The sequence below is a fragment of the Synchiropus splendidus genome, chromosome 13, assembly GCF_027744825.2.
Source record: "Synchiropus splendidus isolate RoL2022-P1 chromosome 13, RoL_Sspl_1.0, whole genome shotgun sequence".
In the NCBI taxonomy this organism is placed as follows: domain Eukaryota; kingdom Metazoa; phylum Chordata; class Actinopteri; order Syngnathiformes; family Callionymidae; genus Synchiropus; species Synchiropus splendidus.
The window spans coordinates 11389893-11461981 of record NC_071346.1 but is presented as its reverse complement, the minus strand read 5'-3'; the positions used below and the strand labels follow the sequence as shown (position 1 = coordinate 11461981).

The following is a 72089-nucleotide window of genomic DNA, read 5'->3' as shown; positions in this document are numbered from 1 at the left end:
AATACTAAGCTTTATAAACACATAAAAGGGCTGGATTTGGCCCCGGGGCCTTGAGTTTGACACACTCCTTTGCAGGTTTAAGGTAGAGGTTACACACATGAGAGCGCTGGGGTTTACGTGCTGCAATGATGTGTTACAGTGGTAAAATATGGGCAGCCTTATTGCTTTCCATTGATCAGTATGTAAATGCTTTATTGATTCACATCAGCTCGGTGTGGCGCCGCTGATGTTGCCCCCAGTGCCTGATGAAAAGGGATTGGAGGGGAAGATTTACCTCTCAGAAGAGACACAAAGCGAGAGAATGAAAGCTCCTTCAATGTAATGCCAAGTTTATATCAGAGAAAAAAAGTTGCCCTCTTCAGCCATTAAGTCAACAAGATGTTGCTGCCGATAATTTTTAATGGCGGCGCAAAGTATGACTCATGGCTGCTGTCGCAGTTGTGATATGCTCTGCTTAAAGTGAAAATTTAGTGTTGTCTCCAGTCATCCGTGAGGAAACAGGAAGTGGGAGGTTGTTCATGCGGAGAACTTTGACCTCCCAATCCAAAGTGAAGTTTGACTTGCTCACATGTGTAGGGATTCACTGAAAAGAAAAACCTTCACTTGGTGTGGCTTCTATTGTTGCAGCGCATGCAGCTCAGGGCGCGCAACGATATCCGTCTCAGGGTTGCGTGAATGGAACGCAGGAAGAACAAACCCACAAATAATGCAGTCTATTCATGTAACTCAGCCTTGCCATTTGGAGCCGCAGCGATATTTCCATTCACGGAGGAGAACAGAGGTTCATCCAAACATCCGTCCACTCAGAGTAAACAGACCATATAATTAGCAATTTGTTTTCTTAATCGTGCTACCGTGACCTTTCAAGACCCCGCGGTAGCACGGTGCTGTACGCCGTCTCCTCCGCTGTCAGGGCTGTGACGCACACGACGCAGCTGTAATTGATACGGAGCATGATTGAGACTAAATGTGCGACCCTGCGACCCTAATCCGAGGCTGAGCTGTGAAGACATGCTTCCTGTTGGCTCTTTAATAACAATCTATGTATACTGTATGGTGATCTAGCGCGACATGGAAGCAACACTTGCAAGGCTTGTTGCTGCACACATCGAAAGAGAAGCAGCGTCTCAAGGATGAAGGGCCACTAATGGGGACAGTGAGAAATGTTGATGGGATGTTGGTTAGTTGTACAACGTGAGCTATGGTGTAGGAAAGACGTCACAGTTTGCGTAAGAATGTTCACCACCAGAAGCTTCATGTTAACTCAAGGCTATAAAGTCTCTGACTGAGGCTATTTTCCATCTAGCTCATCAATGTGAGAGTGTGAGTCCCTGCTCCTCATCTCCATCACCTTCTTCTGACAGTCCTTTCCACTGGTGTCTCCACTAGTCCCCTGCCCAGGTATGGTGATGGGGCTGGAGGTCTTCCAGGTGGCTTCCGCTGTATTGCTGTTCTCACTGTTGCAGCACACAATGGTTGAGTCTCTGTTACGAGTCCCATGCGGGCGCTCCATTCAGAGTCAGTTTTCCCCATACGCAAATGTGCTACTGCATGCCCTCACACCTTCACGACACACCTCACTTGCCAAACCTTACCATCACCCATCACCCCTCTGTGGTCACCTCTACCCAGAACACCCCTCAATAAGCTAGCTTGTTTGCTAGCATGTTATTTCACCTCTGTCACACAGAAGAACTGCAACACAGATAAAACTTACAGTGGTACCTTGGTTTTCGAACGTCCCGGAATTCGAACAAATCAGAGTTTGAACAAAAATTTTGAGATTTTTTTGAACGAAAATCCAGAACTTGAACGCCCTGAAATAAGCCAGAAAAACCATAACTTGCGCAGACCGATCAGCTGACGCGCTTTGTTATTGTGTATAACGCAGCCTCTGTATGCAGACGTGTCCCGTTAGCTACATTTACTGACTGGTTTTTCTTCATATTGAGGTGTAAAACCTTTCCTGTCTCGCACTGGACCGTGGTAGAGTGTCACAGGGGAGGTGCTCGCTCTCCACACCTCCGAGGCTGGACCACTCCAGGGTTTGATGTCCTGTTGTGGGCTGGAGCTGGGACAGGGATGAGGCGAGTCTGGGACAGAGCGTGACTTGGTTTATGACTTTGTCACAGCCAAACTGCACAGAAGCGCACATTCAGAGCTGGACACGCACCGGGCACCTCTTCACTTCTGGAGAGACGTCACTCACTCGGCAACCCCTCCCACATGCAGCGGCCACACACATAGAGGAACAGCGCACCTGCAGCAGACACTCTACATTCACTCCTACAAAAGACTATTTTAAGGCTTGGAACACATTATTTCTTTTTCCATTCATTGTAATGGGAAAAACTGATTCAGATTTCGAACAAATCACTTCGCGAACAGACGTCTGGAACGGATTGCGGTCGAGAACTGAGGTACCGCTTTATCTTGTTTAATTCATTTCTCAACTCACTCTCTGTCCAAACCCTTCCATCTCCTGTCCGACGGCTGGATGAAAAAGTCTTGGTGCTGGAAAACAGATCCTCATCATCACTATCAAAGGCCCCATAACTAGCTGCACTTGTGCAAGGCTGCTCTGTGGGTTCCAGAGGAGCAGAGATCTCTGGATGATGGAGGAGCCGCGGTCTGATGGTCTCCCTGAAGCCCTGACTCCATCTATCACAGAGTTGGCACATGTGGATGCTCGAGATTTGTACATCTTCATTACAGACAGAGGTCGAAGGTGAGGCACATCTGGGGAAAAGACAGAACAGTGTGTTCTGACGGCAAAGGGATGAGGAACATCACACCTGCTTCAAATGGATGAGAAGCATTCACACCTTTGGCTCTGTAGCATAAATCTGCCTGCAGTATTGCAGAGAATCCAGTCACTTTGTGTAACCTCCAATTTCACATGGTTGCGAACTCAACTTTACAGGACGGTTATGCAATGCAGTTAGATGCTGTTTGATTTGCCTTAATCTGTCAAGAGAGTTATTGCATATCTTGGCCTTTATTGTGGTCAGTTCATTTTCAAAACATGTTCTATTGACAACTGCTGACTAGATACCACAACATAAGCTGACCCTGTAGAATCATAGGTGTGACACAACAGTGGAAATCAATGGAAATACAAACTTCTTCAACTGATGTCACGCTATGCACTGTGTGTAAAATTAACATTTTTTAACCACACATGAAACATTTATATCCAGAAATGATGAATAATGTGAATGACTCCAGCCTGGAAAATGTCTGTGCTGTCGCTTAATGATGATGTCACGACGCATGAGTCATATGGAGAAAAATTCTTCATATTTCATACCAAATCCCATAATGCACGGCAACACAACAACTGTTGTGGGCATCAGAGGTTCATGTAAAATTTGGAAAAAAAACTGTGCTGCGGTGCCAGACATTAAATAATAAAAAAAAATCATTAGGAGACATGTACTTGAGACACACTGGGACACAAGACAGAAGAATAGAATATAGAAATAAAAATGTATCCAATAAAAACTCAAGCAACTGCAGCACATTTTGGAATCAGGCGGAGAAGATGGTGTTTTAGTTCAACCCAAATTATTAGCTAAAAATCTTTTATTCATAGTCAAAATAGGAAAAAAGTTATTTTCAATATTCAAAATTCATTTTCATAAAAAAATTTAAAAAAATCCAAAACGACTATATTCCAATAAACAGATAATTGTGTGTGTATCAGACTGTTGAAGGTCATACAGGAGAGATACGATCTATGATAAATGAAGACGTCATGATGTTCAATTTTCAGTTCAAATGAAACGTGTGGAACATTGTGGTTCAACCAACCTGGACCTTGTGTTCACATGAATGTGTGTTCTGAACCAAACAGGAAGTATGTGGCCTGAGAGGCCATCTTAAACAGGTAGTGACTCATTTGTCCTTTGGTTTTTCTCCCCCTAAAAATATTTTTTGCTGTGCTAACAGAGCGCATTGGCTCTACAGCATCAACGCAGTAGCTGTGTGTAGGAGTGACAGGGCCATGCTGAGGAGGCACTGCCATAGGTCAAGAGGAGCCAAAGAAAAAGTGAGGAAGACCGACGCCTGATGAAGACAGGAATGGCTGTAAGAGAGCGGAGGAAGAAAAAGTATCGGCTCCATTCCTTTCCAATTTAGTCAAAGTGTCAGGTGGCTGTGATTAATGCAGTATAGAATGCCATCTGTTTTTGCTCCCTGTCCGCCCCGCCGCGCCGAGATTACTAGCTGTGATACTGTACTTCAACAAGTACGCTCCTCCTCGCCCAATAGTTAAGGACAACCCGACATCCCTCTGGTGGGAGAAAATCGGGGGGAGTTGATAAGAAATCAGTCTGGAAGGATGGAACACAGGGAAAAAAAAATGGAGTGATCGAGCACAGCTGCAGGAGGGGCAGAAATGTATGTGTGTTTGTGTTGCAGCGGGGCAATTGATCAAGTGTTATCTCACACGGTTGAGGACCAGAGGGCACCAGGGAGACGCCGGGAAAATTGCTATCTGTTGTCGAGACCTGCCATCACTGTACACCAGGGCAGTGAACTGGAATGAGCACAGAGAAAACCCTTTTTTTTTTCTCCGCCATCTTGATGACCATTTATTGAAATAACCTTCAAATAAAGTTCACTTCATGTAATATGTATTTATTCAATTTACTTCCAGATATTATTCACGGAAGTAGCTGGAGGCTAGCGCGGGTTTGGGGAGAGGCAGGGTCTGTTTTTGTATGGCAGTGGGTTGTTTCTCCTGTGCTGGCATGGACTTCCTCAGGGGACTCCGGTTTCCTCTCAAATTCCGAACACATATAAAAAGGTTAATTGGTGACTCTGACTCAGACCTGGACGCCGTGCACCCGCAGGCCACATGCTGCCCACGTGAGCCGCTTTAAAACAGAAAGAATCTTTAAATGAAAAAAACAAAAAAATATCTATATATATATATATATATATATATATATATATATATATATATATATATATATAGATAGATAGATAGATAGATAGATAGATAATACAACCATGTATTTTTTTGGTATATATTTTTTCTGAATAACTGGAGTAGTTCAAATATGTACCATTGGCTTATATGCTCCTATTCATTTGTCACTTTTTAAAATGTATATGTAAATGTAATGCTACTTAAAAATAAAATAAAATAGGAGGGCTGTTGGAGAGCTGGCCGTCTAAATAGAAACTCACCTCTGGTACTTAAAAATTTAAAGAGAGTCTAGATCATCTTCACTGTTGATGAATTGTGTGCCACCTGCAAACAACAGATGATGCATTTGCTCTGACACCTCACATTTATCATCATATAGTATGAACAATTGACGTCCCAGATCTGAGCCCTGAGGCACTCCACGTTCTATCTCTCTAATTCTTGATTTGACATTATCAACCTCCACGTACTGTTCCCTCCAGTTTAGGTATCTTCTTATCCCAGCCTTTCGCTTTGCCTCTAATGCCAGATCCTTCGAGTTCTGAAGAAATGTGTAAAAGCAAATGAACAGTTCAGTCGGTTGTGCTTAATGGAAAAGACTCCAGATGTTCTCAGTGATGCATTCAGTGACAGTCAATTTAAGTGTCAGTCACACGACTTCAGTAATTGTTGCACAATTTATTCATAAAATATTTACCTCTCACGTCACGTCTTCCACTCAGGAAGCGGGGACTGAGGACTCGGATGGCTCTCCCATCACCCGGGCCGAAGTCACCGAGGTTGTTCGTAAGCTCCTCGGTGGTAGGGCCCCGGGAGTGGATGAGATCCGTCCAGAGTATCTGAAATCCCTGGATGTTGTAGGGCTGTCGTGGCTGACACGTCTCTGCAACATCGCGTGGCAGTCGAGGACAGTGCCTCTGGATTGGCAGACCGGGGTGGTGGTCCCCCTGTTTAAGAAGGGGGACCGGAGGGTGTGTTCCAACTATAGGGGGATCACACTCCTCAGCCTCCCTGGAAAGGTCTATTCCAGGGTACTAGAGAGGAGACTTCGGCCAATAGTCGAACCTCAGATCCAGGAGGAACAGTGTGGTTTTCGTCCCGGTCGTGGAACACTGGACCAGCTCTATACCCTCCACCGGGTGCTCGAGGGTTCATGGGAGTTCGCCCAACCAGTCCACATGTGCTTTGTGGATTTGGAGAAGGCGTTCGACCGTGTCCCTCGCGATGTCCTGTGGGGGGTGCTCCGGGAATATGGGGTGCGGGACCCTCTGCTAGGGGCTGTCCGCTCCTTGTATGACCGGAGCAGGAGCATGGTTCGCATTGCCGGCAGGAAATCAGACCTGTTCCCGGTGCATGTTGGTCTCCGCCAGGGCTGCCCTTTGTCACCGGTTCTGTTCATCACTTATATGGACAGAATTTCTAGGCGTAGCCAGGGGTCGGAGGGGATCCGGTTCGGGAACCACAGAATTTCATCTCTGCTATTTGCGGACGATGTTGTTCTGCTGGCCTCATCGGACCGGGACCTTCAGCATGCGCTGGGTCGGTTTGCAGCCGAGTGTGAAGCGGCCGGGATGAGGATCAGCACCTCCAAGTCTGAGGCCATGGTTCTCGACCGGAACACGGTGGTTTGCTCTCTCCAGGTTGGCGGAGAGTTCTTGCCTCAAGTGGCGGAGTTTAAGTATCTCGGGGTCTTGTTCTCGAGTGAGGGAAAAAGGGAGCGTGAGATTGATAGACGGGTTGGTGCAGCGGCAGCAGTGATGCGGTCGCTGTATCGGACCGTCGTGGTGAAGAGAGAGCTGAGTCACAAGACGAAGCTCTCGATTTACCGATCGATCTACGTTCCCACCCTCACCTATGGTCACGAGCTTTGGGTAGTGACCGAAAGGATGAGATCGCGGATACAAGCGGCTGAGATGAGTTTCCTCCGCAGGGTGGCTGGGCGCACCCTTAGAGATAGGGTGAGGAGTTCGGTCATCCGGGAGGAGCTCGGGGTGGAGCCGCTGCTCCTCCACATCGAGAGGAACCAGCTGAGGTGGCTCGGGCATCTGATCCGGATGCCCCCTGGACGCCTCCCTGGGGAGGTGTTCCGGGCATGTCCTACCGGGAGGAGACCCCGGGGAAGACCCAGGACTCGCTGGAGAGATTATGTCTCCGGTCTGGCCTGGGAACGCCTCGGGATCCCCCGGGAGGAGCTGGAGGAGGTTTGTGCGGACCGGGAAGTTTGGGCTTCCTTGCTCCGAATGCTGCCTCCGCGACCCGACCCCGGATAAGCGGCAGAAGAAGGTGAAGGTGAAGGTATTTACCTCTATGTGGGGTGCTAATGTGCGTCGACTGTGTTGTGTATTAAAAATGTAAGAGCAGTTATTGTCTTCACTCTAATGCGCATTAATCCAACAGACACAAAGGAGAGAGCAGAGCGACAGCCAAAGTGACCTGCCGTGTGTTTGCAGCCCCGGCAGTGTTTGCGCTGGACCGTAGGTCCAGATTGTGCCACGGGGGCAGCGACCAGCATCTGCTGCTCAGATATAATTCCCTGGAGCTGAGGCCGCTGCACAGTTCAGGGCAACTGTAATTTATACAGCATATTCCCCTTCCAGACAATTCGCCTCAGCCTTTGCTTTGTTGGAAGTGCAATCTGCAGATAAGGGCAGGCTCAGTTCACCGCCGCTGTCTGCTGCCTTGTTTTGGGTCCACACCTCTGATTCTGCTGGGGAACAATGCACTTTCATCCATGCCGCCTGTTGGATATGAGATAGACAAGATCTATTGTACATTTTCCAGTCAATACTTAAATGAATTTGAAAAACAAAACATAATTAAAGATCATTTAAATGAGCCACTTTTTTGTACTTCAGTTTGCCATCAGAATGATGCTAAAAAGTGACTTAAAGTTGACTTCACTCCCTCAACACACCTCAACACATCATCATGTATAAACTTACTTCCATTATATATATATATATATATATATATATATATATATATATATATATATATATATATATATATATATATTCGTATCAGACAGACTCCAACCAGATGGCCACAGTTTGCCGACAGCCTCAAAGTAGAATCACACAGCTGCGCCAGTGCGCCCCGTTATTAACACGTGAACATGAACAAAATAAATATCTCAAACGTTGCACTCACCAAGCGCTAAGCCTGCGGTGGCCGCTCTATTGGAAGTGGCAAACTTTCTCCGCCTGCTCATCTCGCCGGATGGCGGGGAAATACAGGGGCAGGAAAAAGCATGGTACACACTGGAATGTCACCAAACATCTGTGGTTCAATTGCTCTGAGGCTAGTTTGCCCATAAATACCAGCCACAGGCTTCCAAGAATGAGAAATGGGTAGCGTTTAGTCCTGAAATGACGGTATCTAATCACAGGACGCATACAAAACATGTTCATCGTGAGGCCAGCTAGAAGGCCGCGCTGTCCCCAACTTGTGATCTGATTGGCTACCGCAACTATCCATCAACCATATGTGTCACTCTGAGGGCACCTGCGCCTGCACTGCTGCTGCTCAAGGCCTTGGATATGATGACACAAGCTAGCTGAATTTTAATTGGATGAAAACTGTGACCTGGAAAAACAACACTGGGATATAGTATGACATGAGTATGATTATTATATAAACAGTGGTACCTCGGTTCTTGACCATAATCCGTTCCAGACGGCCGTTCGAGAAGCGATTTGTTGGAAATCTGAATCAATTTTTCCCATTACAATGAATGGAAAAAGAACTAATGCGTTCCAAGCCTTAAAATAGTCTTTTGTAGGAGTGAATGTAGAGTGTCTGCTGCAGGTGCGCTGTTCCTCTATGTGTGTGGCCGCTGCATGTGGGAGGGGTTGCCGAGTGAGTGACGTCTCTCCAGAAGTGAAGAGGTGCCCGGTGCGTGTCCAGCTCTGAATGTGCGCTTCTGTGCAGTTTGTCTGTGACAAAGTCATAAACCAAGTCACGCTCTGTCCCAGACTCGCCTCATCCCTGTCCCAGCTCCAGCCCACAACAGGACATCAAACCCTGGAGTGAGCGCTCCAGCCTCGGAGGTGTCGAGAGTGACACTCTACCACGGTCCAGTGTGGAGACAGGAAAGGTTTTACACCTCAGTATGAAGAAAAAACAGTCAGTAAATGTAGCTAACGGGACACGTCTGCATACAGAGGCTGCGTTATACACAATAACAAAGCGCGTCGTGGGTCAGCTGATCGGTCTGCGCACATTATGTTTTTTATGGCTTTATTTGTGGGTGTTCTGGTTCTGGACTTTCCTTCAAAATCCGAAGCAAAAAAATCTTGAATTTTTTGTCCGAGCTTCAGTACCACTGTACTATAGAAAATATATTTTACAATGCATTAAAATACATTAAAAATGAAATTCACTTACATCATAAATTTGCTGATTTCTGTTTATGTTCGGCCATGTTGCTGGCCCTGACAGACCACCACTGGTGAACTGGTTAACTGACGAGTTATTTCGCAATTGATCAGACCAATATTGAATGACCATCGTGAGGTCTGAATTTCAGAGTGCGTTCCATTTCAGGATTATACCTGATTTTCAAGTTGTAATATCGTCACCTCTCAACCAAGACGGCTTCCTCGAACGTAAACATGAAGTGGAGCTTTGATAACTGAACTCGGCTGCGATGTCATTCCCTGCTGTGACTTCCCACTCCCAAGGTAACTGGAAAAACAGCATAAAATGCCATTTATTAGATATTCATTTGTATATTAAAGTGGAAACAACTATATTAATATCAAAAATCCTTGAAATTAGTCTTTTAGAATCCAAGATTTGCGAGTATTGCATCCGCAAAGACATTTATTGCGAGGTTATTTCTCACCAGTTGCTTTGTTAAAATTGAGTTTCATGCCATTAGAATGTGTAAAATACATTCAAAAATGTGTGACTATCTCCAGTGGTGCGCCTGTTGTGAAAATGTGTTTCTGCGGCGATAACAACATTGCTTTTCAACAAAACCCTATTGTTGCCAAAGTTCTTCCATGTATTCAGAAGTATATCTGGGGATCATTCATTACTCCAGCCACACTCCACTGAATCAGCGAGGACAATTAGCATGCTACGGCGTAATAACCTTCATCTTTGTCGCCTCTTTCCGATGTCATTTCAATCAGCTAGTGGCTGGTCTCATCAAGTCCACAGCTCCCAGATCAGCCTGCAGTCGCCGGATGATTGCGGCGACGCTGCGACCGCAACATAAATCACGGTGACTCACACACAAAGAGGCTTCTTTCCCCTCCAACTGCACGTACATTACTGTCCACGTTCGCTCGGCTCCCTGGATTTTCACTCATGAAAGCAGCGCATCTATAAGGGTGGTGCGTCTATAAATAAGGGGATTGGCAGATAGGAAGATGTGAGGGAACTGTCCCAGTCCTCAATATGGAGCCTATTTACAGATGGTCCACTTAAACTTCAAAGGAAAACTGACCCCAAACTGTCCGTCGGGCCTATAGCTGTGCTAAAAGGGTTCTAAACAGGGTTAAAGTGTGGCTCAAACTTTTTGAACTGTACCATAGATGCCACAAAATATGATCAGCTTTCGCTCAAAATCTGAAGGATTTTATTTGAAGGAAGCTGTTGGAGGAAGCTCGGGTGGCCTAGATTGTCATCGCATGACTTAAACTGGGGTGGTGGTCACTGTGGGTCCAGGTTGAAGCCACAGTCATGTGACATCATTGCCTTGACAGCACATCTCAATCCACCAATCATCTGTCGCCGGTGCGAGCAGCAGTCTGACTCCTGCCAGAGCTCCCTGCGGCATGAATCTCAAGGCGGGCTGACATGGTGGGCTGCCCTGGCAGAAGAACTCTCACGCTGTTAATATTTCATCGCATTAATGAATCCTGTTGAGACACTCACCTGTCACACGAGCTCTGCAGCTGCAAACACTGAACAAGGGTGACAATGGGTGGTCATTAAGGGTCACCAAGTGGGCCACTGTGTTTGGAAACCTCCACCAAACTACAGAAGCTCCAGCTACTGGAGATAGAGGGAAATTTACCGGCCAGTTTCAGATTGATTTTCTTCTTGGAACAGGCTTTCTGCTGCTGATTCTTTTCGTGTCGTTTATTATCCCAAGCAAAATGCCGTGTCAGCAATTTTCAAAGGAGGCTAATAAGAAAGGATTTGCTGCCTAAAACGAAAGCAGGGTTAAATAAAGACTAATGTGGTGTCAAGTGGGAAAGGAAAGGAGGTCAAATGGTTTGGACACCTGGGAGGCAAGCTTCAGCTCAGGGGTGTCGGTCATATTTCAAAGGAAGATAAGCTTGTGACTCGCAGTTACTGTGACTCCTGATGCCAAAAGAGCTGATACGTACACTATTTACAAGTTACTGAAAGCGAAACCAATAGGTACATGTAAGGTACGCTGACTAAGTTTGCTGAAGACTGCAAGCTACAACAGAGTCTTGTGAGTGTGACAAAAGTCCACTCCTCAGCCTCGCGGTGATGAATCTGACTGAGGTTCATCATACGGTGCTTGTTCAGGAGGCTTTTAATGTTTATGTTCCCGCTCCCTCCTTTCACACACTCCGCTGTGAAGGCCCTGCTCATAAAGAACAGCCTTGTCTTTTCTTATTAGACGGCATCGATGTTGAAGTGTTGTTTTGATTTGCTGTTGAGTTGAACACCCAGCTCTTCGTCGGGGTTTGATTTCAGATCTCAGATCTCTAAAGTCAAGAGATATCCACCGCTACCACCTCAACAGACTGGGTGTTGTTCAGATATCTAATTTATTCAGAAACACATTAGATACCAATTTATCTCCCTGCTGTCCTTGTGTCTTATACTATCAGGTGGAGGGAAAGATCCAGACTATCTACATCTGCATCAACCAATACATACAGAGGAAATACTGGGTCTTCATGTACAAAAAAACCCGATAGATTATACAGTGAACCCTCATTTATCATGGGGTTACGTTCCAAAAAGAACCTGTGATAGACGAAATCCGTGAAGTAGTCAGCTTTATTTTTTACAGTTATTATACAATACAGAACTACGTATACAACGAAACCAAAGACCAAAACCTGTTTTCAGGCCCAACATAAAAAAAAAACAAAAAAAAAACGTTTTCAACAAATAACTATGATAGTGTTTGGAAAAACTGTAAAGTAAAATTTTGAATAGTCAGTACGAGGTTGGACACATTGTGACTCAGGCGTATTTCACCGTTCCTCTAACTTTGCCTCTTCGTCGCTCTGCTCTGCTTCTTCTTTTCCTTCCGGCTTCTCCCTTCAGGGGTCGCCACAAAGCAACACAGCAAAGGTTTCATAACGTTTTTTAGCTTTTGTGCGGCTAACATTGGTATCCAGCGGAATGTTCTTTGTCCTGCAGTCGTTTATCCACAAAGCTATAGCAGACTCCATCCTTACAATGGTCTTGTTTCGGACTGTTACAACCCTTTTCGCATCCTTGTTAAAACTTATTGCTGCTGTCCTCCTTATGTTATTTCCCTCCTTCTTTATGGAACAAACCGAAGATTCATTTATTCCGTAATGGTGCCCAACAGCCGCATAGCTTCTACCTTCCTTCAGCATGTCCAGAAATTTAACCTTTCCTGCGATATTTAGCATCTTTGTCTTCCTTTTGGATGGATTGTGATTCTGACAAGATAAGTGAGTCAAACGCTGCAGGGCAATATAATAAGGGCAGCAAATAATATAGCAATTCGCAAATAATAAGGGGTTTGTCAATGTTTTTTTGAGGACGAAGAGCAGGTTAATGTACATAAACAACTTATTTTTATTCAAACCATGTCATTTTGGAAGCAACAACTCGGACTATTGTGAGAGGGTGAAGTGCCTGAATGGGTCCAAGACAGATGGCGACGATAATGTATGTAACATAGAACTCTGTTAAGAAGGGTCATGTGTTGGGTAAACCGTGGGACTTACACGGCCTTTTAGCGCTGGCGCCTTCTCTCCATTGTGTTGGTATCATCGCTTGTTTATGTTGGGCATCTGCGGTCAGTTTCAAAACCTGTTTGAGGCAAACTTTCAGGGCAAACTAATCCTGCAAAGCAGCAAAAGATGAAAGCCACGCGTCCCTCATTCTTTAACCTTTCTTCACCTGTCTCTTATGACACTCTTCATCTTTTGGTTAGAAGATCAGGCTTCCATGCTCACTGGCACCAGTAGCGCATCCAGCTGTCATGCAGGGGTTCGGCGTTTCTTGTCTGATACTGAAGCTTACATTCATTCTAATCGTGCAGCGACGTCACAAAGGCAGATTTTTGATTCACTTAGAACTATACTTATAATTAATTTGCATTGCCATTCAGCCGAACCAACTTGTAGATTATATATGCTCATTTCATACTGCAGATTTATGCATTGTTCCAGTGGCGTGACACTGTAAAGACGGGTCAGTCGTGTGTCAGTGTTGGGATCCTTGTCCTTCCATCCAATCCACTTGGACATAGAGCCTTAAATCTGAAAAAATAAAGCCCATTGAACCCATTTTCTGTTTTCTCAAAACAGATATTCGCACATTTTAAAAGACAGAGTCCATGACCCAGTTCATGACAAGTCCTTGCTTTACTGCTTTCATTTTTGTTTGGCACTGTTTGGCATTCAGCAGGACTCGGTGGTAAAAAAAAACCAAAAAAAAAAAAACATCTCAGTCAGTTAGTGAAATCAAAGAACTCACCTCAATGGAAGGTGATTTGAGTTATGAAATCCTGACAGAATATTTATTCATAAACAAGTTGGGAAAATGACAGACTAACACAGTCATAACAATAAAAAAAACGAAGCAGTCAACACATAAATCCAAAGACATTATCTTTGAGTTGGCTGCACACAGTAAAAAAGCCTAATTTAAAAAGGTTGTAAAATAACATCCATACACTTAAAACTTTGCTGGACTTTATTATTCAATTAAGGGCGGAATTCTCTGAAGAACCCTCTGATTTATGATGCTTTTTTCCAGAGATGTCCTAGTACTCCCTGAGAAGTCATTATAGCATGGTTGGTTTGGCACCGGGAAATGACAACTGCACCAGCAAACTGCAGGAGCTACTGGATCCCCCAGCCTCCTTGTTGGACGGGTTCCATCAGGCCTCCGCTGGTGCATCAGATGTGAAGGGTCAAAGAGCAAAATACACTTGTTTGACGAGAATATACTTTAATAAACGTGTACTTCATTTGAACTGGAACACAAGACCAGAGCATGCAGAGACCAAGACTTTGAGGGTCTGAGATCAAGTCAAGACCAAGACCAAAACCAAAGTGAACACAGAATACAGAAGCCTATCAAAAAAACATTTATTTTTTATTTTTTACTGCAAAAGAAACTGTAGTTTCTCGTCCTAGTTCATTCAGTATTTAGTGTGGTCGATCTTGGGATTGGTGCGCTCGACCATAACACGAGGGAGAAGTGATCTGGTTGGGATTCAGCTCCATCAGAAAAAGATGAATGGAACAGATTTCTGAGCTCGGTATTTTGGGATTTGGTTCATGAGTGAGGGAAGGATGAAGAGAAAGTTTGATGCAACATTTTGGGCTCATCCAGTCAAGGCTAGTCCTTCAAATCATTAGAAGCCACTTGAGGTAGCTGGAGAACCTATTCTTCCAAGACTAGGAGAGAGACGATATGTCATGCTTGGAAAGCCAGAAGAGGTTTATGGTGAGAAGGATGATCACACCTATTCTGGGGTTTCTTCTTTCTCTTCAGCAACCCATAGACCGAAAACTATAATTCCTCCTTTACATCTCGGGCAGGAATTTAACTGCCTGAGGGGCCTCGTGTTTATAGACTGTGTCTGGGCCCATCACACCAAAAGTATGAAGGGATGAAGAAAAGACACCAGATAAGAGTCAGAGTCAAGCAAGTTATGGTGGGAAAAAGGGAGTATGTTTGGCCTCCATGGTTACAAAAGGATGTGAATTTATAAGTAAAATCTTCTTTCTTCTTCTTTTGCTTTAGGCTTCTCCCTTCAGCAGTGGCCACAGCGGATCATCCTCCTCCATCTGACCCTGTCCTCTGCTTCCTCTTCTCTCAAACCTACAAACCTCATGTCCTCCTTCACTGTGTCCATAAATCTCCTCTTTGGCCTTCCTCTCCACCTTCTGCCTGGCAGTTAATCTAAAAGTAAAATACCTTTATGAAATGTGTATACAGATCATGTTTTCATTCATTCTTAGTTTTGGATGAGGCCGTCACTTTCCGACGACTTGTCGTGAGCGAACTCACGAGGTTCGGATCGAGCGTGTTCCCTGATAAAGATGGTTTGTTACACAGTTAAACATTTTGTCCCCCGCATCAAACTAATGGAGTTTATTGCTATAATTCCGTCGACACCTCCCTCAGTGAGAACTGGCCTTGGTCTTATCTCGGCCGAACAGAAGCGTTATCGTTCATGTTCAGAGCTCCAACAAAGCACTGTTTAAAAACAATTCACAGGACAGGTGCACACATTACGTGCTATTACAGCGGAGCCAGGGACCGGACACTTTTCTCAGGTGTAAATCCAGTAGTCTGGCACATGAGCTCCATGTCTGGTCTGGAGTGAAGTCAGGGAAAGGCATACGCTGTTACTTTAAAAACCTTTATTGAATAATGACGCTCCAAAAGTTTCGCTTTGTACACTTCTTCTTTTTTGTTTTTTGGCACAATAACCCGTCAATGTGCGACAAGTTTCTTCACAAAATGTTTGTGGTCGTGATACATTCGACAATAACAGCACTTTGCATCAAACCAAAGCTCAAATAAACGCGCGTAAAGTGACCAACATTAGATGATTATCCGAATTACGGAAACAGCGTTTGGTAAGGAAAAACCCAGAAGCGCCAGAGAGCATGGGCACATGCTGGTCCGTGTTCACATGCACTGACAAGTGCAACACTTTGGCCATCATTAAAGGGGGCTGTGACTGGTAGACATGCAAATAACCCTGAAATATGGTTCGACTGAACCACACGTAAAAGCAACACTACGAGGGAGCTCACACACACTTCTGTCATATTTGAAAGTGTGTTGCTGTTAACCACATTCATGAAAAAAAATGAATGAATAATATACTTACGTGTTCATTAATCCCATTCCACATTAATCCATGAAGGATTTGGGGGGTTTTGCGTGGTGATAATCCTGGTCAGCGCAAACACATTTTCCAACACCGCCCATAAGTGCTACAGATAATAAATAAAAGTGCCACGGCATGAATATAGAACTTTAAAATCCAGGCATCTTCATCTGCTGCCGTTGTTGTTTCACTTTGCATGTATTCATTCATGAAATGGGAATCAAATTTATCTGGATTGCAGGCGAACAAACCTCATAGTGTTGCTTTAAAGCGGAGACGTCCAAGGCTAGTTTCTAACCGAGTCGGATCAGTGCTGCTGGTTCCCAACCGTATATCACAAATGCTACTCATGCACATCATTGAAGTGACTTCAACATGCACTTTTCTCCTCCTAAAAAGTTGCTATCAATGCCTCATGTACAAGAACACCAATTAAAGTGTCGCGAATTTGTCATTAAAATCCGCTGTCGTACATTCCTCGTCGGCGGTGAGTTGAATTAGTGATGCATGCGTTGGGGACTAAATGGCGTCGAAGCAAAATAAAAATGGAAAACAGCTGAAATGCTGCATAATGCTTGAATTCTTTGAGATTGTAATACTTTCATGACATCTTTGTACGACTTTTTTTGAAGCAATATAAAAGACAACACAGATATTTCCTCGTAAGAAAACCTGGAAAAGACACTTGACAGTTTTTGCAGTTTTATAGTACAAACAAATGTACATTTTGTTCCGTGTGTATGAGTGCTGGATTGTGTTTGTCACAATAGTAGAAAAATAAACTTCCAAAGACGTGTTTATTATGGCGATCAATGATGTTCAAATGAAACATTTCATTGCACTCGATGAAAAAGATGAGTGAGTTTTCTGCAGGAAAAACCAGCTCCGGTGTCGAGATTTGAGTTTTCCCTAGAGCCGCGTCAGCTTGCCTGCTGCTCCCTGCTGATGCTCATGCATCGGGAATGGCAGTCCGCAGCCATGTACATCTGAGCAAAAGCATCCTGGTACTTCATACCTGGCCATTTCAAACGCCGTCAGCCGTCAAAGCGCGCGACTAGCGACACCGCGGCGGGTTTGTTGATGTCAGAGGAGGCTGCTTTGGTGCTGTCAATAGTGGGTTCACATGTGGGGCCCAGTTTTGGGACGGTGGCCGCCGGCCGACCGATGGAGGCAACCATGAACAGGAAGTCGTTGGTTCGCCGCTGACCTGCGATGGCGACTCCTCGAACGGCTTTAGTGGCGACCCTAGAGGAGCTCCGAATGCTTGACCCTCGGCGTGGAGTCTCGCAGTGAAGAAGAGCTCTGAAGCATCTGTAGAACTGGTGGAAGAGGTGGAACATGGGATCAGGAATGTTGCATGCCAAGTTTAGCTCTCAGACTTGACTGTAAACATCCCTTAAATACCAGATAAAACATGAAAAAATAAAGTAGCTTTTGAAATAACTTGATGATCTTAAAGAGCAGCTTCCCGGAGACTTGTGGCTCCACCAAACATCACAGAACAGCCTGTAACAGTGGCAGATATCATGCCTCCATTCCGGCTCAGGAGCATCTAAGGTCCCAAAATGGATCAAGAACCCACCGAAGCTGAGCGAAATGTACCTTTCTTCCGTGGGTGGGACACTTTTAACAGTAGCCTTAAGAGCAGACAACCCAGCAGAAGCAGGTTTCGACTCATTGGCCTGCTGTTTTGTCCACAAGCTCAGTGTGTCAGCAGTTTCAACCACAGCAGCAGTCAGCAACTTTCAGTACGTCCAAGAACCTTCAGGTGATGTTACTCAGCACTATGCTGGAGCTGACTGGATTTAAAAAAAATCTATTTAAACACAAATCTTGGAGAAAATAAGCCAACTCTCTTGCCCTGAAATTCTCGGGTGTCTGGTATTTTTCATTTTTAATTTATAGACTGTTTCAATAATAATAATAATAATAATAAAAATAATAATAACAACACATCACTATGTCAGAACTGAGCTGCCAAAAAGAGAAGATCATTCAGAGAGATGAAAAATTACGAGGAACAATATGCATGTACATATACATTCAAATGATAAAAAGTGAATAGAATAAATAAATTATATATCTTTATGAAAAATACATCAATGTGATTTCAGAAGCATGTTAAATTAAAAAAATGCACAATAATAGAACAACAATTATAGTGTCCATAAAAGGAATTTTCTAAATAGTAAGTAAATATATAAACATAGTACAAAAATAAGAGTAAATATATATTATGTGGCATGGTAGGGGAAAGGAAAACTAACATGGCTTCTAAAAATAAAGATTAAAATGTGAATAATGTGCTCAAAATACAAGTGAATTATAATAATAATTCATGAACAAAAGTATAGAGAAAAACATATCATTATTGGAAAATAAATGAATTAATAACAAGGAGGCGCGGTTAAAAACCCAAATACATGAGAATTAAAATGACTACACTTTACAACATAATTTTACTAAAAACAAACAGAATTTAATTAAATGTCCATATAGTTTTCTACCACAATGTTCCATTTATTGTATATATATATATATATATATATAGATATATATATATAGATATATATATTTTTTTTCAAAAATTTCTAAAATTAAATATATTACTGTATTATACATTTTATAAAGGAACAAAATGAGCATTCGATTCTGACATGTTTTCGAGGGCATTTCTTTCACCTGGCGCCCACAGGCCTGGCTAAAGGTCGCCAAACATCTGTCTGCCTTAAATGCCCAGTTCCAACTGAGCAGCCAGCCAAGTATTGCAGTCTTCCTGGTTTATGGCCAGCGACATTAAAATCAAATTAAGCTCTGACATTTAAATTACAAGCATCAAAGTCGAGTTAATGCGAGGACTGCTCGCAAATTCTCACAGCCTGAATGACAACAGTACACACAGATCGGTACTCGCAGTATTGTCTACCTCTTGTTATCATTACAGAGACAATATTCAATCGATAAAACAAACTGTTGCCAAATTGCTGTGCCATTTATCTTCGCCGTCCAAAACACTGACTTGCTTTTCATCAGAAAAGTCGATGTTCAACCCGAGTGAGAGCAGCGTCTTTGAAGGCCATCACTAGACAGAAGATGAGTTGCGGTTCAGACCGAAAACATTCATAAATATATCAATAAAAATATCCTTTCTATAATTCCACTTTGAACATAAAGTTGAAAGTTGAATAAAAAAAAATAGAGGTTAAAAGTGAATGGACTCCCGCAAAGATGGGTTGCTTTTTCTTCCCTGAGACATGGAAAGAAAATGTGAAAGAGAATCCTGGTTTAATGCCGATACCCAGTGTTGCAACAATCTGAAGCCCCCTGAGCTTCTTAGCTCAAAGTGCAGGTATCTTGTCTGGCTGATGGACAAGGAGGAAGGCTGTAAATAATTGAGTACCTCAGCAGCAGGTTGAAAACATAACAGGATATATTTATTAAACTTTTTTTCCCCCTCAAAACTTTAAATTCCAGTTATTTCCATCCACATCTGTTGAGAGAAACAGGTCATAGCGCAAGTCAAGATGCCAGTCTTGAGTAAACGTAGTATACTTAGTATACTTTACATTGTTACGTATACTTATAGTCTACTACATTTTCTCATGAGTGCATGTCATGACATTTAGCCATAGCAATGACATTAGTTGGAACATCTCAGAGACATTAAATAAAGAGCAGAATCCACCAATATTTCAGCATGCGTGTCAATAGTAAACAATAATAATAAAATAATACAATTGACGGTTGACGTAACGTCAAACAAGCTAACAAAAAAAGAGACCAAATTAAATTCAATCTTTTTCATTTGTATTCATTTTTAAAAGGTTATTTTATTTTAGAAAAAAAAACCTTCAGGGAAACACAATGTTGATAAAACTCTGCCTCCCTGATGCACCTTGCTTAATCTTGAAATCTAAGTGGTTTCATCTGAGAAAATGGTGGCTGTTTTCCCTTATTTATGTTGAAATATATGGGCATCTGTAGGTTTAATATATGTGGCGACAAGGTTGAGATTCCGAAGTCTCTGTTTCAGAAAGATTTCAAAACAAATCTCGATAGTCTTGAGCCCTGGTTGCGAAGAGCTGGTTGGTGCAAACAGGAGTTTCTCCCGTCATTCATAACCAGAAAGAACAAATGAGATACTAAACTCGGACTTGTTCCAATTAAAAATGAGCCGTTTCACTGGATAAAATCTGTATTTTATTGTACCAGTAGAGTAAGAGGGAGAGAGAGAGGGAAAGTCAAACAGATATGCTAACATGCTAACTGCTGTAGCGGCATTTTTAGATGCTTCCTCCGATGAAGGGAGTGATGGCAGCGATGAAGTGGATGTAAACTACTGCAATGCTTCTGAATTTACTTGAATTTTGGATTTTGGTCAGATTTGTCATGGATGGTTTAATTCCACAGTTGTCCTAATCTGAAGGGCAAACTTTGCAGCGGATGCCGATGCTTCCTGACACGCAGTGTGGCCTGTCAAATTCCTGCAGAGAGCGGCACATGAGAGAAAGACAGAGAAAAGCCAGAGGACATGAACAAATATTCTCCGTATATTGTGTGTCGGAGCAATGCATCCATCTAATTTGCCAGTCTGCCAGTAACCTGTAGGTTAGCCAACACTGAGGGCTGCATATATATATATATATATCAAGAAAGCTGCCCCCTCTGCGAGCAAGACTCCAGCCTTCTCCCGCCTCACCTCAGCTGTCCATGCAACACTCAGAAAGATACTCGGATGACGGAAAAGAGCGTGATGGGTCAAAAAAAAAAAGGTAAAAAATTGTAGATGGCGCTGTGGTCAGGTAAGAGGTGAACATAATGACAGGCATATACATAAGTTATGACGGGGGGATGGGAGGATGTTTGGATGGAGAGAATGTGGATGCTGTGTGATGGTGAAAGGGTCATGTCAAAACTGTCATACCAGTTTCCAGTGAAGCTTTTCTACGACATTCACTCTTCCAGAGGATGATGGAGTGAATTTCTGAACTGCATGTTGTTACATTCAATTTATTCTGGATCGTCTCTGCTGCGGCGCACAACACCTTTATCAGTGTTCTGAAAATCCTCTTACTGCACTGAAGTACGAAGTATCTATACGTTACTTCAGTAAATATTGGTAATTATCAGTCCTTTTATTCTTATTAGTACACAGCATTCTGTAACAAAAAGAGAAACTCAGACCCTACGTTACACACAAAGAAGCTGTATATGAGTTTGTGTAGTGGGTTGTAAAGAAAGGAATCTGAAGGCTGCTTTGGCGACGATCTTGTGCCTTAGACGGCGAAACCTGAGGACAGTGATGACTATATCATATCAGTAATATTTCCATATCTGCTTATCACTATTTGTCCTTGATCTATCAAATGTTTTTTTTTCCTTGAGTAACGCGGTGTATTTCGTCAAAATGGGGAATTACGATGTGAATACACGGCATGGAATTGCAAAAAAAGTTGGAGGCAAATATTGACATCTGTACATCCGTAGCAGCACAATTAAATACGTAACATTCACGGCTTGCAAGTAGGTTATGTTTAAGGTTAGAGCACGCACGTTTCGCGATCAGGGACATAATCGTTGTCTTTGTAGTCTTTATGTGTTTTGTTGTAAAGAAGCGGGTGTTTGTATATGAATACAATTAAACGCTCCACCATGTTGATTGTTTTGATATGTGACGTGTCAGCAGCTAGCGTTTGGATTGGTCGGATAGACGCTTGCCCAAGCGTAACTTTAGAAAAATCGTTCACAGCCTGAAAAAACGTACGCAATTTTACTCAGCGCAATAACGTTTCTGGTGTACACGCTTGCATTGAAAAACAGCAGGTAAAAAATAAAAATAAAGATAATGTGCGAAATACTCACAAAGAAATTACATGTCTGGTGTGCGACGACCTTTAAGCTAATTATTTTTGGCCTAAAACAACAATTTTCTAGGCAAAAATAATATCAATGTTGAAGACAATAAAATACAGTTGAAGAAGTGAGCAGTTGAAGTCGTTCTCACATCGGCACCTGAAGAAGAGACACTCGTAGTCTGACTGAATCAACGTATAGATTAGGGTAGGGGTTCTTAACCATAGGGCCGAGGCCCTTGGTTGGGCCGGGAGCGCCTCCTAGAGGGCCACTAAAAGTTTTTTGTTTTACACTTTTGGTCTGTGAGGGCCGCGAGACGCTCAGTTTTAATACATAGTGTGTCACTGAATTGACTTGACAGCTGCAAATCTGACATAGTTTTATAATATTTATTTTATTCCAAATTTTATTCAGTTTTCCAATTTTATGAACAGTGTTCATCAAGTGTATTTTTGTTTGTTTTTTTCTTTCGTAAAATTGATGAATATTTCTTGCACCTGGTTCTGCTGCTGGTTGGTTCACAAGGTTTTGGTTTGTTTACGTGTAAGTGGATTAAACATGGTTATTGATCACAAATGAAATCAACAGTAATTAATCAGTTCTATGACTTGAATGGGCCCTGTTGTTTGTTTGTTCTGGGAAAGGTGGGCCCCGAGATCAAAAAGGTTAAGAACCCCTGGATCAGGGTTTGCAGAGGTGGAGGCATTCTAGGGAGAGGAGCGATTTGAAAGGAAAACTGTCTCCAGAGACACTTTCTAAACTGGACAGCTAAACATTTCAAGCACATTCCTTTCCTCCAGAACCCGGAAATACGCAACTGCTGATTTTTATGCTGCTCACTTTGACGCCGTCGAAGTACAGGCAGGACAGTCGCAACAAAAGTATTGCAGCAGTATCTACAAATGCACTCCACTCAATGTACATAACTCCTGCCATATTTAGAAAAACCTGTCCGTTGCTTTGCAGTAAGCAGAGCAGCTAATGCGGGAGAGGTTTTCTAATGGGTTCAATTCGATATGGATCTTGGGGCCACGTTAAATGACCTGCAGGGCCAGATTTGGCCCCGGGTTTTGCATCCGCGATCGAGTCCAAGCAGCCATAACATTATGACCACCACACTAGGTAGGTCATTGTTTAATCTTGTCCTACTTTTCACTTCCAGAATGAACCTTGTCAGTTACCAACTAAATATTGACTGCTTTGAGCGCCGCCTGTGATAACAGACTGCCTTGCAGCAGGGCGTGAAGCAGGCTATTAAATGTGATGTAAAAGCGAACAGATCTGAGCGATAAAGACTGTCTGACTGAGGAAGGAGGGAGCAGAATGGCAATGGCTTGACTTGTGCTCGAAGGGTTTCAGACAAAAAAGAATGGACGAGGACGTGTTTGAGAAAATGAGGGAAGAAGTGAAATAGTTCATAAAGAAAAAAGCAGTGTATTCTGGCCTTTTACAAAATTAGGATTTATTTTTTGGGGGGTCTAGAGCAGATTATTGGAGAGAACTGATTCAATGCACTCTGTTAAGGAAACATATATTTATCTTCATTTTTTCTTATCATAAATGCTTTGAAAAAGGTTATCAAAATGGCTGCTCTTGGCTCTGGAGATGTCTCAGACTCCAGCGAGGAATATGAAGCAAACCAACACTATTAAAACAGACATGCAAGTCAGAAGAACACAAATAGATCCAGCGCAAACTTACCCACAATTCTCGGCTAAACCATACATGTTCCGGTGTTTTACAGCTGATGATTGACGTCACACCAGCTGCTACTTGAATCTGTACAGCATTTTTAGTCTTCAACTCGCCTCAACTCACAGTTTCCATAGTAACGGGCTGGGAGGAATTGAAGACTGAAAATGACATACAGGACATGGTGGTGTCCCCCTCGCACTTCCTCCATCTCCGGCTGTCAGAAGGTCGATGATGTGTTACCTAAAATGTTCCTGTAAGATCAGTTAGCCGTGACGGCGCGCGCGCTCCCAACACATCAGTGGCGTGTCCCGTAACCGCCGAATGACAGCAACATTTTGGGGTTTGGTTTTGCTTTGACACAACACAGGGCACTTTAATATCCGTTGACAGCCACATTGTAAAAGAACGCTCTGCTTTCAGAGCACTTAAGAGGAGATTTATAAGCAGATAAGCCCACAACTCCAGTGAAATCTGTCCTCAGTCGCAGACACAAAGCCCGGCTGTTTGAATCAGCGGGGTATTTTATGAGACAGAGTTTTGCGCTTCATTTAAAAGACAGAGGAAAAAGTAATACAGCAACGCAAGTCTTATCTCTTCACACCATTGTGGAGGACCGTGTCGGTTATCTCCGTTTTTCCCTTCACAGAGCTTGAAAAGGAACCAATCCTCTGTAAAGCCATTTACAAAGAGTGCTGAAGAGAGGAAGTGTATTTTAGTAGTGAGTGGTTTTGAACAGGAAAGCTTAGAAATCATTTAACATTTCCTCCACTGTGGGGCAAAAACCGCTAATAGAAGCTCTGCTGCTGCCGTTTCTATGACACTGAGTGGAAATAATCGCCAAGTTTCTCGATGTTGGCGCTTGACTTGAGTAGAATAGAAGACTGGAAGTCAGAAAATGATTCCTGTTCATTTGTCACTTTGACTGATGCCCGCGCTTCTGCAGAAGATGCACCATCAGGTCTAGTACACGGTGAGTTTGCAAGGCAGGTGAAATTGATGCTCGATCACAGAGGAGGGGAAAAGAGAGTCTGAAAAAGCAATATGAAGTGTCCCCATTGATTTGTCTCCAAATCATTTTGAAGCTGTAATAGTTCTCTGCCACTTGGTGGCCACTATTAAAGCACAGAATCGCCACAGAGCTTCTCTGTTCCGAGAACTAAGGAATACATTACAAATAAATTGAGAAGAGGAACTCAAGTGACGCTGAATATCAATGGTAAAATTCAAAATATCAACTGCATTTAATTGTATTTCATTTTCTCTCCTTTAACTACATGACATTTATATATATATATTAGTCAGTTTTAATAATTTTTAAGTACATTTGTATGTTCTATTATTTGTATGTTTATTATTATATTACTCTTTTTATTATTATTTATATTATTCCTATTCATTTTATGTATTTGAAAAATATGTATTTTTATTTATTTTTTTATTTAAAAGGGCATTTTAAAAAATAAAATACACACCGTTATAGTTTTCTCTGATTTTACGTATTATTTCACACAAATTTGAGGATTAATATGATTAGGTAAAATGGGTTTGCTATGTTTCAAACTTGAACTTAACTTAAAAATACGTTTTCATTGTCTCAGGTTTAATATTTGGTCTCAATAAACCTCATTGGAAAGTGTTTTAAAATATCGTTCAAAGTCAATTGAAATATAAACATTGACATTTCTAATAATAATAAATAATAGTTGACTTGTATTTTATATTAGATATAGATAGATACATTATATTATTATTATATATAGCTTATATATATATAAGATTAAATGGGATTTTGTCTTCACAGATCTTTGGTATCAAAATGATGCATATTTAGTGAACTCTTTTTTCATATCTCATACAGTAACAAACTATATTTGCTAACAGTTCATTATTGTTATTATTATTATTTCAATAAAGTAATGTATAAATGAAGAAGCAATGTATTGTCCACGGCTACACTGGTTTGGAAACAGAGCTCTCTGACTTCAGTGTTCCGAGTCCTTGCTAACAAGACAGACTTATCGACGTCGACTTCTATAGCATTTAAACCAAGCAAACGCAGGAACAAACAAATTGACTTTATTTCTAAGGGAATAAAAAATGAATGTTTTTCTTTATCGCCCCCTTTTTTTTCCGGTGGAAGAACTATCTTCTGTGCTCAGTTTCTAATTAACAAGTTCCCCGAACTTGAAATGTTCTGTTAATTAGGCTCTAAAGTGAGCGCTGACGCTTTGTTCCTGCCACGTGGGAAGTTCGGTAATGACAATCTGTCAAAACTCCGGGTGGGTGACGGAACATTCCAGCTATAGATTTGTTGGACTTTTCGCACTTGGAGCTGCAGACTGAGTAAATGCAGTGGACTGAGAGGATCTAGTTCAGAACATGAAACCTCAGTATCATGGACGTGAGCAGGTCCAGATGCCTCCTGCTTAGCTTCAACTGAATGATTCAACACGCTTCAGTCGACGGGTTGAATATGAAAAACAAAAACAAGCTGCATGTAAAATGAGTGGATTCTTTTATCGTCCGCCTTGATTCATTATTTGGATCGCGGGGCTCAGGATTGGCTGGTTTATAATTCACATTAAAAGAGGTGTTGCTCCATAACAAGCCGTGGTTCTGTCTTAATAATGATGGCAAAGTTTTTGCCTTTATTATGACTTTTAATTATATATTATATATATAATATTTTTTACCACCTGTTACTTGTCTCATTTAGTTTCACTGTTGTTTCTTTTAACAATTAACATACACATGTGTATAGTTACATTTTTCCAAAAACAATGTTACCAATGTTTGAATGTAACTTATAATAGCTACCATGCAACTATGATGCAAATGTTTCTGGAGGGTCCAGGACGTCCAACCTGAGGGAGACAGGTTTCGGTTTCTGTTGCTCCTCTCACAAGGATTGTTTCCTCTGAGTCGATAACAACGACAAATGCCTTGTCGCCGTTGAATGTCTAAGTAGCAGACATTTCCGGCTTCAAACTCAAACTAAACCCTGACGACGGTAAATACAGGCAGCGCAGCAGCATCGACAACAGGCAGCTGAGGAGAAGCATCCGGTCCTTCGGCGTGTTCTCATTACGTCTGCTGTAATTTACATCCTCCCGGGCGTCTTCAGAATGGAATCTCATATTGGATGAGAGAACATTAACCAATCACACGGCCCCGCAAACAATAAACCCTGGAAATAGCTCTAATTTAAAGATAACGACACCCCGAGAAACTCATCGCATTGACTTAAGTGAGCAGGGGCCAAGGTTAATTGAGGTTCGCTGTAAGTGTAATTAAAAATGTTTCAGACGGAGCCTGTGATATTTCCACGCTCCCCTCGGATGACAAGGTAGAATGTAATTAAAGACGGCGTTATTATGCCTTTCAGGACGTGATATGACCAGACACACAAAGCATGAGCCGACACCTGCTACCATTCACAACCGTGATGTGACACTGAGTTTTTGTTTTCAAACACCATGGATGTCATACTGTAATATCGGACAGTTCAAAAGGTAATGCGTCACGTTTTTCACGTTTCCTAGTGCTTTTAGTTTGTCATTTCCGGTTTTGTGTTTGTTTCCAGTTTCCATTTCAGCTTCACAGCAGCACAGCTGGAACCTATCGTGTGATCAAGCCTCACTGATTTCAACACCTTGGTTCCAGCCTGTGTTGCCAGATGGTTACTTCGTGTCTACCGGTAAAGATCTTCCTCTCACACTTTTACTATTAGCTGTGTGCTTTGTGTGAGTATTTCTGTAACTCACCTTTTTTGTTTTTTATCATGTTAGCTTTCTTCCTTGAGTGTGTATGTTTATTCCACCACCGAGCGCTTTTCGTTATTTGGGCCTTGTGAGTTTATCCGAGAGCGTTTTTGTTGTCCCCGTTATTTAGTATTTATTTTCTGTTACAGGTTTTTCTCTCGACCCGGTGTGTTCTCCTCGCTCTGTATTTTGGTGGCGACATCCTTGGTTTCCTCGTTTCCTGTTGGTGTCGTGTTTTCTGTGTATTTGTATTAAACCTCTGTTAAACTTATTCTCGTTGTGTCGAGTCCTCTGTACACCAGCAGCGATTTTAGTGTTTGGGTCTGTTCCCCTGATCCACCATGACATAATCGGTGCATTTGTTTGGAACTCAAAGACAAAGTGGGGCCTGAGGGACACATGCAGCAGTGACTATAACATTCTTTCATCTACATTGTTCAATATGATTTTAATAAATAGTTTTGTCTTTTCAAAATACTCATTTCAACATTTTTTAAATTACATAGATTGTTTTACACTTGCATACGATTCAAAACTTTTTTTTATCACTATTGACCTTTTTATGAGTTCTTGTGCCGCATAGTGATTGATTTTCGGAACAAAAATCATTTTTATCGCTTTCATAATTTGTTCTTAGCTTTTTATCAGAAAAAAAAAATGTTCACCTGAGAATATTATATTATCTTTTTAGGTCTTTTCGGCAAATAGATTAAATCTCACACAGATTTTTTTTTAATTTTACATTTTTTAAATGTATATTTCCCCATTACGTTCTTTATTTTATTACTTAAATAATAACTATGTTTTCATCTCTCATTTCACAGTTTAGGAGACAAGTAAAAAAAAAAAGTTCATATAAATATACATTTATAATATAATACCAAACCGATGCTGAACTCATGCCGAAGTTGACTATTTCCCAGGCCTCTCAAACTCTTTGACCGCTTCAACCTCCTTAACCTCAACACGTTCCATCTAACTCCTTTGTTGTGACTTTCACCAACGGCTCGTTCGTGTTTTTTGGTCTTCTTCAGTGAAATGAATCTTTTTTCACCCACCTGCTTGTTCATGAAGACGTAGATGACCGGGTTGATCACGGTGCTGGTCTTGGCCAGGACTGACGGAATGATGCTGGCAACCGGCGTGACCAGACCTGGCGGTCCAAACGTCGCCATCAGTGCCATGATGCCGTATGGCAGCCAGCAAAACAGGTAGCAGACCACCATTATCAGCACCATGAGCAACACCCGCTGCTCCCTCTTTCTGCTCATTGACGCGTTGATTCCACTCACCTGCGAAGAAGAGACACAATCTTTGCATAACACTCGCTTTGGAGGGAATTTACGTCATCTCCGGAGGGCCTCAAAAGGCTTGGATTCTGAGAAAGACTCCATTAACAAGCCTCTTTGCTCGAAAGGGAATGATTTACGCAACCAACATGACCGTCGTTTCTGATTCTGCTGCTCTGCTTAATGGGTTCGCTCACAGAAACGGAGAAGAATGCCTCTGAATTTAGCCCTTTGCAGGTTGTTTTCCTCCACATTTAAGGCTGACAAGGTCACCAATTGGTGTTTTCTGACCATGTTTTTGTTTCACTTCACATCCTATCCTGAGCAACCGGTTCACGTAAAATCTCTGAGCAACGGGTGTCTTTGAACCAAGTTGTAAATCGACATGAGAGAACTAAAGGGACTTGTGCGACCACGTCTTCTGAAAGCACTTAAAATACAAATTTTTTTTTTTTTTTGTCTTTCTTCATGACTGTTGAAATCCATTCAGACACAGGGTTCCGTCAAAATATATGGAAATCTAACAAAGTATAAGGGTGAGCAGCAAAACAAAAACAAAAACAACGGTGGTCCTCATTCATAATATCATATATATATATATATATATATATATATATATATATATATATATATATATATCATATAATTCATATTATCAGAACATTCATAGGTGTGTTTTCAAATTTCTTTAATAAATATTGAATCCCTGCTTGACACAACAGATGTATAACTTCACGTGACGCACGCCGCGCGTGTTTGCTGTTTGCTGTCAAAGACATGTTATTGACTTTTGATTAGCAGGTGGGAAGCTGTGGATTTGTCGCTTTATTATTGAGAAGCACTTTGTGTTGCATGTGCTTGAATGGAATGCGTCGTAAAACATAGTTATTGGACAGATTTATGGGTGGTGTCAGTGTTATGGATCGGAATGCTAACGTCTATTTATTGGGGTTTTTTTTTTCCAGGAAAACAATAACTCAAATTGTCTCCCACTCCATGTATAGTTTATGAGCCTCATGCAAATTGAATTATTCAAGAGCAATGATGAATAAGCAGTAAAAAGTTGAGATCAGAATAACATCACTACAAATGTAAATGTGCTTGACAAAATAAGAACATGGCAGGCTAATATACCAACGTCTGGGAAATTAGCCGGAGAATGCAGGACGTGTGTTCACACTGCAGGAGAGCAGAGTCAACCCCTCAAAAATCCCTCTAAACAGTGGGGGAGATTTACATCTCAGTAAATAAGATAAGAAGTATAGATACTGTGTATGCTAACTTGGTATTTGGCGACTGAATCTTGGCAGGAGGTTGTGTGGTTTATGAGGGTTTTGTGGGGAGTAGCATGTGCAGACTGGACTTGACTACTGATGGGTCGATGAGGCATCATGAAACAGTGTTGCAGGGTTGATGAAACAGTGTCCTGTATTTTCAGAGGCCACTAGATGGCGCTCTTAGTTTAGAAATGATGTGAGGTTTCATTGAATTTGTTGTTCAAGTCCAAAAATGCTACAGGAGACAGTGCCATCTGGTGGAAACTGAAAATGAGGACACTGTTTCATGAAGCCTCATCAGCCCTTCACCACTGTAATAAAATATAGTTGACTATCCTCGCCATGATGTTCAGAGCCAACAAAATATACACTGAATCCACAACATTGAATCTGCTCCAGTTGAATGACCATGAATGAGCATGATCAAAACGGCCGTGAAATCCAACTCCATAAAGCAATATTGGCATGGCAAAGCACTGAGAGGGAGGTTAAATAAATTACACTTAACAGGCTGCCTTCGGTCAATAATCAATTTTTATCGTTCCATAATTGAAAAAGCGATAAAATTGTTCTCTCTTTAGAGTGAGGTCTTGCTGTAGTGTGAGCTCTTCTCAGGAAGTGTCGCCATTTGCTTTGTTTTCTCTTATGCTTTCAAAGAAAGACCTCTTTAAATGGGCTACATTTCTTGCTGTTTTTGAAGCTGAACACTTTGTCAGTCTGACATCCCGCTCCACTATCACCTTGTTTCACATTTAAGCACAACCAGCAGACTTGTTCGGAACAAGAGCAGCTGTTACCCTGATAAGAGGGTTCAGTACTGAGCTTGAGGATGTTTGTTCTGGGGAGCGAAGGAGGATCCATGAGGTCGCTCCATCGCAGCATAAGAGGGTGGGCTTTTGTCTATCAGTATCGGATGATACTTTTACCCCCGTTTTTAGAGTTGGGAATGAAGATCATGGCTTCCTTGCTTAGCCCAGTTTGGAGCGCTGTGAAGTGTGAAGCAACCAGGATTACCCTGAAGGCTTTGGCTCCGACTGTGCCACCTAGTTACAGTGACATACATATATCACTGACCCAAAACCTGCTCTCTCAACTGCACACTGACTGGGGAGATCAAAGCCTGTTGCACCAACCAGGAGGAACAGTCAGAGCTTCCTGAAAAATATTGTGATTTCTATCATCCAGTAAGTGACTTCCTGACTTCTCTTAAGTGCACCGTGAGTGTGTTGGTTCTTCAGATGAACAGTGCTGAGAAAAGAGCTGAGCAAAAAGAGCAAAAGTCTTCATTTCCCCATCTCACCTTCAGTCAAAACCTTTGAGTAGCGGCCGAGAGAAAAATATATCAGAAGCCGCCACATTTGTTTGAAGTGATCCTTGGAGATATAGAGTGATGGTCCTGAGAGCAACTCCACGCCATGACTTCAACTCACAGCAGTCCCCGAAAAGGCCCACAAAACCTGCCTGGACTGAGAAGCTCTGGTGTTGAATGGCACTATCTAATGAGGAATAGCATTCTAAAAGTTTAGCTTCCAAATCAGCAAAGAAATTTAAGTAATTTGCTTTTTTAAATGTCCTTCCAGTCCTGTTTTATTTACATTTGGAACTTCTGAAATGGTTACCAAGACTGAAGAGAGAGACTGCACTGCTGACTCGGACTATTAGAGGGCAAACATAATGTTCCCATTTCCTCTTGTGTGCGTGGTGTTCCATTCAAAATCTGCTGTCTGGGTCTCGACAAAATCTGAATTACTTACTTACTTACACCCACAGACTAAAGTGCTCTGCGCCCCGCGGCAAGCATGCGACACCTCCACGTGTAAAGACAGACGTCAGGTTGATGCCTCCTGTAGAAAGAGCTTGCTGAACTATGAATGGGAAAGTGAGGTCCCCAGTGCCACCCCTCGGTTGAGGCTGAATAAATGCAGGCCAAAATAAGGGACCTGGTTGACCCTTGGTGAAACCAGAGACAGGTACATCATGGACAAAAAGAGGCATTCTACATTCCATACCATTCATTTGGGCCAGTAGACTGAGAGGCAAGCCGAAGGTTTCCATGCTCACGTGGGTGATATGGACTATTACAGCAGCCATTTATTGATCCACTGTTCTAATGTTAAACTCTAACATGATGTACACGCACATGAGCAACAGCTTTGGAGGAAAAATCGAATAAAAGAGATATCAAAGGGCCCAAATAATGCATGCCTTGTCACTACAAAGTGTTTAGCAACACATCTTCAGGCATTTTTTTTGTTTGTTTTGTTTTTTTTATCACCAGTCATTCATAAAGTATCCCGACACAGCAGGACATCATTAAAAGCCTCACCTCCTGTTGCAGAAAACTGAATAATAGATATGCCACAGTCAGCAAGGTCAACAGAGAAATACATGGAAGTCAAGGCAACCCTGTCCTCCCTGTGTTGTCAGAGGGAAGCACAATGCTTGTGACGCACATTAAAGAGGAAGCAGGGCAAGATATGGGACAAAGAATCTTGGTTTCCTTGGTATTTAAAGTCATTTCTTTTCACCTCAATAGCTGCCTCACGGTATTGTGTGGGTATTTAAATATTTATAGAGGACTTTTTAGTTTATTCTGTTCCATAATTTGGTTGACTTCATTGTTCAAAACCTGGTGCAGTTATCTGCTCTTCTCTATGTCACGGGAATATTATTAAGCCGTCGGCCTCAGCTGCCGTACGTGGGCCGACACCCTGTGGAGCGGAGTCGTGCAGCTCACGACGTCACTGACTGCTGTCGTGCAAATATCAAGTAAGCGCTATTCATCATCTCAGTTGAGTGCAGGACGGTGTTTGATTCGAGTAACAGAAGGCAGAACACTGGGCAGTTGGTTAGAGGAAGCAGCTTGTATTTACTGTTATCGCCAAACAAGTTTTTATTTTCTGGCTCAAAAAAAAAAAAAAAACATTGCTTTTTATGAAGTGCTTTGCTCAAAAAAGGGAAATGCTGTTGATACTTCTGTGGTAATAACGTCGGTGGTCGACCTGGGCGCTCCAGTCCAGACAAAATAAAATGAATAAAAAGCAAAAAATATTGTTTTTTTAGAAAGGATTTTACACCGGGATTGCAAGTTGTTGGCGGCGCCATTCTAACAGAAGTCTCTCATCGGATTCCTCTCTGTTTCTCATGGGTTTCTGTGCCAAAACGCAAATGTAAATTCATGTTTAAACCTGTTTAAACTTCCGCCATTTAAGTTTCTGTCCAGATAGTGAAGGTGGCAGTCACCTACAGGAAAGTAAAATCTTCTTTGCAAGGCTCAAATCCGAAACGGAATTAACAGCTGTGACTCACATAAAGAAAAGAGCTGTTTGGAGTTCTGGGGGAGTAAATATAGGAAGAGCCAACTCCTTTGACTAGAAGGCTTTGTTTGACAGTTCCAAGATGAAGGATGGACTCCTGCAGGTTTCATGCGGGAGGTGCTATCATCTTGTCAATGGTGATGAAAAGATGTGATGCAAGGAGACGAGTCCTGTCTCCCTCGCAACTTTTCTGAGGTATTTCACTGGAACCGTTCCCTACGAGAAAGTTTCCAAAGTCCTCGCAATACGTGTGACTGGAATGTGGATGAGCATTTTCAATTCACACACAAACAAAAATTTGCATTTTTAATTTGGGTTTCTAAAATATCTAATCCAGCTGAGCAAATTAACTTAATGTAAATGATATTTATTTTGCTGCAACATATCTGGCTTCAAAGCCTAAAACACCTGAACACATTTCTTTTTAATTCACTTCCAATGATTCAATAATAAGTAATTTATTTCATTTTAAGGGATGTCACACCTCCTCGATCTTCAATTTCCGCCCCACTTCATCATTTAGTGAGACGCCTTCTAAATAAAGCATCGACTGCTGAAACAAAAGATAGCATATCAGCATTAAAACATTTATTTTAGCTAATCCTCGGTAAAGCCTTGCAAAGCTGAGAGCGGCTCAGCTGCTTTTTATACAACAGGAATCAGATCCTCTCATCAATCCTTATTGATTTTTCGAGGCTGCCTTTGAAGTGTAATAGAATCTGGGGTTATGGTTTAAGCTGGGTCGCTCCGACGCGACACAGCGCTTAAGAGGTAGTAATTAATGGAGATTAAATTGGGATTATCTGATCTGAGTTTTGCTGCCGTCCCTCTCACAAACTGTCTCCAATGGAAAACGCTTGCTGTAATTTGACTCAATCTAGTTTCTGGATTATGAAGTGCGATCTTGAAACAGACCAGTCAGTAATATTTTTTTAGTTTTAAATGGCAAGAAATCACATTGTGAGGAAAAACATAGCAGGAGCCACTTCGAAGCATTGTATTTGTTAAAGCACCTATGTGTATAATGCAAACAAAAGGAGGAAAAAATGAAAAATGGATGAAGGCTAACCAAGAAAGCTGACCAAGATGCTAATGTTCAGCACCTTGGTCAGCTACCTACCTGCAAAACAGGACAATAAACAAAGGCGCATGTTCTAAAGCAGTGATTCTCAACCATAGGGCTGGAGCCCATGGTTGGGCCTCCTAGAGGGCCGCTGAAAGCTTTCTTGTGTTACACCTCTGTGTTGCGTGGGCCACGAGACGCTCTGTTTTAGTACATTAGCCACATGTGGTGGCAGTAGAGTGTCACTGAATTGACTTGACAGCTACAAATCTGTGATAGTTAACAACTATGGAGAAGTTCTTGAAAAGGAAAAAGTGAAAAGAAAAAAAGTAAAAGGTAAAGAAAAAAAGTTTTAAAAAAATGGAGAAACTATAAAATGGAAAAGTATGGAGAAGTTCTTGAAAAGACAAAAGTGAAAAGAAAAAAAGTAAAGAAAAAAAGTAAAGAAAAAAGTTTTTAAAAAAAGTTTAAAAAAAAGGGAAATAAGTAAAGAAAGTGATAACCTTTTAACCAACAGTAAAAACTGTTCATGAAAGCACCTGTTGAAGCAGTTTTGAAAATGGCGATACTTTTATTTACACATCACTTATATCTTTAGTGTGAGTGTTGAGTTAAAATAAAATATATTATTTTTATAGGATTAGATTTTTTTTTTTTTATTTTAGAAGAATTTTATTTGGTTTTTTTTTCAATTTTCTCAACAGTTTGCATCTTGGGTATTTTTTTTTCTTTTCTTCTTCAGCAAATCTGATGAATATGACTTCACCTGGTTCTGCTGCTGGTTAGACTTTTCCATGACAAATAAATGCGATGATCACATGGTTTCATGTCGTTTCACAAGGTTTTGGTTTGTTTACATGTAGGTAGATTAAATATGGCTATTGATCACAAATGAAATAAGAGTAATGAATCAGCTCTATTACTTGAATGGGCCTTGGACCCATTTGTTTGGGGAAAGGTAGGCCCCGAGACCAAAAAGGTTCAGAACCCAAGTTCTAAAGAACAGGCAAAACTGAGTCAAAACCGTGTTAGACAGTGAGCAGTCAGTTGCCATTACTTGAGCTGACAAAATACTTTCCAGCAGATTTCCCAAGACTGAACTGAACACCTCAACAAAGATTAGCTCTCACATGAAATTGTTTTTGTGATGACACACAGGACGGAAACTTATAATCACATTAGCTCCTTATTGGGTTTCAAACTGTTTGGAATCTTCAACGTGATTAGAAGTCTGGAGCTGGTGTCTGCCAGAGCGGCTGCTGGGAGTCTGCGCTGGAAGGCTGCAGGCAGGCGACGCCTCCCGCACCTTCGCCAGCTGCTGCCTGCCTTCCTTCCAGCAACCCCGGAGATTGGACTCCGAGATGGGTTGTGGCGGGGAGACAGAAAGCGGAGCGATGATAGCGGTGAGAAGGCAGTAACAGGTACCGTAAAGTACTGTGAGCAGGGTGGTTTCTAGAGAGGTAAAATGTGAGAGGGGACTTGTGGAATGGAGAAGTGAGTTTTCCAATGGAGGAAAATTGGAGGCTTGTAGGGAGGAGGAGCCACATGTTGGTAATTCACGAGTTATTTTCTGTGATGGGAAGTCCTCAGAGTCCAGTTGGGAGTGGAAAAGCAGCATGGGCCAAATTGCAGTTGTGATCAATTTAGTAAGATCTGGCTCCTCCTGGCGCTCTGTTAGACTCTCTCTCTCTCTGGGCTTTTAGTTCACTTTGCCTCAGCCATAATCGCACACGGGCGCAGCCTCCATTTCCCAGGGCATTAGACATCAGGTACTGCTCCAGCAACTTTTGACAATGCTTTCACACAGAGGCACTTTGCTCAGAGGGAAACCACAAATGAGCCTGCTCGGGGACTCTCAAACAGGATGCCATATCACTTAATGTGAGAAGTGTAAACTGTTTCCCAGAGAATGTTTAGTGGGATCGCCCTGTCAACATACACAAATCCGCCGAGAGGCCATCCTGCTGAGCCGCGCAGCACTTCAGCCAAATCACAGGGATTTTAATTGCTTACAAAGCAGCAATGTGAATGTGAAACTTTACCATTAGAGGCGTTGTTTGTGTGTTGCTCTGTAATTATTTCATTCTTGTGTCTCAAAACGCAGCATGAAGGCAAGTCTCATTTCCATCCAAGACCCCAGACCACATATCATGAGTCCCATCTACTAATGGAACTGATCGATGTCCATTGTTCATTGTTGATTACTTATTTATTTATTATTTATGTATTTATATCATGTATGATTTATATTATTTATTATGCATGTACCTATATAATGTGAAAGATTCTCTGTGCCCATTTTTTTTGTTGGTGTGTGTCTTTGATGGTTGTTTTTTTGTTGTCTTTGATGCCTATTGTCTTTGTTGCTGCTGTCTTCTTCCTTTTGAACAGGGGTGGCTACAGCGGATCATCCTCCTCCATCTCACCCTGTCCTCTGCTTCCTCTTCTCTCAAACCCACAAACCTCATGTCCTCCTTCACCACGTCCATAAACCTCCTCTTTGGCCTTCCTCTCCACCTTCTGCCTGGCAGTTCCAACATCTCAACGTCTTCCTACCAATGTACTGGCTCTCTCTCCTCTGTACATGTCCAAACCATCTCCATCTAGCCTCTCTGACTTTGTCTCCTAAACACCTGACATGTGCTGTCCCTCTGATCTACTGCTTCCTGATCCATCCTGCTCACTCCCAGAGAGAAGCTCAGCATCTTCATCTCTGCTACCTCCAGCTCTGCCTCCTGTCTTTTCCTCACTGCCACTGTTTCCAAACCATACAACATTGTTGGCCTCACCACCCTTTTGTACACTTTCCCTTGCATCCTTGCCGACACCCTTGTGTCACACATCACACCTGACACTTTTCTCCAAAGATTCCATCCTGCCTGCACCGGCTTCTTCACCTCTTTCTTACTCTCTCCATCGCCCTGGACAGTTGAGTCCTTAAGTACTAAAAATCCTCCACCTTCTTTATCTCTGCATCCTGTAACTTCACCTGTCCACTTGGGTCCCTCCCATTCCCCACTGTGGGACAAATAAAGGACATCTATTTGATTCTATTCAATTCTAATCCATGACTGTCAATGTACTTGGCAGTCAATCAGAAACCAACACATACTGCCAGCAGCCTCATAGTCTCCCTCTCCTGCTACATGCTAACCGCAACATTAACAATAGATGGATTTGGAGCATTATCAAGTCACTAGATAAATACAAACAAGCTAAAAGCTGGGTCCCAAAAACATAAACACTAAGGGGATGATTCATTAAAGGTTTGTGTTTGCTGAACATATGCTAAAATTTCAGCTTCATCCCAAAAAAAAAATGCCCCAGTAACTATAGCGAATATGTCATTTTATTTATGAGTTTGCGAGTACAAATGAATTTGTATCTTTCAAAGAATGTATTCAGCCAGTGTGTTTACTTTTTTGTGCACATGCTGCAAGACACAAAGCATAATGCCGTGTGAATGTGGTGGCAAGCTACTGTTGCCACACTCGGGCAGACTAAGAGAAGTGTGGCTGCCAGTGTCCGCCATGATCATTCAAAACTGGGTGAGGTGTCTTGCCCAGATATAACCGGATTTGAAAGGTCAACCCTGTGATTCAAAATAATATGACGGGCAATAGCACTGGCAAATCTCTAACAATCCTTCGAAAGAGTGAGCGCAGTGTTGCACATACAGAATAAAAACAAGGATACAAGCGCTGAAGTGACACACAGCACTCAGGACTTGTGTGTTTGGCCCCAGGATTCGAGTACCTGAGTCGGCGTGTATCTTCAGCCAGCCAAGTTCTGGCTCCTAAATATGACTGATGGCAGGCTTTGTGTCTCCAGTGTTAGTCCTGAACATGGCCATCCTCCTGTGGCTTGCCAAAAACTACCTCCCCCCCCCCCGTCAGCCATCAAAGAGCCTTTCTCAGCAAGAATCCTCAATGCTTCGCTGAGTAGCTGTTCAAACACCCGCCACCCCAGCCCTCCTCCCCACTCTCCCTCTCTCTCTCGCCTTCAAACCAAATTGTCCGACACAAAATAGGAACATGATTGTAACTTTTATCGAATGAGAGAGACTCGAGGAAATCCGCCAAGTGCCGGGGCGTGAGCGCCGGAGCTGGCACGACGGACCCACTGCGTGTAAAAGATGGAATCAGGAGTCAAATTGAGGGTGAAGCTCCGCCAGGCTGCCGGGAATTGAATCCGGTGAATGAACAGTGGCTGAGAGTCCATCAACAGTCGGACCTTTAAGTTCAATTGGAAAAACAGAACTCCAACAGGACGCGAAGTTACTGATAATCCAGTGTATAATTGCCGAGTTAAGCGCCTTCTCTTGCTCCAGCAGATTGCTTTTGCCAGCACCTTGCTGCCCCCCACCTCCCCCTCCTTCTGGATGTCCAGAGAGCTTTGAGATTTTGACTGAAATACAAAGTGAAAAATGCAGACACCAATTCTCCTTTAAGAGATTAAAAACCATCTGGAGGCGGCAAGAGCGACAGTCGACAAGCTTTTTTTTTTTTTTTTGGACAAACCTTGGTGACACCAGTTTATTTCATGAGCCAAACAGTCCCATTTCAATATTTACTCCTATCTCAGGAGTGGGTGGTTCAATTTCCAAATGTTGTGAAGGATGTTAAATTAGTTCTGCTAATAACATCAACATGCATTTGCCTCCGGACCATCACTTTGCAACCAACATTTGATCAGCAAGGCTCACTTGAAAGACAAACAATGTGGGGCACAGAGCGGCGGTGGGAGTTCCTCACTGACCTCATAAGGCCCCTCACGCACAGCATGCATCTGAAAATTACAGTATTAGAGTAATCAAAAGCTATAAATATTTTCTTCTTTTAGGGGTGTATACATACAGTGGTACCTCGGTTCTCGACCACAATTCGTTCCAGACGGCCACTCGAGAAGCGACTTGTTCAAAATCTGAATCCATTTTTCCCATTACAATGAATGGAAAAAGAAATAATGCGTTCCAAGCCTTAAAATAGTCTTTTGTAGGAGTGAATGTAGAGTGTCTGCTGCAGGTGCGCTGTTCCTCTATGTGTGTGGCCACTGCATGTGGGAGGGGTTGCCGAGTGAGTGACGTCTCTCCAGAAGTGAAGAGGTGCCCGGTGCGTGTCCAGCTCTGAATGTGCGCTTCTGTGCAGTTTGGCTGTGACAAAGTCATAAATCAAGTCACGCTCTGTCCCAGACTCGCCTCATCCCTGTCCCAGCTCCAGCCCACAACAGGACATCAAACCCTGGAGTTTATTTCCGGCTTTTTTCGGGGTGTTCGAGTTCTGGATTTTCGTTCAAAATCCGAAGCAAAAAAAATCTCAAAATTTTTGTTTGAACTGCGATTTGTCCATTCAAGAACCGAGGTACCACTGTGTGTGTGTGTGTGTATATATATATATATATATATATATATATATATATATATAAAGTGAGAGTGGGAGAGAGAGAGAGAGAGGCAGTGGGGTTCCTCACTGACCTCACAAGGCAAAGGGCAGCCTGTGGCCTCTCAAGCACAGCAAGCGTCCGAGTGAGAACTTCACCAAACTTACTCAAAAGCAGAATACTTGCGCATTAGCGCCTCATTTATCTCTCCAGGAGACTGGAGGACTGGAGATGGACGGACGTCAGGGTGGATTGTACAAGACCACTGAGCACTTGAAGCCTTGTGAGGCAGGCTGTGATCAAAAACTTTTTTTTTTTAATTCCGACTCATTAAAGGACTCCGCCATGAGCCGAGCTTCTGCCTCAATTACACCGACACCAGCCACGATAAGCGCTCGCACACAAAGTGAGCGCTGAAATTAAGCATGAACGCCGCTTGTCTGGATCGGAATGTTTCGCTGCTCAGCTGGATAAAAACCCGCTCAGCTCCATCCATGCAGCACAACTGCCTGACAAGTCACAGTTCTTTTAAATATGTGCCTTTTTTAAATAACTTCATTGTTACCATTGCTATTTCTGCTTTATTATCCTGTCTTATTTGGGCTGCTTATATTTGAACTGGCCGTCCTGTTTTCCCTCAGTTAGCAAAGCCACGTCCTGTTATTAACACAGCTACAGTGAAATCCCTCTGGTTTTTGGTTTCACAGGTTGAAAGAAAAACAGACACATGGCTTTGGTGCTTGCTGTTAAATCACACAGATTATTATTGATCGCACCACTGTGGCTCCTCTTTCATCCATTCGGCGGGTGCACAAGGCTGCAGAAGGATATTTCACATTTTACATGTAGAGCAGCGGGAGATGGTGCTCAGGGGCTATGGCTGATAAAAGAGTGCCGACTTCATACGACTCTTTTTATTGATGAGGTCACGATACACACAAGAGTTCAGACAAGGTTTGTCTTCCTATCAGCTTTATTTATACCCTTCGCCTTATTTTCAGGTGGACGTGTTCCAACTGCAAACAGTCTCACCATTCACAGTAGCTACTAACCCAAGCTATTGTGTGCTATAACATCGCATGACTGCAGTCAAGTAAAGCAACTGTTCCCAGGGCAAGGCTCTCAGTTTGGTGTCCGATTAAACAATGGGCCAAATGGGGACACCTTCCCTGCTTGCCGACATCTTCAATACGATATCATTTGGTCGAAAATATCTTCTATGATGACAAAGATTTACTGAGATCTTATCGGGTCAAGATGGGATGCACTGTCTAGTTTTTGGTGGCTTCAGTTGTTCACATTCAAGCCCTTGACTGACCTCACGAAGTGACTTTTCTGGCACCTGTGATCCTCTACTGAACTGGAAGATGAGGTTTCATGAAACAGTGTTCTGATTTTCAGAGGCCACCAGATGGCACTGTCTGCTGTCAAATGTTTGGACTTATAATTCAATGAAACCTCACATCATTTCTAGACCAAGAGCGCCATCTAGTGGCCTCTGCAAATTTAGGACAGCGTGTCATAAACCCTGCATTACTGTTTCATGATACCTCATCTACCCATCACTATATTTAAAATTACAGTATACAGTATAAAGCTGTAAATACATTTTTTTTCTATTAGTGGTATTAGTTCTGATTCAGATACTTAAGGTTAAAAGAAATAAATATCTATTCCCATGAATGAATCATCATATGACACATGTGGACGTTTTAATGAAAAAAAATAAAAAAAGAATGATGAAATAAATAACAAAAGACTACTTGTAGATGTATTAAAAAAACATATTTCAAAAACTTTTTTTCCCTCTCATCTCAAATTACACGTACAAATATATAAAAAAAATATAGATAATTTGATGTATAAAAAGCATAACCAGAAGAAACTTATTTTGAAAAATGAATACATTTTGATCTTCATAGAAAACGTTCAGTCATTGGTACCTATCCAATAACAGCAACAACAATAATAACAATTATTCTCATTCTTCCAATTTACAAAATAACATGTTAAATACACGGATTACCAGCCCTAACCATTTTCAATTTCTTTCCCAACTATTATTGTGTAATGTTGTACTTACTAAATAATAATATGAGATAAATTCACACTAAATCCACTCTTGTATGTATATTATGTATATGTATATATATATATATATATATATATATATATATATATATATATATATATATATATATATATATAGGAGGCTGGCATTTGTTCTCTAGAGGGACTCAGCCATTATTATTACCCCAACTGACCCCAGTCTGATGTGGAGTCACCTGTTTGAACACCAGGAACTTTGCTAAATGATGTAGAGCTCTTCACGTGTGCCTTGAAAAAAAAAAGGTTCATGAATGTGATCAAAGTTTATGTTGATGCACCATGTCATTTAGGTGAGCATTAACCGGAATATGTGGCGACAGGGGAGAACACGTTTATGCAGAGCAAAGCGTGTGATATAGGGAGCAAACAAGGAAAATAGGTCAGGAAGAGTGTAATGAAGCGGATAATAAATGTCTGTGTGGTCGCTGCTCCATTTCCAGAATCCTCAAGAGGAGTTAGTGATTGATATCGCTGGGTGAGAAATATACACACACAGAGAATCAGAGCTGCCGACAGCCTCCACAAACCTGCTGGCCTTGAAAATATGGCGAAAAGTGACTTGAGCATGAACGTGTGACTGTGTGCTTCGGCGTACACAAGTCGCTTCGACGCTTCACAGACAGATGGCTGGAGAGGCGGGCAGTGCCAGGCGAGTCGACGCCTTTTATTAGGACACTCCAACAGAGCCGTGGCTTACTGGGTCAGAACAGGCGAGGAGCCCAGATGGCGATGGAGAGCGGAACAATCGCCAGCACACAGATGCAGCGCCCTGTGTTTATTATCATCGCGAAAACTTGATGGATTGCCAACTGTTTCTGAAAAGCGTCAGTTTGAGAAAACACTTTGGAAATAAGTCGGGGAATTGGAGATGGAGAAATACAGTACACTCAAGTTATAGTTGAGATTTAACTGACACTTTGAGAAATTTGTGAAAATTAGCATTAGCATCAGGTTTCTCATACGGTAGCGTTTTTTTTTTTTTTACTGTGTGACTCATGTTCTGTTGAAAATGTGGTTCTGACTGACTTACTACTGTATGAGAAGAGAAACTGCTTCTTTTGCACTTTTATAAATGTTCAAGATGTGACTTGATGATTTCTGTCAAAAGGCAAAAAATATAAATTTATGTATTTACCATCTGCTATCAGTCATCAATGACCGTTGCACAGTCAACTCGCATCTAACTTTAGCACATTCTTAACGTAGGTGCAAACACTGCTTATGTGTAATGGGGCTCTGAAAACTCTGCTGCAAACTGCTGCGTCTTACTTCGGCAACTCGGTAAACCACTGGCGATTTGTGCTGAAGTTCAAAGTGCAAAAACTGAAAAAGCACACACTATTTATCACGCGAAAACTAGGATCATACAGCAATAAATAAGCCCCTAAAAATCGTGCCAGAGTAGCCCAATGGGAAATGTAGGATTATCATAGCAGGGGAAAAAAAACAGTATTTCAATGGACAGTACTGCACTCTAGTCAAAACCAAAATAAGAAACAAAACAAGTGGATATCTTTGTGTTGTTCCAACCCATCCTCACTCCCATGGCGACATTGAGAAAGTGGACTTTTGCATCATATACTGCTGCTAAAGCGCCAGCATGTTGACACACAGACACATAATGGAGCGACAAACGTTTTCGGGCAGGTGAAGCGCAGGGGGTCAAGCAGATGGACAGGACCACTCTTCACTGAGTAACATTGGATGTCAGTTGCTATTTATAACCCCATACGTGGCTCTGCTCCTTACTGACAGACGTAACTGAAACACACAGCTCTTTAAATAGCAATTGACACAGTGTCAAGCATAGAAAGAAGGGAGCCCCATTCCATGGCTTACCACCATCTTTTTTTTTTTTTTACATGTCGTGTGCAGGATATGGAAGGCAGGACCTGTGCTTCAATTGAAACCTAATGCGTCAACATGCCATGTTGAAGGCTGGTTTACACCATGGGAGTGAAGATTGGATTTTGGGAAAGGTCAGGGCTGCGTCCACAACACTGTGTCCAATGGGCTGATAGACGACCTTCATTCCTTTGGGTGACTGCCATGGCGCAATAGAGAAAACCTGTTCATGTACTTTATTGATTCCTAATTTACCTGACAAGGTGAAAAACTCACCGAGAAATAGTCGGATGGATCAATCGAAGTCACACTGAGACAACTGTCTGGAACTGTTTGGCCATTTATTGGAACCACAACAAGTGACTGTTGCTTTGTGACCGATTTGTCACACACTCCAGTGTCGACACTAAAACAATTTTTCTTATTCACCCGCTACATTCTTGTTTAGACGTCACACACTTCAGAGTTACACTTAAACTGGAAAGCTATAAAGCATCATTTGAATCCAAGCTGTCTGGATCTGTCTGGTCGCATCAAAGGAACTGTTCTTTTAAAGTCATTTTCCTGAGAATTGATGAGGCTAGTGGTGACAATGGCAACCAAGGTGAGCAAGATGGATGGTAATGACACAGGGAAATGGGGAGGATATGCAAAGAGGGGCACAAAGAGCATTCGCACACAGAGAAACGGAATATGGAACTTGGAATGAGGCAGACACAGTGGAGAATCAAGGACTCAGCAAGACAATGAGAAGAGACAAAGCACTTGTGGCCCCCATGCAGCGAGTTCATCCTGCAGCCCATCTGACACAGAACTCATTTGTGTCCCAGGCATGAAGCCGTCTCCACGAAAGCAGCATCCAAGCCCTCCAGCGCCACACCACCTCCTCACCCAGCGCAAATCAAGCTAATGCGCTGCTTTTTTCTCCTGTGGTCACCTTTCAATTGAAATTCGTATTGTTCAACAAGACCTTGAATTTGACAATGGTGGTTGGCGAAAGGTGAAAGAATTTTCAGAACAGAACGTCGGCATTAGCTCGGCTTTTGTTGTTTGTGTTTCAGCTGAAATTGCTCTTAATGTGCCTTCTTACACCAGACACATTTCCTGACTCTGTTGAACAAGCCGATCTCACACTTGCATGCGCACCTGAATGCACCGTTTTTCAATATAAATGAAGACATTCCTGGCCACTTCTAACTATATGCAGACCTGCGATGTTTTTTAGGTAACTTCTATAACTTCAATTGTCAGTCTTGTACACATCATGCCCATGCACATTCAATAATTTCATTTTCAGCCTCAAAAAAGTGTATGAGACTGCATTAATATGTCATTTTAAGTGAAGTTGTAGGGTTAGGGTTAAGTTAACAAAGCCTACATCAAAGAGACAAATGAACATTTTAGAAGTTTTTTTTTTTTTTTAATTAAAGCTTTAGTTATATTTTCGTTATTTGCCGTTGCCTTTTTGAGTGCGTTCACTATGAGGCATCGGGGTCGTCGGAATCAGTACTAGTTGTAGCCAGAACAAACCATTCCATTCATTGCAACTTAGATCAGAGTGCAACAACAGAGTACAATAGTGTGCAGTAGTGATGGGTAGATGAGGTGTCATGACACAGTATTAAAGGGTAAATGAGGTTTCATGAAACAGTTTCAGAGGCCACCAGATGGCACTGTCTGCTCTAAAATGTTTGAACTTGAACATTAACCAGAGGAAATCTCACATTACTTCTGAATGAACAGTGGCATCTAGTGGCCCCTGAAAATTACGACACTGTTTCATCAACCCCTCAATACTGTTTCATGATACCTCATCATCATCATCATCCCGGGGTTTGGCAGTCACCTGGTATGATATACATTTTTTCTTTCTTTCTTTCATCACTGAAAAAATTACAATGAAGGATTCTTTGACACGTTTTTCTGTTCACTCTGTCCTTGAATCTGCATTTTTTTGCAGATTGTTTCTAAGCTCTTTTGCATTACTTTTTGCACTTAATAATATTATTTATTTTTCATTTTATTGTGATATGTTGTGTACAGAGCATGTTATGAACATAATTTCCCTTGGGATTAATAACGTTTTTCTGATTCTGATTCTGATCTGATCTATCCATCACTAGTGAACAAAACAAATAAATTGGTCACAAACTCAGACACCATTGTCAGACACCATTTTGACGTGTAGTGTTTGTGCCCATATGCGAGCTCCTGGCCGACTGGCTTTGGTCCCCAGGTGATCAGTTTGACACCAGGTGCTCTAAAGCACAAAGATGCATTGAAAGCTGGAGTGATGCCGTCTGGCACTTGCCATCCCGATTCAAGAATTCATGAAACAGACAAAATCATAGGTTGAAAAAAAGGGCCTACGGGGAATGAAACGACCACATGTGGGCTAGCACACAATTAGGACTCTCGCTGTCCCTGCCTGACACCGGCTCGCTCCCAGAAAACCTGCTTCCCTTTCAGTCTTGTGCGCGGACTCCTTCACTCCCGCCTTGATAGCTCAATCTTCTCTCCCCACGTCTGCGCCTCTCAGCCTCCAGGCAGCAGGGAAAATATTGTAGCACTCGAGAGTATCTCAGGATTTCCACGGGGACATGTGAGTCAGATAATGTATTCAGACCGAGGGGTACGATGTTGAGACACAGGACGCAAGTAACCACTGGTTATCTAACCCAAGAGCCCTTCAAGCCTGTCTGTGTGCGAGTCTGTGTGCGTGTGTGTGTGTGCATAAATTGTGCTCCCGCTTTGATTGAACATATACGTAACCAGACAAGAAAGGATATCTGTTATTCAATCAGAGAATAAGTGAAGTGGATGTAGCGGGTAGAACCTCCATCCTCAGCTTCTCCTTTGGCAACCAAAATACTTTGCATCTACCCTAATTAAATTATGGGAATCTAAGAAAGATAAGGTTGTTGAGTTGTGCTCTCGAGAAATTCTGCTCTGAATGCCAATGAATTTGAGTCAGCTCCACATATATAGAGTTTGAGGAGTGGCGCTGTGGGTGGCAGCCACCACTGACAGCTCCGGACATTCTGGAAGACTCACAACCGTTGTATAGCAATACAGCACTTCTACCGTCTGAGAATATTCTCCATCTGTTTCTTGGTTTGTCAGCAGTGTCATTCATAAAGTACCGAATGGTTTTTCATGAAAAGCTTTGTGAGAAAGTTAGAAAGTGTTTTGTCACCCACTTGAATGGCTTCTTACCGCTGCTGCTCATACACCCCGCTCGGTACTTTGCTGTTGTTGAATGATATAGTGGTTTTTGCTGTGAGCCACCAAAATTCAAGTTGTTTCATTGATGAAATTGTTTCCCGAGTTTTATAAAGTCATGTGAAATTAGCTACTAATGTAGCATAGCTTAAGATGTTATGCTAGGATTAGCCTGACCAAAAACTACTTTTTGCATCGCACGTAATTGTTAGACACCAACTGACTAACAAAAACAAGTTCAGTCAGTAAGTCAATAGACTCATAGCAATGTGACGCAAAAGGCTTCTACAGGCCCAATGTTACGATGAAAAACTGCTGTATCAACGATATCGACTTGAAGTGGAGTTGTTGACCGATATCCCAGTATGACATCGGCAATATTTCTGGCCTCTAACTCCCATTAGCTTTCCTTTTGAGCTTCCAAGTTGGCAAACTCAGTGTGTAAATGCTGCTCATGGAGAGGTTGTTCGCTGGGCGTCAGTGATTTTCTGCTGAGAATGAAAAATGTTCACGTGGATAAGATGAAATGGAGCAGACAGAAATGCATATGTATGAGTTGTTATGTGTCAAGCCCGGCTCTGCCAGGGCGAGGAGCATTGAGATGTGAATGTCACCTCAGAAATATACATGACAAAACCCACTGCTTACCTTATGGTTTCTGGACCAGAATTGGAGTACGCTGGAACTATTGCTAGTCCTGTCATGTTTGGAGGTGGCTGATATGTAGAACTGCGGTTGTATTCAAACTTTTTTGGATCAGATACCTTTTAACTTTGGAGGGATTCTGTTTATTTATCATTCTCCAGAAGCCATTAGCGCAGTTAGCTTTCAAATAACAGAATGTCGCCTCATATGTTCAATATTTTTTGTCAGTCAAAGTGCATCTGGACTGAAAATGTTCAATTTAACAGCTTCAACATGTGTGGCGGCTCCATTTAGGAAGTGGTGAATAACTTTTAGAACCGTAGAGAAATGTCAAACGTAGCTGTGCTTCTTCAAATGTTCTCGCACCTGTTTTTAATTACACTTTGAATTGTTCTAGTTGTTTGCAGTTATGCCAAATAGCAGACTTCCAATTTATTCCCTCATGTTCAGAGTTATAATCCTGTGTTGTCGGTAGGTAATGGTGACTAACTCTTCATTTTAGTACCTTATTGACAGACTTGTCAGCCAGGACTTGACATTTCAAATGACCATAACTAATCGAAGGTTTAACCTGTCGAAAAAAAAGTTGGACCTCAAAACAAAGAGCAGATTCCATGGCACGAGTGAAGACTCTCTTGGGTTTCTTGGTAAGATGCGTGACTGGTGAGATTAAAGTGATTCAAACAGTTTCTGAAAGCAGAAAGCTAGAGCTTTCCAATGGAATTGAAAGCTTATTCAGCCTTTTGACTTTGTTGTCGCTGCTTAGCGTGTGATAAAGTTGAGAAATCCACTTGTGTTTTTCATCTTTTCTTCCCATTGAAACTGTCAAAGACCGTCAAATGAAGATGTTGAATAACATCCCTATAACAAAGACTTTACTTACCTTGGAAAAGGGGCACCTTTTGTGACACATTTTTAACAAGAACACAGGGATAAAATCAAAATAAACCATGGTAACCCATTTATAATGGAAGTAATAAAAGGGTTCCAAACACCAATTTCATATATTTGTATATTCAAACACAGAATCTCACTGGTGGGTCGTGGGTCTGCTACCGGCTACCAAAAACTTCTTCTGGTTAAAAAATGTGCCTCGCTCAAAAGACAAGCGTGTTATAAGAGATTATTTTGTTAGAGCACAATGTCACGGCTGCTATTTTTATGTGAGCCATGTTGGTTGTCAGGACGATGAGCACTTTGTTGTAATATTAGGTGCTTCCTCCAGGAGGGTGAACAGTTTTCAGAATTCAACAGGAAGTTACACATGGTGTCGTAGTAATTCGAAAAGTGTGTTAACATTGCGAACCGGGGTTAACCATTTTATGTAATTTTTTAATTTTTTTACTACAGATGTACTACATGTACTACTAAAGAATGTCATATAGTCAACCCATTCCCATTGGCTACCCTTGTTGTGTTTTTGACCTCTAATATGTTTACAGCAATGTTCTTATGGTATACAGTGGTACTTCGGTTTTCGAACGTCCCAGAGTTCGAACAAAAATTTCGAGATTTTTTTTGCTTCGGATTTCGAACGAAAATCCAGAACTCGAACGCCCCCGAAAAAAGCCAGAAAAAACATAACATGCGCGGACCGACCAGCGGTCCCACGACGCACTTTGTTATTGTGTATAACGCAGCCTCTGTATGTAGACGTGTCCCGTTAGCTACATTTACTGACTGTTTTTTCTTCATATTGAGGTGTAAAACCTTTCCTGTCTCCGCACTGGACCGTGGTAGAGTGTCGCTCTCGACACCTCCGAGGCTGGAGCGCGCACTCCAGGGTTTGATGTCCTGTTGTGGGCTGGAGCTGGGACAGGGATGAGGCGAGTCTGGGACAGAGCGTGACTTGGTTTATGACTTTGTCACAGCCAAACTGCACAGAAGCGCACATTCAGAGCTGGACACGCACCGGGCACCTCTTCACTTCTGGAGAGACGTCACTCACTCGGCAACCCCTCCCACATGCAGCGGCCACACACATAGACGAACAGCGCACCTGCAGCAGACGCTCTACATTCACTCCTACAAAAGACTGTTTTAAGGCTTGGAACGCATTACTTCTTTTTCCATTCATTGTAATGGGAAAAATCGATTCAGATTTTGAACAAATTGCTTCTCGAACGACCGCCTGTATTGGATTGTGGTCGAGAACCGAGGTACCACTGTATAACATGAACTGCTGCTCAGTTATTTTGGCATTGACAGTGAGTTTTTATCTTTAAAACTAACCCCAATAATATGTCATTCTCCTCAAGAGATTCTGGTGGCTAACCAAAGAGGTCCAGTCCACTCACCTGTCTGATGGCGTACAGCAGCTTCCCGTAGGAGTAGACAATCACCATGAAAGGCACAATGAGGCAGAAGATGAAGAGGCAGATGATGTAGGACACATAGTTGGCGGACCTGGCCGTCCAGTCCACGGAGCAGGTGGTTCCGGGACCCTCTGGGCCGTAGCGGTTCCAGCCAAAGAGGGGCGGCACAGTCCACACAAGCGAGTAGACCCAGGACAAGGTGATGCCCAGTGAGATCTTTCGGTAGTTGGATGAGTCTGCCTCCGTGGGGGCCATCATGGTACTGTAGCGCTCGAAGGAGAGCACGGCGAGGGAGATCAGGGACACGATGCCTGGGGGAAGATAACAAAGTAATTATCAATCATTTGCTGGAGCTGCTATTAATACACCGGTTGTCCTTAAAACATCCCGTCCAAATTTAGATCTGAGGCCCGCAGGACTGGGTGGGATTATATCTCTCACCCCTGTTGCAGGACCTTCCATTTCCATGCTGTCTTCCGGTAGAATCGGATCATAAATGGAGCGCCATTCTAAATGTTTACGTGCTGACTCACTGTGATTTCAGCCCCTCACAGTTTAGCAGCAGTAGAAACCTCAGCAAAAATGACCCGAATGCTTTACAGCTTTTCACAGCGGCCGGTTTACGATGTTGAAAAATAGATGTCCTACTGAAAATTGTCAGATAATGACATCCTGGTGAGGCCTTTAAATACTCCATTACATCCGCAGCTGATTTAAATCATGAGCGGCGAGAGAGGCCTTGCAGAGGCAGATCTGTGGGGCATAATGCAAAGCGTTTGCCGGAGCTTTTAGGAGTCAATAAAAACAAATCGGGGTCGTGCAGCTCCGTGCACATCTGTTTAGTCACTGACTCTTTGGGAAGAAACTTTTCACTGAGCTCAATGATATTTGCTTTTAGCAAGAATAGCTTTCCTCATCCAACTATTCATGTCCCTTCTGTTCACTTTAGGTTTCAACCTCAAACAACTGCAGGGGCACTTTCCTGGCTACTTTCACTCAACTTGAGCGTCTGGACTTCCTGGGTCAAAACAAAACTATTGTGGATTAATATAGCAAGACACAACCTTAAAGGGCAAATATCAAGGTCACCAGGGCATCTCTTTTAAAGCTCTATATTACAGCACGGCAGGCCAGATTTGGCTCCCAGGCCTCGAGTTTGACACCTGGATAGGTCAAACATTAATTCATCATGAGAAATAATTTCATTCCCAGCGCACTATTTTAGATTCCACTGGAGTTGGACATTTCTAATTCAGCATTCCACATTGTTTGTAGCGGAGAAAGCGCCCGTGGAAATTTGGCGCTGACTTCAGAGCTTCTGAAATCACAGCAAATGTCTCACTCCATCCATCTTGTCCCCGTCTGGCTCTATCAAAGCACCAGCCAAATCAAGTATTCCAAAGTGATACTTCGTGTGAAGTCTGGAATCAAACCAGATAGATCTTTGTGCTGCTTCACCTGCCTCTGATACGACATCCCACCCTTTGGTTTCCTGGACTCCAGCAGACCGAAGGGGAGCAGACTTTAATATATTCTGTAAATCCTGGTGTCCAGATTATAACCAGCTGCTTTGTTGTGAAGAAATGTCCCGCTAAATCCTGGCGGATAATTCAGTTTTAATGCAATTGAGGACCTTTAAATCGCTGTTTAATCCACAAACTCATTAGCTAGCTAACTCAGGCTGACCTTTCCAGCAGCGCGGCATTGTTCTGCTTTCCTTCCACCAGCTGAGACCACTTCATACCATCGGAACAAATGAACATCAGCCCAGCCAGGTGTTGTCTACGTGCCGCTCATGTATATGCAGCTCACTCATCCATCCCTCTGCTCTTGCAACAGAGAAGGCGGAGGAGTGCGACTGAACTTGCGGCAGGCAGGAGCAGGAGTGGAGGCTAATCTGGCCAGGACACGATGTCGAGTAAGACTCCATGAGAAAATGAGAAAATGATCCGCGCAAGACAAGATGGTGAGGGGAAAGAGGGATGAGCAGCGAGATGGATAAATAGGTGCCAGCAGGCTGATGGAGTGTATAAGAGAAGCAAAAGAACAGAGTGTGTATTCAAGCGCGCACACACATGTCGCCACAAATTGTCTTCAGTTTGCGCTGCTGGCAAGAAGTCAAAGTAATAGATCTTCTCTGGCTCACTCATTCAAAGCTGCGAGCGGGACTCCAACATGCAGGAATATGGTGTTCCCACGTGAGGCGAACAAAGACCTGCGTCCTTGACAGCGGCGCCCTTTTGATGGGTTTTGAATTTGCGCGAGCATCGATCATTTTGAAATGAAAGAGCGGAAGACGGAGACAGTCACTTTGTCAAAGCTCCCATGGAATTAGTCATCCAAACAATGTGTCTCACTTCTCCCTTGCCGTGACCCTCCATGGCACCAGTCTATCGAGGAGTCAGTCGGCCGTGGCCTACGAAGCGCTAATGATGTCTGCGAGCCTCCTCTCTTCTGCTTTCACGTCTCTTCCTGCTCTTCACTGTAAGATCTTAAGAAGATGAGCCCCCCCCACACGACCAAACTCCTTCATGCTGCCACTGTTATAAAGCAATTCTGTTTTGAAATTGCATGCTGAGCCCAGATGTGGCGCTGCACTCTTTTTCAAACTTTGACAGATTCAAGACTTCTCATAAGCATGAAGGGAAATTCAATTCAGTCAAGTTGCGTGCGACTGTTCCAGCGATTGATCAAGCCCTGCATCAGCCTTGGAGATGCACCCGCTGACTCCACTAGTGAGTGATGCAGGGTCACACGTCCCCTCTGTCCACATGCAGCTGCAGCAGCAGCATTTAATCTCCCCCCGGTGATTGACCACCCACTTTACCTGTGGTGACTGGAGAATTCAATACCTACAAGATGAAATGGCTTCAGAGGTCATGCTTCAAAATAGGGCGCCACCCATTTCATACCACGTCAGTTAGACACATTTGGAAATCAAGACATTGACACATTCAGGAGGCTTTTTTCAGGTAAGTCACCTAAATTCATTTGCTTTCTAGAATGAAAGGTAAAAAGTACCTTTCATTCATGACTACACTAAAGCAGCCCTGACTGTGTTGAAACATGAGCATTCAGCGTCGAGCAAATGTAGAAATAACTGCTGGCCTCGCTTCAATTAAAACAGCGTCAGGAGACGTGCAGCTCCAGTGAAAACCCATTATGCAACAAAGCACATCAATACCCAGCGTTGTCTCATCCAGGATCTTGTTTGTCAATACATTGATTTCACTTTAGAGCACGGAGCTTGTAGCGCGGGATGTTCAGCGGGCCTGTTACCTGGATGAAAGGGGGCGGGGCTCAGTTAAAGATGAGCGTCGCACGGCAGGATCGGGGGTGGGGAGGTCGCCAGTGCGCCAGAGGGGGGCAAGATTGATGACTCTATTGATGCTCTATTGATGACAACCTGTACTTTTTTTTTTTTTTTTTTAATAACGCTACGATCGTGGTGGCAGTCATGATCCAAAATCGACAGTTCTACTTTTTGTTTTTCTTTGCTAAATAAGTTTCTTTTTGCACTTTCATTTTGTTTCTACATCGTGTCACATAAGCTATTAATAAATACAGTGGTTATCTTAAATAAAATGGTCTTAAAATGACCATGATTAGATTAGCATTAGCCATAGTAAGTGCTTCAGTTTCTGCAGTGCATCCTGGGATTTGGAGTTGTTTAATAACTTACTTTTCTATGTATTTAATTTTAAATTAACTCTTTATTTTAATTGATGGCTATGTCAATAGAAATAAAATGTAGTAGAAACTCAAAGTGCGTTCAAGTTGAACTCAGAACCGGACATTTTTATTAGAATAGACAGAAGTTTCCACTTATTCTTATTCTCCTCGCCAACATCAAGTGATCCAAGATGACTTCCCTGAGTGCGAAGAGGAAGTGTCTCACAACAACAAAATCTGCTGAAGGAAAAACAAACAAACAGATTGTACGCTGTTGCTCTTCCTGCAGGTTTTGTGTCAAAAGGACAAGGCATGCGCGAGAATAGCTAACTTGACTTCCGACTTTGGTAACTGGAACATGCTGAACTCTGCTGTGACGTCATTCCCAGCGCTGCCCTTAAAGATAAATGGGACGCACCAAAAGGAGGAGGTTCACACATCTGCACCTGAAGAAAAGCCATTCTCACTGTACCAACTGTGTGTACTAGCATGGGCAGCGAAAGCGAGGCACTATGGTTTAAGTATGTGTTTAAACAGTGCTGCAATGGTTTGTAATGGGGTTACTCCGTGAAGATGCTTCCATAGGTCAGTCCTTCTCAAATAGTGGGGCGAGCCATGTGACCTCGGGGGCCGTACTTTTTTGCCGTACTAGAATAAAGTGTAATTGCACATCCATGTCTTTTTTTTTTCATTCCAGGAAAATGGATCCACTTTTCTTTTAGTCAAAAACAATATTAATAAAGTTTAATTGATCAATATTACTTTCTTATTTTCTTTTCTTTAATATTAACAAGGATACAATGTTATGCAGAGGTGTACTTATCATCATTTTATAGACAAATGATACTATTTACAGAGGCGGTGGAGAGTTGGGGGCAAAGCATTTACTTCTTCCTGCAGGGGGCGCAACACATAATGATTGATAAGCACTGCCCCTGGTGGTGGATTTTGGAACATAATGCTATGATTACTAAACTTACTAAACATGGTGTGGAATGTATAACCTGCAGTGAAGAATTTTTAATGAATTATTGAGCTGGTTGTAACTGTTGCCGTACCATATGGGACTTGAGACGAGCATAGCAGGAGCACTTTTTATTTCAGGCCATGAATTATAGATATTTATAACTCCGTATATAACTGACCCAACAGCTGCTAGCTTGACATGCTATCAAAAATATGTCGGCAGCAGACATTCTGGCTTAAACTTAGCTTCATAAATCAACCGCCTGTCTCATTATGGATCGATCCTTTTGAATTTGTATAAAAAATATGTCAATACATCAATAAGTGATTCCAAAAATAGAGTGTGATTAGTCTGCCGTGTCCTCTGACGCCTCTGACTTAGACACGGTGAGCTATTTCTGACCTCCCTGGCCCTGCCTCCAGGTGAGTAATTGACTCACTCTTAGTTGCATCATTCCGCCCCATTTACATCCATATTAGCCTGAGCAAATACACACCGCAGCCCGCTCTCTCATTACACAAGTCCCCTGGGTGAGTTTGGAGAAGGAATGTTGCCTGAGCATCCAGCACAGCGGAGCGGGTCCTGGCGGCTCACGGCCCCGGGAAAGCCCATGAGGACCTAATGAAGCTTCCTTCGCCCGGGGCAGAGCCACTCAACTGCAGCCTAACAAGCATTCAGAGGCCATTGAATCACGTCCTGCTTTGTACACACAACTCAAGCCGCGCCCAGATCAGCCAGTCTCTGCTCCTAATGATGACACTCGCAGCATCTCTCCTATCAGTCTGCTCGGATGGCGCTTCATCTCTCAAGACAACAGGGCGGATTTCACCGGCTAATAAATCCTGAAGTGAGGAAGTCATGATAAGTGCCAAATGATGTCATCCTCAGCCCGAACAACGGCTTTATCTTGTTACCTCGAATCAAACCAAAGTGTTCTTGTTTGTTCCGCCGCTGCCGAGACACAAATTAAATGGTAGGCTTCGGTTTGTGTTGAGTTCATCTGCCTGTGGTGATGACCACTTGTTTTCATCCGTAATTCACCAGTCTCTTTCACCATTGGCATTTGGTCAAGTCAAACAGTGCAGAAAGTTAGCGACTTTCCAAACCGGCTTGCCGACTTTTATTTTGAAAAGCAACTGGCGACATTTTTGCAACCCCAGCTTCAATATAAGCAACATATATTTGTTGCTGTCTTATGCAAATAAGCAAATAGGTAAGAAATGATGTCATTTAGCGACTTCTAGTGCCATCTACAGGACCGCCAGTAGCGACTTTCCTTTATAAGAAGTTGGCAACACTGCTAGCAAATTCAATAAGACGCTCATTCAGGATTTACCTTCCCGTCTAGAGCTCTTATTTTCATAACACTTCCTCTTGCAAGTGCTTGCTAGAAATAGCAGACGGATTTCTAAAACTAATGGGAGACTTAGATGATCCTGTCTGCATCAAATGCTAGTCTGAAAGATTACGCCAGTGAAAGTGCGAATGGCTCTTCTTCAGGTACCGAAATTCACATCTTCTTCCTCATCTGTATATATATATATATATATATATATATATATATATATATATATATATATATATATATATATATATATATATATATATATATACTACTAACATGCCACTCTTACCTAAATTGTTATATATAGCAATTTAGGTAAGAGTAGCAGTTGAGTTAGTCACAGATGAGGAAGAAGATTTGAATTTCGGTACCTATATATATATATATATATTTATTTTTATTTATTTATTTTTTTCGGAAAGCTATTTGGGGGAAGGAAAAATTAACTTAAAACCTAAATATAAAATGAGAAATATGTTGTGCTATCAGAGAAAAAACACAGGGAACCACAAGAAACAAGTCCCATAACGTACTGCAACAGTTGCATCTCCTGAAACAGTTAATAGATCCAAAGGTTTAGATCACTTTTGGCCCCCTCCGTTGCAGTATCCACTCAGCCCTCCCTCCGAAGGCACCCTGCTCCACTGAGACCCTCTCACAGCATCCAATACGACACCGGACTATTCCAAAAGCATCAGCTTAGAACCAGTTCACCCTCTTTAGAATGATTTCACCCAGATGCTTCACGCAGAGTGGGACCCGAGCGGATCGCAGCACTGTGGAGAAGCCAGCTCATACAACACACTGACAGTAATATTGCTGCAGCAAAGCAACATAGCGCCACCTACTCTTTTTAATAGAAATGTTTTTCTTTCCTTTACTACACTGAACATCTGGGGTCACAAGGTGGTTGAGCACCTCTGGCAGTCTGGGGTTTGGTGCTCGTCCTCAAGGGCAATAATACCTCTGCAGCTTTACACAATTCATTACACCGAACAGCTGCTGCTGCCCCAAAACTCTTTCATTCATGCGGAGAGAGCAGAAATGACGACATGGAGGCTGCTTAAATCATCAGACAAGGGACTGTTACAGTATCAGGTGCAGGTTCTAATTCAAGGAGACTGAGGTCACCAAACATAATCTCAGAATGGGACTCATCCAAAGCACTAACTTTTACTTAAATAACGATGAACATCTACTTCAATATAAACGTGCACCTTGAAGCGCGTTCGCTTGGAAGAAATCATCCTGGATTCGTTTCTATTTGTATCAATCCACATGCTTCTGATCGATGCAAAAGTGAATCACGACCAAGCGGGTTTAAGATCGGCTTCTATATTGGTGAACCGGAGTGTCATGTAGAACTCTGCCGGACAAAAGCCGGGGCGCTCGGTGCGGAACATAATGTGCACCAGCCAGACGCCAGCGCTGGGCGCAGACGATCAGCAAATAAACGCAGATGACAGATCAATGTTGGCTTTTCTACTCACCAAAAAGCGAATTGGCGAATCCGTACCACACGCAGCCGCGCTCTCCGATGAGCCAGCGACCTTGCGTGCTGGCGGCGAAGCTGAACGGGGTCCCCAGGACGCAGACCAGCAGGTCGCTGATGGAGATGTTGATCAGGAGCAGGTTGATGGGGGAGCGCAGCATCTTGTAGCGGCAGAACAGCACCAGCACCAGGAGGTTGTTGGTGAGCCCGAAGCTGCCGATGAAGCCCAGACACACAGCTACCACCAGGTGTCCTGTCGGGGAGAGCGTGCTCCGGTCCCCGTGCAGGTGCGCCTCCCCGGCGGCGGCGCACAGCGCGCTGTTGAGCCCCGCGCAGCCGCTCAGACTCACGTTGGACACGATCATCGCTGCGCGCTGTCAATGTAGCAACGGCATGTTTTTTCACTCTACATGGACAAAAAAAAATGACGAAGAAAGAAGGAAAATCACCTGTTGCTCGCGAGAAGCTTTTAAAAATCAAAAATAATAAACTGGAGGTTTCTTTAATTTTGGGGGTGCAACTTTTTTCAAAAGTGTCTGTTGGTGGAGCAGGGAGAATTAACAAAATAAAAAAAGGAAAAAAGGAAAAAAAAAAAAGTTTGGTAAAGCTTTGCTCCACCGTGTGGCAGACTGAAGTGAACTCGGTGTTTCTGGAGATGACTCTCACACCTTCCCTGCCTATTTAAATTGCCGGTTCTTCAGCGGTGACGTAACGGCGGAGCGGTGGTTTGGTGGGTAGAGAGCGGGGGACCAAGTCCAATCGCACATCATTATCACCATCATCACAGCTACACGCCACAGCCGCGCGCCGACGACCGCGCACCCACAGTGGAGCCTCCAGCGCGCGCCGGTGGGTCTGCGAAGAGCTGTCCGCGGTGCTGGAACCAGGACTGGACCAGCAACTCCTCTCGGACGTCACCTTCGTTGCTGCGTCCCAGGGGCTTCCTGTGAAGGAACAGCTCTCCATGTCGTTAATAAAATCCATCAGATCGAACATGCCTCTAATCTTTGGTGTTCGCTCCCGAATGATTTTGAATATTTTGGAAATGTCACTTTGGGTAACTTGATGCTGGCTGAAATGAAATATGAATCCAAAATCAATATTTGATCGTTTATGGCAGAACTGAAGTAGATCCAAAAGTACATTTTCCACGTTTTAAGATGTGTTGTGATTATTTAAAAGGATAACACTTTTATGTAATTTATTTATTTTATAGCATTTCAAGCACAGGTGCAAACAGGGTGAATATGGAGGCAGGAGAGATTTTAATGAGAAGGAGACACCTTCTTATTTTTCATCCTGGTTTCAAAGAGCTTTTTTATTTTAACACAAAATATAACCGGGCGAGCTAGTGATGCTGTCCAGGAATGATGACATCACTTATATATGACCGCTTTCATATGTAATAAATAGGCGTGCTATTGCTAAATTTTCTTGAAACACATACGGCATTTCATTTCAGTGGTTTCTGGGGTCCTATAAGCTGCGACGGTTACTTAGGTAGCTGTCAAACTGCCAACAATAGAATATGCAATCTCCCTTATAAACAGGATGCTGTCATGTCAGCACTTTTATCCGTCTGTTTTTATCTGTTGTACTTCCTTCGCGTCCCTTCCAATGCTTTTATTTTCTTACTCCCTGTCATTTCCTTTTCCTGTTTTTCCTCCACCTTCACAGGCAAAAGTAGCTGGCGGTGATCTCCTCATCAATCCTTCCATGGATATATTCCCTCCGACGCCAGCTACGTTTGCCAGATGGTAGTTTCTTGTCTCCACTCAGGTAACTCTTCCTAGACCTCCGTGATCTCGTTCTTGTCCCTGACCTTTTCTAAATTTCCATTGTGCACTCGAATCCCTATTCAGCCGTAACTTTCATTCCTTGTTCTTCCTCGTTCTACTTTCGTTTTCTCTCCAGTCTCGATTCAGTCCATGTGTGAGCAGTTTTCAAGTCTCACTTTTCAGTTATGTCATTCCTCTTTGCGTGTGTGTAGTCACCACCACCGAGTGCTTTCAGTTTATCACCACCGCGTTGAGCTTAACTCCGGGTGTGTTTTCTGATCTCCCCATTTTTAGTAGGCTGTTAATTCTAATCCACCTCTCTTGTTTTCTAGATTCTCCCCATTCCCTGTGTGTTGATCCGCGTTTTGGTTCCCGGCGCTCTTAGTTCATTAGCTGTTTGTCTGCCTGTATTATTTGTTCCATACCCAATTAAATTGTGTAATTTAATCTCGAGTCCCGTGTCTTCTGTTGACTAACACTGACTGCACTTGGGTCCATTCATCCGCCATCATGACAGACGCGACACTTCCGTCCAATACTAACTCAGTTGCTAAGTTGGAATCCTGAATGACTTCAATAGTGTGACACATCAATAGTAAGAATTGTTATTGACCCCTCCAAAGTGATTTGATAATAGTTTTCCAGAAATAATATTTCTTTACTATATAGACACCAGCGACATAAAGCCACTAAAGTGGGGTTTAAGGGGTTAAACTACAAAATGCAATAACACGTAAAGGTTGAGGTGTATATTAGTGAGTGATGCTGTCCATTAAAAATCAAAACTGGTGTTTTGCCAAGAGATGTGTCATGTGACGCAATGTAAAAGCTGATTTTTTTATTGCAATTCTGTTAACAACTGTTTTTTTTTTTTCAAAATCGATAAATTTGGATTAATAACCAACTACTGAGGGCAAGAGGAGAACTTTTTGGCAAACAGTACCAACACTCACAGTGCCGGGGTATTTGGCGGCTCATCATTATTTCAGCAGGAAGCTGCACTCTCGGGGGATTTTCACCGACGGCATATGGAGCAAGTGGAAGATAATTACATTTCACAGATTCAATTAACCAAAACAGAATCTGTGGGAAAGGTGGAAAAATGCATCATCATAATTGATTTACACCCCGTATCTGACTTCTATACGTTAGATAAACATCGGCGGACGAGTGTCCCGGGGAGACCTTTCAGATTGCGCTGGGTAATTCAAACTCAGACATATGATAAGGTTCTAAATCAAGATGACCGGCAACCGGATCGCTTCCTCCAGCCACACCAGGATACCGCAGGTATAGATGGAAGGGACACGCCCCGTATCATGAGGAGATGAGAAACATTCTCTTTATATATGATCGAAATGTGGTTCTAAAAAGAATCGCATTCACCTTTTTACGCCCTCAGCGGCAGTAATAACACAGTAATATATGGTAAATATTAGTGTTGAAAGCTACCATGAGAATATGCTTTGCTGAACTCTTCACTATAGATCTGGTTAAACATGTAACCTCTGTTGCGCAGAGTTCCGTGTTCTTCATCACATGTGCCCTCCACAACACTTGACTTTACATAAACATGTGATGGCACTTCCTCCACAGGGCTTCCACTCATCCCTCGCAACAAAACAGTGGCCTTGTCACACGGGAGCGAGGTAATTACCCATGAAAACTGTACAGTGACATTTCTGCTGACAACACCGTGCCCATATTCCGGGCTAATTGGGTTGAATGAAGACACTTTGGTTCCTGTGAATACCACCCCAATTTAATCATCTCAGTGGGACTGGGCAGCTGGTATTTAGTTATGTTTCTGGGTCAGCCTGGTGGCTGCGCTCCGGGGAGAAGTCCAGTGGAGCAAACGCTTCAAACAAGGGGTTTGGTGGCGATGATATTAGCATTTGAAAGAGTTAAATATCTCATTATCTTGAGTCGGGTCCAGCTCCAACACCTGAGACAACAACACTGGCATTACAATATTGGCTGTTCCCAGCGCGCAGCAAGGACTAATGCGAGGTCCTCGTAGGCTTCCAGGCTGAAAAGAGCCACATCCTACAAATATGTAGGACCTGGACGGCTGGTCACGTGACTTGGCAGTATAACGGTCAATGCACATCCCTGTGTGTCCCAAGGTTGTCGGTTCGCGTCTGGCGTATGTCTCTTGTGCAGGTATTTTTAAAATTCATACATTTTGCCCCCCATTTATTTTACTTATACAGCGGTACCTCGGTTTTCGAAAGTCCCAGACTTCGAACAAATCGGAGTTTGAAGAAAAATTTCGAGATTTTTTTGCTTTGGATTTCGAACGAAAATCCAGTACTCGAACGCCCCCGAAAAAAGACAGAAAAAACATAACATGCGCGGACCGATCAGCTGACCCACGACGCGCTTTGTTATTCTGTATGCAGTTGTGTCCCGTTAGCTACATTTACTGACTGTTTTTTCTTCATATTGAGGTGTAAAACCTTTCCTGTCTCCGCACTGGACCGTGGTAGAGTGTCACAGGGGAGGTGCTCGCTCTCCACACCTCAGAGGCTGGAGCGCTCACTCCAGGGTTTGATGTCCTGTTGTGGGCTGGAGCTGGGACAGGGATGAGGCGAGTCTGGGACAGAGCTAAGTTACTTGGTTTATGACTTTGTCACAGCCAAACTGCACAGAAGCGCACATTCAGAGCTGGACACGCACCGGGCACCTTTTCACTTCTGGAGAGACGTCACTCACTCGGCAACCCCTCCCACATGCAGCGGCCACACACATAGAGGAACAGCGCACCTGCAGCAGACACTCTACATTCACTCCTACAAAAGACTATTTTAAGGCTTGGAAGGCATCATTTCTTTTTCCATTCATTGTAGTGGGAAAAATCGATTCAGATTTCAAACAAATCTTCTCGAACGGCCATCTGGAACGGATTGTGGTTGAGAACCGAGGTACCACTGTATATTTTTTTACGTGGCTCATGCCACCAATAACGTAACACCCCGGTCTGTGTGTGTGAGCGACGCTTCAGACTGGAGCGTCTCATCTTCACTTCACTGAATTAAACGGACAGTCAACAATGAATAGTAGGTGAAACGCATGTCATACATTTAGTTTAGGGAATGACGAAGTGAAACGTGGTCATGTAAATCGTGGATCTGATGACCGTTCAAGTCTTCGGACCGCGACTCACATCGGCATTGGAGCGCGTGCGGCGAGGTTTATTGTTTATGTTTCAAAGCTAAACGCAAGTTGAACACTATTTCAACACGTCACCGGAATAGCTCTTACTTTTTCGTCTTATTTCCTGTATAAACGATCGTCTCAACAGCAACTTTACAAAAATCGCAGCCAGTTCAGCGGCTCATTTGGTGAAGAGCTGTTGGGCGTCTAACTCCTCGCCACAACTCATCACTTAAGGATCTTTGTCACTAATATCTCGCTGAATGGATGAGCCGTTATTCTGCTGATTCACGCTGACCATTACATTTGGCTAAAGGAAGAGCCCCAAGGTTAAAGTTTGACCACATATCTACTCTTCCCGGTGTTTATCTTTGCATGCAAGTGGTCCGGCGGCTGCCAAACTGTTAGCGATCGCAGCACGTCGGCAGGAGATAAAAAGGCGAGAACAAACTGAGAGCAGATGTAAGGTCACTGAACACGAGCTGTGATGTCAGAGAGTTACTTTACAGATAATCTTCAATATTTTTTCCCCTGGCTCCCGGCTGCTTTAGTTCCCAATCACACTGGCATTTTCTCTTGCGCTCCACTCCCCCCTCCCCTACACCCGGGCTTCTCCTCCATCACGGCCGCTCTACCCCGCTGACACCGACCTTGGAAGAGTGTCCACTTGTGCTCCGCAACTTAATATGCCCCAGGCTTTGAGGAAAGCCAAGATGAGGCGCAACGCCATGGATCATATAGATTTATTGTCTCCGTTGTGTCTAATATGAGGCTTGGCCACCGCTCCTAGTTTATCAGGACACGCGTGTCGCTCCAGCGCCATGTTTTAAATGCTTGACACATCGCCTGTCATGGCCATGATAAAGGAGAGCGCAATATACATTCAATGACAGCAGGTGACGGCACGTATACATCATGGGAGGATGCAACTCCAGCACGATGAGTCTGACAGACAGGTGTCGGAGCTTTCGGTTCTCTCGGGTCCTCGTGAAGAAGACTTGCTGTGGGATTTTATCAACCACCGTCATCTCAGTACTTTAGTTCATGTTAAGAACTAAAGCCAATAAATTGATTTTCATCTAAAATTACCGTAATTTACGGACTATGAGCTGCTATTTTTTTTTCATGGTCTGAACCCTGCAGCAATACATAGATTCTTACAGGCTAAAGGGCGTCATGCTGCCAAAATATTGAGCATCGTAACATCAATCCGATGATATCACAGGCGTGAAGCCATAAAGAATAACAATTTATCGTAAATAAAAGATGTGAGGAGTCTATGATTCAAGTCCAGAACAATGCCCAGTTTGTTTCATGAGTCAGTCTCGATGCTGGACCCTGTTTTCAAAAGTAGTTTAAAAGTGATCCTCGTGCATTTTTAAGCACCACTGACCTTTCTACGGAGTAGACTGCACCACTGCACATGCGGCTTATAGACTGGTGCGGCTTACGTATGAACAAGATCTATTTTCCTTCTTAAATTTGGTGGGTGGGGGTTATATTCCAGTGCACTCTGCAGTCCGGATTTAAAGGTACATAGAACTTTAAATGATCTGAATGAATGCTATCCATTTTTTGTCTTCAGTCTATAAGTGACATTTTTCCAATATCATATGTTGGAAAATGGAGCCAGGTGTCCGCTTAAATGGCTTCCTGTTTGGAACTGAGTTTTCAGGGGTATCATTGGAGGGTGTGTTTGTTTTACTGTCAGTCCCTGCTGCAGTTGAGATGGCTATATCGTGGCAGCATGTCGGGATTTATCGCTAAATAGCCACTCAAAATGAGGTACAGTAAGTGCAAAATGGAAGCCCATCCATGTGCATTCATGAAGGGTCACGCAGCAGGTGAGCAGCGAATGGGGGCCAGAAAACCATGGGAGGGTGAAGACCACTTGAGCATCTGTATTCTGGTTGAGACGCCATGGTCTATTAGGAGCACGGAGCATCCCCGTGTCTTCCGTTTCCTTTTACAGAAACGTTTAGCATGTTGATTCAAGGGTCTAAATGAGACACTTGAGGATGAGAGTGAGTCATTTCCCGTCGGTGGGAGAGCTCTGATGGACTGGTGACTGGTGTGATCCGCCCTCAGTGATGTAAACAGGAGGAGGTTTTGTAATGGACGGAGCAAAATAAATACAGCGATGGGCTCCGCGCTCAGTGCATCACATCAAGGACAGGAACAGTGACAGTTGGACGCTAACAAGAATATTGACCTTCTTCTAATGCTCTCACTCTCGATCCCCGGTTTGAAACCCGCCGGGGTCTGGATATACCAGCCACCGGCTGAAACCCCTGGGGTGAAGCCCACAGGCCAGCAGTCGCACACCACAATTCGCAGCAAGTGCCATTGACTGTTGCTGGCAGAATGAAAACAACCTGCAGCTGCTGGCCCCACAGTCCAGCGGGGGAAATAGACGATTGTATGTCCTTTAGAAAATGTTACACAACACATTGCTGTACTTTTTAAGTGCCATATAAAACTGGCGCAGAAGAACTATAAATCCAATACCTTTGACTGTTGCAGCATCTGTTCTCTCCTTTTGAGTCCTCTTCAGCGTCTTTCTCTGGAAGGACTTTGTGGTTATCTTAAAACAACATCTGGGGACAATGTTTGAGAGGCCAGACAGGAAAAATGAGAGGAGGAAATGAAGAGGATAGCTCTGACTAGAGAGGATAACGGAGCCTGACTTATGCTAGTGTTAGATGCTAACAGTGAAGGTGCTCTCAAACTTTGTGGCTCTTGTTTCAAGTCCTGCTAACTAATCCATATCACACCTTGCTTCAGTCGCTGCAGGTGAGATGCATCACTAACCTCCTAAAATGACTCCTGGCATCACACAGTCAAGGATGTTGTCGTTTTATATTCCATCTGCTAGCGCTGTAATCGTTAGCGGGCAGACAAGGCCACATATGGATCTGCTGTCTTTTAAATCTTGTTCGCTTAAAGTCTCATCTGCCTCAATAAAACTTGAAATTGCAGGGATTTAATAATAATGTTGAAACACTAGTGATGGTGCTGAAGCAGCAGAAGTGGCCTGGGATCAGAGGGCTGCTTAGCTTGCACACTTTAAATTAAAAGTGACTATCCACTTTTGCAGTGTCTTTTCGAACACAGCGCCATCAATTTCTCCTACTAAATATTAAAATGACTTCATAATATTATCAGAGTGTATTTACGTAATCTAGAGGTGTCAATCTGGCATGGGAGCAAAGGGAACTAAGAGTCTAAACTAGCACTTGTCAGCAGGAAGTAAAGGTCTAAATAGTCATTGGAGGATAGGAGCTTTTCACGTCTTTACCGCTGAACAATCTTTGTCAGTTCGGCAAGCTAGTTTTTAAACTTTTCAATTTTCAGTCAAATAAACTGCAGTCCACCTAAAAGCACTTGGCGAGCCGTATTCGGCCCCCAGGCCTTGCGTTTGAGGCTCTGTTTAAACCATCACTTGTCAGACTCACATCGCCGGCATCTTAAACACAGGAAACAATGACATCCACAAAGCTCAGTCAAAGTCATTCTTCTAATCCCCGAACATAAGCTCCACATCCTCCCGTATCTCCTCCAAGATCAGTCAAACTTGAAGAACACCCGCCGAACCTTCCAAGGCGAACGTGCCACTCATCGGCGCCCATTCTATCCAAACTAATGATGTCAAAATTAGATTTATTACGCATGCCGCTGCTTTAAACGTGATTAATACCGCCGTCCCGTGGTACAGCAGTCTGTCAAATAAAACACTGGCATGTAACGCGAGTCGATGTAATCTCACCTTTTATATTGCCTTCTCAAGCAGCAGGGAGATGAATGGAGCAGTCTCACCATCCACGTCCTCGCCGCTCGCCATCCATCAAACCTGCTGGACGCTAAGTAAAATATAAGAGATACATTACTAATGACCAGCGAGGCTGAGATCGGAGGTTTTCAGGAGCTAATCCACTGATCTTCTGCAGCGCAGATCTCAGACCGCTTAATGGGACTCGATTTGTCTTGGTCATTTATTCCTGGTGTCGAAACACAGATGTGAAATCCTTGGTGGGAACCATCGTATGACCGCTCAGTTACCCGCCACTGTTTTGCCCTGAAAATACCGTCCTTTTCAGTGACCAGACGTTTGTGGTTTTGTTGTCTTGTGTTTTCCCAAGACTTTTGCAAAGTAATGAAAATAACTTGCTCTCAAAGGCAAAGTTGTGAAGTAGTGTTCGGCGAACACAATGAGGAAAGGCAAAGGTTACCAGCAGATGTTTTCACTCGTCTTTATTCATTTGTCGTCTGTCCATATCAGTCTCTGATGCAGTATCATTTAGCTCACCATGTGTCATCTGTGTGTCGTAGTGATGGCAGTTGAGGTATCATGAAACAGTCTCCTAATTTTCAGAGGCTGCTAGAAATGCTGTGAAGTTTCAGTTGTTCAAGTCCCAACATTTTACAGCAGACAGCGCCATCTGGTGGCCTCTGAAACTCAGGACACTGTTTCATGAAACCTCAACACTTCAATACTGCGTCATGAAACCTCATCTAACCTCAGTTGTGTGTAGCACGCAAGCTTTTATGTGACTTCTCTTTTAATTTGCACGAGCACGGCAGTGCCACACTCAGGCACGTCATGTGTAGTGCGTTGTTTTTAGTTATTTCATTTAGAGCTGTGAATAGAGTAAAATGTTTCATCTCGATTAATCACACTACAGCTGAGTTAACTCGCGATTAATGGTAAATTAATCACACTTTTTTTTAAAAATGTGTTCTAAATGCAACTTAAAGGAACTTTGAATCAACACAAAAGTGGCTAATATTGCTTACAATGTGATGCTTTTGGCATGTTTTTGAGCCTCTCCAGTGCCTGTGAGTATTTGTTAAAGAAGAAGAAGAAGAGTCGGTCATGTTGTGTGCAGTAAGCAAATGTTTGCATGTGGAAAGCGTTGTGTTATGATAACATCTTCCTTTAGTAAGTTGCGTTCATAACAGATACAAAATGTGTGTTCATTGAGCCATTAATCGTGAGTTAACCCATCTTCAGTGCGTGGTGGCTGCTAGAGAGATGGAACTAGGAAAATACTTTGTTGTCCTATTTAAACCTCCTGTGTCAATGTTAAAATGCATCTCTACTACTGAACACCAGGCCAGGCCTCACCACTGAGCTGCCCATCTGTGACTCCAGAGTCTGGGTAGAGAACTGGGGTGTCAAAACAACTGAGTAAGAATTTAGAGGGGGAGGCATCATCCGAGTGACCTGAAAATATGGAGACTGGAAAAACACTCAGAGGTGCAGACCTCCACCATGCAAGGCTGGGTGATAAATTTCAGAGACAACCAATACTTTGATAGAATCAAAATGAAATGGTAGCTGGGAAAGTTGCAATAAACCAGTTTGGCGTTTTTGAAAGTGACAACCTTTCTGAATGAGACCAATATGGAGAGAATCTTGGCTGTCCGGCCACAGTGACCCTCAGGGACAACACGCGATGCACAAGGAATAACAACGACAGTCCGGCACAACACTTAAACAGCAGTTTTTGAAAGCTGAGCCGGCAGAAATGCCTGATGAATCCAAGTGATGATGCACTTATTCACCGTTTTACCTGAGGGAGGCCCTCTGCCATTTAATAAAGACAAGGGTTCCTGGGGAGCGCAAAATTACATCCGGATGTGCTCTGTTGTTTGTCAGTGAAGAGATGAAGTGATTTGTCAGGGGAGCCGTCGCTCCGACTGGGCGGAAATTGATAGACTTGCGAGGAGCGGCTTTTGTTTTTAAAGGCCACAAACTGAACCTGACAGAGAGGTGGTTTGATGAAGCACAGCCCAAAAAACAGAGGCAAAGAAACAGCACTTTCAGTGAAACATTTGTGTATCAAAGCAAGATGTAATATCAATAATGAAAATAAGTTTCTCTCAGGGTTTGACGTTAAGTCCGCCAGCTGTTTATTTTGTCACAAACTTTTCGATGTATGCCTTTCTTTTACACAATAAATATGCAGCCGGACGAAGCCAAATAAAATGACATACTACTATAATCTTTCACAATTATTGGATATTTCAGACAAAAAGGCGGTCACACCAGTCAATGTCGCATTTTTTGGTGGGAAATGTATTTTACAAAAATCTGAGAAATTTCATCTTGGAAGGAAAGTTATTGTAATATAGTAAGAGAATAGTCTGAAAAGGTGTATTGCATGCTAACATGACTATCCCCTATATTCTGGAGCTGAATAAGGTTTCTGCTACATACACCACACCCATCATGGCTGGGTAGATGGACAGAAAAATGGATGGATGGACGGATGGATGGATGCATGGATGGATGGATGGATGGACGGATGGACGATAGATGGACAGATAAATGGACAGATAGATGGATGGATGGACTGACTGACGGATGGATGGACAGATAGATGGATGGGTGCACAGATAGATGGATGGATGGATAGATGGACAGATGACGAATGGATGATGGAAGGATGGACAGATTGATGGACAGATAGATGAATGGACAGACTGACTGATGGATGATGCACAGATGGATGGATGGATGGACGGATAGATTGACAGATAGAGGGATTGACGGACTGACTGATGGATGGAAGCACAGATGGATGATGGATGGATGATGGATCGAGGGATGGATGGAGGGATGGTGGGATGGATGGATGGATGCAAGGATGGATGGACAGATGGATGGATGGATGGATGATGGATGATGGATGAATGGATGGATGGTTGGATGGATAGATGGACAGATGCATGGATGGATGGATGATGGATGGATGGATGGATGGTTGGACAGATAGATGGACAGATGGATTGACAGACTGACTGATGGATGGATGCACAGATGGATGATGGATGATGGATGGATGGATGGATGGATGGACGGACAGATGGACAGATAGATGGATTGACGGACTGACTGATGGATGGATGCACAGATGGATGGATGGATGGATGGAGGATGATGGATGGATGGATAGATGGACAGATAGATGAACAGATAGATGGATGGACATACTGACTGATGGATGGATGAACAGATGGATGGAAGGAAGGAAGGGTGGATGGATGGATGGATGGATGAAGGAACGAAGGGTGGATGGATGGATGGATGGATGGAAGGAAGGAAGGGTGGATGGATGGATGGATGGATGGATGAAGGAACGAAGGGTGGATGGATGGATGGATGGATGGAAGGAAGGAAGGGTGGATGGATGGATGGATGGATGGATGAAGGAACGAAGGGTGGATGGATGGATGGAAGGAAGGAAGGGTGGATGGATGGATGGAAGGAAGGAAGGGTGGATGGATGGATGGAAGGAAGGAAGGGTGGATGGAAGGATGATGGATGGATGGATGCACAGATGGATGGATGGACGGACTGATGGATGGATGAACTAACCAGTCTCCTCTGACTCATTGAGCGGCAGAAGCTTGGAAGAAGAGCGGCGAGCCAAATCTGTCACAATTGACATGCCAGCAGCAAGAACAGTGATTTCCCACCGGGACCACACACACTTGTAATCACACCCTCAGGGAAACGGGGGAGAGGTAGAGGAGTCACAGACAGGCGGGGACACGGAAGAATAGGGAGCCCATTAGGTAAACAGGCGGGGACGTTAGATCTGATGCCGTCCTGTACCTGAACATTAGATTTCCTCCAGACCACCCAGCGTCTCTGTTTGGCTTGCCATCACCCACAGCGCCAGCGTCGGTGTGTGCGCTTCCAAAACACATGTGAGCTTGTGCGCGTCAACTCTCCTTGATGGAAGGGAACGCTGACCTCCCTTGTCACCATCCCGGGTCATTTAGAAAAGGACTTATGTCCACATCACGCCCCCAAACTGTCCCATCCTGATTAAGTGACGGTGAGTGAGGAGGTGGACCGAGCGGTGACACCGCCAACGTTTTCATGATGTATCATCCACGGCCGCCTCTGATGGCGCTGCTGAACCATGAAAAACCTGCCGACCCGAAGATGTGTCGCTCTCTTAAGCCGTCAGAGAAGACTGTGACCCAACAACGTGTGATGGAAAACAAGCCTGAGTGTCGGAAGTGGGTAAGAAGAGCTTTATATCTTGGTGAGAGAAGAGTCTAAGAGATCCAGTGGTTCAAGAGTGTGACAGCGCAGGCAGGAGGGAGAGGATGAAGCTGTTCAAGAACACATTTGTTTTCCTTGTGTCCAGAGGAAGCGCTGTCATCTATAGAGCCTCATGTTCTCAGGGATGACTCTCACCCAGCTAGAAGCTAGTCCTGTGAAGGTGACAGGACATTATAGAGTCATCACCCTGCCAAGCTACTGGGCTCTGCAGCCCTCAGGCTAGAGAGCAGAGGAGTGGGCTCACCACGAGCCTGCTGCTCATGTTGAAGGACTCCATTTAGCTTGAGGACGACTTGTGTAGTAGACCTTGTGGATGTGATGCATCCTGTCTTCTGTTGAGGTGAACACCCAGCTCCATGTAGGGGTCCACCTTCTCCTGAGGGACGCCTTGGGACGACGTGATCCTCCCTCCAAACAACTAGGTAGCAGTTTGTAGTCCAGATCCATCCGTGGCTGCCAGCTTCAAGAGAGCTTCTCACAAAGGCTTTTGTTTCCTCCACCAAAGAGGTGAGGTCAATGTCAATCTCAAAAACTACTGTCTGAGAATAGATGCATTCTGGTGATGTTCTAGGTCAGAGGTTCTTCACCTTTTTGATCCTGGGGTCCATCTTTCCCAGAACAAATGGACCCGGGGCCCATTCAAGTAATTGAAGTGATTCTTTCCTCTTGAGTTCATTTGTGATCAATAACTATATTTAATCTACTTACACGTAAACAAACCGAAACCTTGTGAAATGACATAAAACCATGTGATCATCCAAAGATATGTATTTGTCATAGAAGAGTCCAACTAGCAGCAGAACCAGGTGCTAGTCATGTTCATCGAACTGACTAAAGAAAAAAGGAAAAACTGTTGAGAAACCTGGAAAAACTGAATACAATTCTGAAAAAATACACATAATAAAACTATGTCTAAATATCATAAATACAAATAATATATTTTATTTAAACTCCAAAGAAGATATAAGTGAAGTGTACATAAAAGTATTGCCATAAAATGCTCCAATTTATTTTCAGGACTGCTTCAACAGGTGCTTTCACAAACAGTTTTTACTGTTGGGGGCGCCATCACTTTCTTTATCATTTTTAAGAACTTCTCCACAGCTGTTAACTGTCACAGACTTGCGGCTGTCTAGTCAATTCAGTGACATACTACTAATGTATTAAAACTGAGCATCTCACGGCCCAAAGGTGTAAAACAAAAACACCTATAGCGGCCCTCTAGGGGGCGCTCGTGGCCCGACAATGGGTGCGGCCCTATGGTTAAGAATCACTGATGTAGGTTACCAATGGATCCGTAAACTTTTGAAGGATCCATCAGTGAGGGAGCGCTAGCGATGCGTAGGTGAGGTTTCATGAAACCGTGTCCTCATTTTCAGAGGCCACCAGATGGCACTGTCTGCTGCAAAATGTTTGGACTTGAACAACAAATTCAATGAAACCTCACAGCTTTTCTAAACCAAGAGCGCCATCTAGTGGCCTCTGAAAATTAGGGCACTGTTTCATCAACCCTGCAATACTGTTTCATGATACCATCCATGATACCTTGTTTGCTGCCACCTGCTGCCCGAGACAGCTCATTGCATCTGACATTTTATGAGATTTCAAATGCTAAACAAGGCATTTCATTCAATAAACAAAATAAACGTCAGTCAATAAAACAATGGACAGTCTGCACCAATGAAATCCCTTTCCAGCGGCTCTGTTTGACATTCTCTGGCTGACTGCTGGACAAACACAGAGAGCGGTCGGTTTAGTTAAATCTCTATCGTCTTATTTAAATGACCATGAAGTTTCTGAACCTGAGGCAGCGATGGTGCAACACTGACTCTAAGTAAGA

The 72089-nt window shown here is 43.1% G+C and overlaps 1 protein-coding gene across 1 annotated transcript; it reads right to left on the bottom strand.

Annotated features, from left to right (window-relative positions):
* Positions 1–15535: 15535 nt before the first annotated feature.
* tmtopsa (teleost multiple tissue opsin a) lies at positions 15536–57825 on the bottom strand. The gene is made up of 4 exons (XM_053883745.1): positions 57234–57825; positions 49742–50070; positions 28357–28590; positions 15536–17308 (listed from the first exon to the last, which is right to left on the bottom strand). Exons 1-4 carry the CDS (start codon positions 57598–57600, stop codon positions 17024–17026), a joined length of 1215 nt encoding a protein of 404 aa, XP_053739720.1. The 5' UTR covers positions 57601–57825; the 3' UTR covers positions 15536–17023.
* Positions 57826–72089: the final 14264 nt, after the last annotated feature.

Coding starts and splice junctions, on each gene's coding strand:
- tmtopsa (XM_053883745.1), bottom strand. CDS start 57,600: ATGATCGTGTCCAACGTGAGTCTGAGCGGCTGCGCGGGGCTCAACAGC. Junction 50,071..57,233: donor ATTCGCCAATTCGCTTTTTG/GTGAGTAGAAAA, acceptor ATCTTCCCCCAG/GCATCGTGTCCCTGATCTCC. Junction 17,309..28,356: donor ACGTCTTCATGAACAAGCAG/GTGGGTGAAAAA, acceptor CTCTTCCACCAG/TTCTACAGATGCTTCAGAGC.